The 72,089-nt window shown below is 35.6% G+C and overlaps 1 long non-coding RNA gene and 1 other non-coding gene across 2 annotated transcripts; one reads left to right on the top strand and one right to left on the bottom strand.

The window, feature by feature from the left end:
• Positions 1-27,261: 27,261 nt before the first annotated feature.
• On the top strand, positions 27,262-66,499 carry LOC120323273. Its single transcript, XR_005563581.1, has 4 exons — positions 27,262-27,388; positions 40,480-40,545; positions 41,760-45,040; positions 65,853-66,499. It is a non-coding gene; the product is annotated as an uncharacterized LOC120323273 (long non-coding RNA).
• Positions 28,849-28,920, bottom strand: TRNAD-GUC. Its single transcript has one exon. It is a non-coding gene; the product is annotated as a tRNA-Asp (tRNA).
• Positions 66,500-72,089: the final 5,590 nt, after the last annotated feature.

The raw sequence follows: 72,089 nt of genomic DNA, 5'->3' as shown, positions 1-72,089 counted from the left end.
GCAATTACTCACTTTATCCTTACTATCTGGATTAAGCTCCTGTCACCAGCAAACTTTGTCACTTTGCCCCTTGCGCATTTGCTAAGCTCTATATCAATATTTTCACAGGTCATGTTGGTGTAACTCACCACCAGCCACTCAGTGTAGGCCACCAGTAGTTGGTGTCTCCTGTGAGAATTGACTTTTCCTACCTTCATTTCCTATCATTCTCTAAATAATTTAAAATTGCAAAGCTCTTTTATGCCATCGATGATCAGTTTCTTTAAAAGCATTTGGCTTTTAAAGAACTTTTTCAAAGCCTTTGGAAACCCAAGAAGACTTTATCCATTAGATTACTTTTATCTTATAGGATCTTTGAGAAAGCAATTTGGTTTTCGTTGGTGTTCACAAAAAGCCATAAGGTTCTCTTGAAATTTTCTGATGATAGAAAATTAGAAGTTAATACAGAAGGAGTTCAGAATATCTGATAGAATGAATTAGATTACATTAAAAATGGGTTGAAATATGGTTGATTATCCACTATGTAGTAATAAAAATAATTTCTGCTATAAACTGGGATTTTTCTCAGAAAGACCCAAAGTGGGGGAAATGAACTTCCTAAGCAATTACAGAGTTTCAAGGAGAGAAGGGGAAGAGGTGAGGCTCTATCAGAAAATTATTTCTGTTACAGAAAATGAAGTACCAATGACATTTTACAAGGCATTGGTAAAATCCTATATAGAATCTTTTACATAGTTCTGGACACCTTTTTTTTTTAAGATGAGGTCTACAGAAAAGTTATTAAGATTAACAGAAGGATGGACACTTTATTTTATTGGAGGCAACTTAATGATCATAGAATGTTTGGTAAAGTCTGGGAAAGGATATGTTTGCCCTCTAGAAATAAACCAGAGAAGAGGATGACAGGGTAAAATATAATGTTTGCAGAAGAGCAAAAAGGTACAAACTTTCTGTGATCAAATTTAGCTTATGAGTTACAGAAATATTTCTAAGCATAAGAGAAATTAATATTGAAAATACTACGAATGGTATTATTTCATGAAGCCTTTTGGGATAGCAGGGCACATAGTCTATTACAAGAAAATGTCTGCAGCTGAAAGAGATCTGTGACCTTTGAATGAAGTAGAACTATATTTGCCTGCTTCTTGCTCCCCTTTTTTATTTCTTTTTTTTTTTTTTCTTCCTCATAAATGTTTCCATACATTTGTTAAGGGTACATTTTTGGTTCAGTGAAGCATAATGATAAGGAAACCTGGGGTGGCCCATATTGTGATTCAGCTTTAGAGTTTGTTTTGTAGCTCTGAAATAACAGTTTACTGAGGTGCCCTAAGGTGACAAGAGAGAATGAGGAAGGAGCTCTGCAGCCCACTGACATGCAAAGCTTAGTATCTAGGAGAGGATAAGGTTCTCTATGATGTGTTAATTAATTCTCAATAATAAGATGATCAGAGTTTGAATTAGGCTATGAAAAACACTATATAAAACTGAAGTCCTAAAGAAATAAGAAAAACAAATGTATCCATAATCAGGTAGAGAGCATACAACCCACCAGGAATAGTATAAAGTTTATTTAAAATGAGGAGGTCAGAATGTTGTTGATCAGAAATGTATTTTCTTTTAGTTGCTCATATGAGTATAGTTATACTGTACTTGCAGAGGAATTTTGACTTTGGAATAGGTTCTATAATATAGCCACAATAATGTTAAAATCTTGAACTTTTCCCAAACAGTACTTTACTTCAGCCTTTGAATGCAGTTTACTGTATTTGCTTGTTTATGGGTTTTTTTTATCCATTGCTGAGGATACCATTTAGAAGTCACTCTCAAGCCTGAGATTTTGTGTGGACAAAGAGGCTAAGTGGAATTTAACACCAAGTGACATTTTGCTACCTACAGAATATACAGAGGACAGAAAGATGATTAGTCATACAGAGAAGTAACAGGGAAAGAGTGTTTGATCTTATACCCTCTGCCATAAGTGTAAAAAAGAAAGAATGTGAACTGGAGAATGACTTTTTCCCTTGTTGCTCTTCACATCATCTCTTTCTTGTGAACTTTGATTTTTAACTTTTTTCCAATGAGATTGAGTTATAAGGGTTTCCCAAAACTTTATGATCAACAGCAGAAACCTAAATAAAAACCTCAGTGTTTCTACCTTCTTCCTCTTCAAGCTTGAAGGCTGTTAGTCGTGCTCTGCCTTTCAGTGAGAGCAGTGGCAAAAGGAGCATCATGTTGAACAGGAATGTAATGATGTAGTTTGACTGCAACTTTTCAACAAGCTGTGCTGACACCCTTTGCTGTTTTAATATATGTCCTCCTTTTTAAAAAAAAAAAAAAGTTTGCATTTTTAATTAAAAAAATCCTCATATCTATTTATCCACATTAACTTTTTAATTTCAAGGTTGTGTTGCATGCGGTTGTCCAACAGATGTGTAATGTTCCTAAAATTCTTTAAAATTACTGAAATATTAAAAAAAACCACTGCACTTGAGAAAGTATTTTAAACAGAATGATGATTGCTAAAGCACTGAAGTTTACATGTAATTTAGTAAAATTTAAAAGAGAGCATCGTGAGAGACAAGTATCTGTGAGACCTGCCTTTTCTTAGTGGATATGTACAATGACAAGATTCGACACATCTATCTTTTGTTAATCTGGAAAAGGAGGGGAGAGGTGAATGCTCTTACCCATAAGAGGGGAGGAAATATGTTGTCTGAGACACAATTAGGGGAGAATTCTTGTTACATTACTGTTATTAGTACTTATGTTACTGTCATAAGATAGAGACCAGCTAGGCAGGAGATATATATTGCAAATAGAGGTAAAAATTAGTCCAGATTAGAACCTATAAATAAGACACAACAAAAGATTTGCCCACAAATCTTCTTTAGCTTGGCAAAGATCTAAGTATTCTCACTAATTCTCATGTAGCTGGGAGATAATATGTGCATACTGAGCATATATGCAGTCTGATTCAGTCAACTCTCGCTTTCTTGAAACATAATTGACAGAAGGTTGTGAGGAGGAAAATTTTTGTATGAAGATTGTTATAACTTAATGAACCTTGTGAGTTTGATGTGCTATAGCTGAAAAAGGGTGTATTTGAATGTGAAAAGACGGGAAATAAAGTATGAGGTTTTGAAATTTTCTAAGCTGTCTCAGCAAAAGACAATGATGTGCCATCAAATACGTATTTCTTCAGGCAAATGGTGAAGGCAGTTATGTCTGCCTAAGCAGAAAAAAATCTTAACTTTTTCCAGTCTTATATTTTCGTGGAGTGTTTTGTGAGATACAGACTGTGGTGGCTCCTTTCTAAATATTCAAGTTCCTATCATTGCTTTATTGAAAACTATTTTGTTCTATAAGAAAAGACTTCTTTGACTCCCTTCTTGTCCATATTGTTACCTGAAAAACTCCATTTTTTTAAAGGAAATTGTCATGTTCCACATCTGTCCCTTGTCTACCTCTTTGGAAAACAATAATAGAAAAAATAAATTGTATGTTTTATGTAGGAATTGAAATACAAGAACTGCAATCTGAATCTTTTATAATAGTTGTATCAAAAGGATGATTCATTCCAAGAAGATAGGTTGGGGATCAAAGCCTGCTTTTATTGCAACTGTGCCTAAATGAACAGTTTCAAACTTCTGCCAGGCCTTACTTGCTATGTTACCAACAGAGACTACTGAGGAGATCAGAAATTTATTTAGGTGATTTGGGCTCCTAGACACAGAAGAAATGATCATTTTACTATTTCTATGTGCCTATTCCCTTTCAATATTGCTTGTTTTCATTTGCAGGATAGAATGTTCTTTTCTACGCCCAGTGGAGTGTAGAAAATTCAGTCAGCAATCTTTTCCTGATCCCAAGAGCTCATGGCACAAAGGAAGAGTAATCTGTAAATCCTGTTCCTACCAAAATTCATTTAGGTGAAAAATACTCAATAGCTTGTGGGATCATGACTTTTGTATAATGTATTGTCAACAGCAGCTTGAATGGGACTGTAGCACATTCTCACATATCATTTGTATCTCTTTTCTCTTTTTTCTGGATAATCTGCATCACACAGAGGAAAAATATTGTTTCTTTGAGAGGTAGGGGGTTGCTGTTCCTGCTGAGTTTACAACTAATAGGTGTTGGAAGATATTGCCTTAGAGCATGATAGTGCTGATTAGAAATGTCTTACCTTTGAGAAGAAGGACTACCACATTCCACTGACTTTCAAACTCAGCAGGAACATACAGCCAGGAGCTATTGTTTCTTTCATATTTACTTCTGTCTTTGTCCTCATTTAGTAACACTTTCATTCCACATAAAGAAGATTCCTTTTAGGATTTCTGAGCTATTACCATAAAGATTGCAGAAAATGCTAGGAAAAGTTTGTGAAAAAAATTGGACATGGAAACATCAAAGAAAAATGAATTATGAGAAGTTTCAGCTATTAAAAATAAAGTGTAAATTAAATACAATGAGGAATAATTTAGGATTGGAAGCAGTGGAGGAAGTGGCATTAGGATAAAATCGGTGACTTTAAACTGCCACAAGGAAAAAATACTTATGGAAGAGACAGTTATGCCTTCCCCATTCCCCATGTTTTGCCTGTAGACCTCTTCTGTCAACACTCGTGTCCTTGTGTCTGTGCAGTAAGATGGATAAGGGAACTGATGTACCTAAAAATTAATCTGTCTCATTATATTGGTGTAAAATCAGAATGTAAACACTAGCTCATAGAAGAACATTTGGAAAACTGTCTCTGTTCAGCAGTGGTAGACCTCATCACTGCCCTTCAATCACTAAGGAAGGCAGCAGCTCAAAATTAACCATAGAAATTGAACATAGCTCAGAAAAGGAAAAAACAAACACCATGAAAGGTTTTGACAATTGAACCTGGAAAGAAAGTTCAGTTAATGAAAAGCCTGGACTAATATCCGAAAAGGTTTGTATTTGTTTTCATGGTGGATATATCAGTGCTCAAGAGAATCCGAAAAGGGACTAACCATTCCTGAATGTTGAGTCAAACACCTAGGCTCCGTGCATACTGAAAAGAAACAACAAGTGCTTTACAGTGGATTCCACAGAAAACAAAAAGCCTGCTTTCTAGGACAAAAAAAAAAAAAAAAAAAAAGCTGTCTAGAATTATAGTCCATAGAAAGAATATTAAAAACAAGGACTTTCTTGAATTTCATCTCTCTTAGGGACCTAGTAGCTTTATTGGGGTTGCTCAGAGACACTATTTTTGATTGACGAGACAGTCTTTCCCTAAAGGTGAATTCCTTAGAATTTGAGCCTTAGGGACTTAAGTCCTTCCATTTGAATTTATTCTTCAAAGAATATATAATACTCCTCAGGAAAAAAAACAAACAACTTTTTTTTTGTGGAGATTTACATACAGGAAAGACAGGAAATAATTCAGAATGTACATATTATAGGGTATATGTGTCCATATGTAGAGATATTTTCATATTTGGACTGAAAGTTTGCCTCAAACAAGGTCAAAGTCTTTCTATTGTCTTCAAAGGTGCTAGTAGTTAATTTTCATATTTTATATTGCTGTCCTAATCAGTCTAAATAATGTTAGTAAATCCCTTTTTTAGGGCATTTGTGTAAGGTCCACAAAAGTGTGTCAGATTCTTTACAGTCATGCGAGAAGATAAGCTACTACTTTGAAGTACTTTCAGTTTAAGTAGACAGTTTGCATAAGGAATGGAGAGAGAAAAAAAAAAGGTAGAATAGAATAATTTTCCTTTTCCATAACTTTTTAATATTTGATTCTCACTTGTTTGCCTTCACTTAGCTGCCTTAGAATGATATAATACTGCAGAGTTTTTTTCTTCAGTTGATAACAAACTAACAATATATTAAGACACCATGTCATTGTACATTTCATGAGTCTTAAAGTCCATTAAAGTAACTTTATCTTCAGCTAGTTATCATGCTCTCTACATTATTATTTCCCCAAACTATGCTCCTTACCTCACTATGCTTCAATTTAAAGTTGCTCTCGTTATATCTGTCAGTATGCCTTGTCAGGAACTGTTTTGTCAGACCACTTGATAAGGATTTTGTATAGATTGGACCAAAAAGAGCATCCATTTTTAACCCACTTGATGAAGAAATTGAGATTTTTCTCACATGTGTGTCCCTTGGAAGGAGTACCAGTGCATTAAGTGAGAATTAGGATATTGTGAAATAAATACTACACTAATTTCCCTTACTCTGTGAATTCTTTTAGTACTTTTCACTATAATATACATCCTTATGCCAAGAAAATGCTTGAATTGTTTAACCAACAGCTTAAAGAGAACTGCAGACAACTGCATTTACTCAGTTATCAGTTCTAACTCGATTAAAAAATCAAAGAGTATGTATCTTTTAAAATTCTTAATAAAGAATTGGAAGTTAAGTTTACAAGGCAAGAAAAAAGAAGAATGTTTTTTATTACAGAAATACATCTCTGATTTGAGCTCTTTGAAACTTTTTATTTCAAGCAGGGTACTTGGAGACTTAATGTGGCCACATTCATATACCTGATATTCCTACATAAACGTCGTTTCTTTTGTTAACCACTTAGCACTGAATCATAGGTCCTGTAGATTTGTTCAGGGTGGTTTGAGTACTAAGTATGAATTCTGGAGAACCTGTTGTGGATAGACTCTTTTTTATGCCTGTAAAAATAGGGCAAGTGGCTGAAATTCTGGCCAGTTAATATCTACAAAGGTATGCTCAGGAAATTTTCAGTTGTATGGCTTTAATTCCACAATATGGGAAGTCACAGCTAAAGACATGTGCTGCAGCAGATAACAATATACTGATGCTGTGAAATCTCACGAGCAGAACAAGATTGCTAACCTGTAGAACAGTAGAGGAAAGCAGATGTAGGGAATCTGTCTGTGGCATTTACAACCACTTGCATGTTGGAAAGAATTGAAGTAATATCTTTCTTTAGAAGCCACAAAAGTTGAATCCTCTGATGTGAAATCACCAGACAACTCCATTACCATTACGTCATCTAGATAACATGGTCTTTTAATTCAAGAAACCTGTTGTAATGAAACTAAATAGACACTCCTATGCTTATCAGAAATACCTCTTCCTGAAACCCTGTTCTGCTCTTCTCTTTCCAGTTGTACGTTTGTTTATACAGTGTTCATTAATCAGTTCAAATTACTTTCAAGTTGCATTTCCAAGTTTCATTAATATTATCAACAAATCCTTACTTACAGAAGAGATGGCTCCTGCTTACCCTGGCAAAACATATCCTTATCTTCTTTGTACTGCGATAAAGGTTTGACCACTGCAATACTAACTGTAATTCACTTAAAACCCTGATAGAAACAGATTTGTAAAAATTGTCTTTTCCATTTTTTTTCAATGAGGCAGAATTATTGGACTGTAGCAGTTTTGCTTCTGTATTGCAGTAGATTCAGTTTTCGAATTCTTTAAATCAAAAAAGTTGATAGCCTTCTGTCATAATGAAAAATAACTTAAAAAAATAGACTGGGAAGCTTTATATATAAGTGTGAAAATTCCACACATCCAAACATATCAACTGTGAAGATTATTAACGATATTTTAAGAACCAGTGTTTATTGAGAAGGCAAAAAATTAACTGAAGGATAAAGGAAAAACTTAGAGAGAAAAACCAGTATTTTCCTTATCTTAGAAATTCTCTTTGTATTTTAGGTATTTGGTTTTGTTTTGGAATTAAGTTCTGTGGTTCTAAAAGTTTGGTTAGCATCATGGTTGAACTCCAACCAGCAACTAAGCAGCTGGCTTGCTCACTCTCTACTGGTGAGATGGGGAAGACAACTGGAAGGGTAAAAGTAAGAAAACTTGTGGGTTGAGTTAAAGGCAGTTTAACAGGTAAAGCAAAATCTACATGCTCATGCAAAGCTAAATAAGAAATTCATTCACCCCTTCCCATGGCCAGGCAGGTGTTCAGCCACCTCCAGGAAAGCAGAGCTCCATCTCACGTAATGGTGATTTGGGAAGACAAATGCCATCACTCCAAATGTCTCCCCCTTCCCCCAGCTCTATATCCTGAGCATGCCATATGGTGTGGGATATCCCTCTGGTCAGCTGAGGTCAAATCTCCCAGTTATGTCACCTTCCAGCTTCTGCACCCCATCCTCCCTGCTGGTGGAGTGGAGTGAGGAGCAGAAAAGGCCTTCATGCTGTGTAAGCATCACTCAGCAGGAATGAAAACATCCCTGTGTTACCAATCCTGTTTCCAGTGAAAAATCTAAACCACAGTCATAACAGCTACTATGAAGAAAATCAGCTCTATCCCAATCAAAACCAGCACACTTAGCAACAAGTGCAATAAATTTAATACTGAAAGGCTGCAACAGTACTGATGGTACCAGCAGACCGTTTTGTATTTCATCTTAGCGTAGTGCACTTTCTTTTTCTATTCCCCTTAAAAATGACAAAACTTATCATAAGGGAAATTTAGGAAATTGTATATTGAGAAGTTCTTCACAAGCTTCGATGGGTCTTTGTTCAGCTTTGTTAAATCGAACAGTGAAAAGTAAATGGTTTTAATTAATAAATAATTTTTCAGAGGACTGAACTCATCAGAAAAAGTATATGTAATGTGTTTAATCCTATTTGCCTGTGCACTGTTTTCTGTTGGTTATAATCAGTTATGGTGAGTCATTTGTGATAACTTGGACTATTTTACTGCTTTTTTTTACTGTATTTTTGAATAGCACCAGTCTTGTGCAAATTTAAAGCCTGTTTACGAATTGCTGTGAATCTTCTGATGTCTAGAATTCTAAAATCTGGAAATTCTCTTTAGACCCAGCAGAATGTGTAATACTGGGAGAAATCACTAGGGCCCTCTCCTGAAGAAGTCTGACCAGCATGTATGCATTGGAATAAATTTTTTCTACAAAGTCTTGGGTAAATTAAATTTCTGTTACATAATAGTAAGTCCAATGTTCACATAAACCAGTTCTTTAGTGCTCTTAAATAAAACACATGATTTTACAGGAAGAGGTCTCTTTTTTCTCTTGTATACTACATTTAGTAACATATTATTTGTTTTGGACTAACAATAATTATACAAGTGGCAGGTAAGGTACAACTAACAATGGGAAAAAATGAATTAGAGACTCACTGAAAAGAGTTGGCTAATGTTACTGTAAGGCTGCCACCTCTATATGAAAAATCATGGTGATGAGGGAAGAGAGGGTTCGTGGCAAATGGAAAATGTTTTATGAACATCTTTAAGAAAACAACAAAAGCCTGGAAACTTTAGACAGGTCTGTAAACCTCAGTCCCTGGAAATATCTTGGAGAATTTTCTCTTGAAAAACACTTCCAAATAAAAAAAAAAATAGGGTAACCAGAAACAGCTGACACAGCTTTAATAAGACAAAACATGGTAACTAGCTTGGTTACTTTCAACAGTGCACTGAGTGGCAACAGAATGAAAGAGCATGAGTAGAATACTCTTGCATCAGGATTTTTCAGATTTTTGAGATTTTCTCTTGCAGTATGCTTACTAGAGGAATTATAGACTGAAGAATTGGACAGATAGACATTTGGATGGTTCACAAGGATCTAAGGATCAATGCCTTGATATCTATTTGGTGGCTTGTAACAACTGGGGCATCTCTGTGTTGATACTGTGTTAATATTACACTATGTCGACAGCAACCTTGTTGACAGGTTAAAACACATCTTCAGCAAATTTGTGGGTGATGCTAAAATTTGAACAGCTAACACACCAAACTTAAGACATATCTAAAGGATTCTGCAGGGAGAGACTGGGAGAACTGGTCTTGTTTAGTACACTGAAGGAAGACTAAGGTGCAATCCAAATGGCCTCTCAGGGGATCAAAATACCCCACTTTTACTGGCAAACTTTGGAAAATAAGGAAACTTGGCAAAAGGTTAAAACCAAACATTCAATCCACATAAAACATTTCACAAAGCATTGACTTAGCAAATTCCAACCCATCCAGGTTTGAGTTACGCAAACATCAAGAAAAGGAAATTAGGAGAAGAGGAAGAAGGAGAGGGAGAGAGAGGGATAATTATAGCTACTGCCTCAAATCCAGCATAGATGCAGCTACTAGAGATCCAAGAAACAGTAGGGCTGCAAACGGTGTGGTGGCTATGTGGTGCTGATTTTATTGCTCTGGACTCCTGCGGCCATCCCCCCCAGGTGGGGCTTCTGGTCTGTCGGCCATGCGGGGCTGGGTTAGGGGCTCCAGGGGGTGGGTGTGAGATTTCAGGTGTGCTGATGGCTAATAGACATTCTAGGGTGGACTAAAAGCTCCAGGGATGATGGGAGGAGTGGGGTGGGGGGAATGGGGCAGTGCTCCTGGTGTGCCAGTGACTGACAGCTGCATCAAAGGCTTTCAAGGAGGTGGAGTTATAAGGGGGGGCAAAGCACAATTTACCTTGGCAGAATCCAATTTACCCCCTCCCACCACATATAGAGTTGTTTCTAGCCAATAATAAATTTGATAACCTTTTTCAGTCCCTCACAAGAGTTAAAGACATGATGAAGATAAAGTAGAAGATGGTATAATGAAAGGCAGCATCTTGAAATCATTGAGTTCTTATAAACATGGAGTTCAGACTGAACATTAGAAAAAAACACATTTTCACTAAGACTGTAGTATGACACTAGAACAGGTAACCCCAAAAAGAACAGGTAACCCAAAAAGCTTGTTGAACTCCTTTCTTGGAATATCTTAACAGACCAGCTCCAAAATCAAATTTCTGAAAGAGATGAACAGCAACTAAAAGAACAAAATTCTTCTCATCACTAGTAGAACAAAATATTATTAGAAGAGAATGATGTGATACAACGTAGACAACATAAGTAAAAAGAAATAGAATTGTATGAGAAAAGAAAGGTATATCCTAAGAAACCCAGCTTAATGCAGTTGAATGTGTTTGGGGAAATGGAGAGAAAAGATGAGGGAGTGATACAAAAATTATGAAAAAATTATCAGTGATTATGTGAACTGGAGTGGGATTAACATGTCACAGGCTGTGTAACAGTTGAAGACATGTTTCACATGTAGGACAAATAAAGGAAAGCAAATGGAAGGCAATCACAATTTCAGAGGTCTGATAGGGATTATGGTGTTATCATCATAGCTAACAAATGAAGAAAATAGAAGCTTTTGGAGAACAAGAAATGGGAAGTTCAGTTTTGACATAAGAAAACAGCCTTCTGATGGGCTACAGCTGACTGAAAAACATGGAAAAAAATCACAAACTTCTTAAAATAAACATTTTTATGGTTTGTATTTTCAAGTTTCTGATTAGATTGAGAACAAAAAAAAATATTTTTAGGAGTTCAGAGGTTTGAAATTTTTTTTTTCTTTTCTTTATGTGTGTCACTGTAAGTACAGGAATGCAGCAAAATTATTAATATGACATAACCTTAAATTCTTTGTCCTGTCAGCAAGTGTGTGGTACTACCAGGTATACAGATTACTTAAAATCACTCTGTAGAATTTGGGTTGGAATTTGCTAAGTCAATGCTTTGTGAAATGTTTTATGTGGATTGAATGTTTGGTTTTAACCTTTTGCCAAGTTTCCTTATTTTCCAAAGCTTGCCAGTAAAAGTTAATGTAAATTAATTTCAGAGACACAAAAAAATTGAGGCTGACGATAGCCAGTTCACATTATATATTGAGACTTTCTGACTGCATATATATTGTATACAGAATCTTCTAATCTGATTTAGGAGACAACTAAGAGAATACTTCTTACTGTCACTGTGCGATTTTAATGAGAATAATTTTGACAGAAAAAAAATAGAACTGTGTAAGGCCATGGACTCGCTCGACAAGTTCTTAAAGGGGGCTTAGGTACATCAATTCCCTGAGGCAGGCACAAACGAGAGCGAGACAACATTCTTGGGAGGTTAAACAACAAGCTTTTACTGGCAAACTTTAGAAAATAAGAGCACTTGGAAAATTTTAAAGCAACATTCAGTTGAAATAAAGCATTTCACATGGCATTGACTTAGCAAACTCTAACCCATCCAACTTTAAGTTACCCAGATTTTGAGAAGAAATTGGAAGAAAGTGAGAGAGAGAGTGAGAGAGAGAGAGAGTGAGAGAGAGAGTGAGAGAGAGAGAGAGAGAAAGAAAGGGTACAGAGAAAGATTAATAGTCACTGCTTGAATTCTGGCATGATCTCAGCTGCTATAAATTCCAAACAGTGCTCCACGACCACATATATTCCTGTGCAATTGATTTTATCTGCTCTGGTCTCTAGAGGGCCTCCCCCAGGAGGGGCTTGTGGTGTACCAGTGGCTAATAGCTATTATGGGCTGGACTAGAGGCTCCAGGAGTGGTGAGTGTGGAGCAGTGAACCATCCCATCTTGGCAGAACTTGCCCTGTCCCTGCTCCCTCCCAACTTTACTTGTTTTGAGCCAGTAATGTTTTTCTGCAGTCTGTCACAAACTGCTTTGTAGTATAGAGATGGTTTTCATTTCCTTATTAATATCTCTATTAATATTTATGTATGTTACCACATGTCTTTTTTAATAGGTAAACTAGTGTTGGAAAATAAGAACAATATGGTTAATTAATTATTTTTTATACTTTTCATAAATTTATCTTTTTGCATAGCAAATCTATTCAAAACAACTTAGGCAATATTAGTTATATACCTCAGAGTTGACAATCTCTATTCTATTGTTTGTGTCCGCCAGAAAAATCTCTTAGAATTCATACATTTTGTTTCCGTGTCTGCAAAACAGAGGTAACAGTTTTTATCCCTGTCTTATGATTATGAGTAATTTACAATGTAGGACAGGAAAGTTGGAGGCTTTTAAGACGAAGCTCGATAAACTCATAAAGAAATAAATCTACAGTATAATTTATGATGGCTGGGGAAATAAACTTGACGACCTGTTGAGTCTTAAGTGATTTTATGTTACTAACAACTGCAAGAAACTTGTAAGGTTTTGAATAAATCTACAAAACCCACAAAGTCTGATATAATTTTTGAATGTAAAGATAACGTAAGAGAGACAGTGTGTTTACAAGACCTCTTTCTGTTGTGCTTTGCCTTGGTTACTGGTGTTGTTCAGTTCTGAGAGATTTGTTCATTGGCATTCCAAGTAAGGTTGTCATTATATGATCCTAGGAAGACAGGTAGAGAATAGCTAGAGATACACATCTGCTATGAAGGATTTAAAAGGTTTCTTGTGGTCCTGCAGGTGGTTTAATGAGAACAAAGTAGTCAGAAGGTAGCAAAGAGTTTGTTACTGCTTCAGTGCCAAGGAAGCAACTCTTCCTTTGTCGTGTTTTGGAGTAAATATATTTTGAATATTGCATCTGATATTAGATGCTACACTCCAAAAGGTATATTGACAAACCAAATTAAGTCCTGATGACTGGAAAACAAAAACACCAAAAAAACCCCCAACAAACCAAAACTGAATACCCCCACCCCCACTCCCCTGCCCTGATCAAGGAGGTGGAGGGATTGATTTCTGAGGAAAGATAAAAGAAGAAAGGATGTGCAGCTTGACTCAGCAATGCTAAAGGGCAGGGAGAATTAGCGGGCTACAAATAGCCAATGGATTGAAATATTAAGTCAGGGAGAAATAATTTAGTGCAGGACAAGATGATGTCCTGCATCAGCATTAAATTAAGGAGAAGAAACTGTAAACTGAATGCCAAAAAAAACCATTGCAGAACAGATTTTTTGACCCTCTGATTGGATTGAAATTAATATTCAATAACAGTTGTGATGTTACCAAGGTCTATCTTTAACCATTTATATTAAAGATACCATAGGGATACAGAATGATACTGAGTCAGAAATTAAGATTGTTTTATTTTTTAATCCAATAAATCACCCTGGACTTGTTACGTGGAGTGTTGCCAGCAGGTCAAGGGAAGTGATCCTTTCCCTCTATATTTTTTAATCAGTTAGTTCTTTTGCTTTTTTTAGTGAATGGAAAACCTCTACATAATGTTTCCTCAAATAATGCTTTAATTTACAAATTTTAATATTACTTTCTATCAATTTCCTAAGTGCTTCTTAATTTTTATTGATTGATTAGGATATCTACTAGTTAGTAAAATGATTTTAATTTACATCAGACTTACACAATCATTTATGGTATTACTCAAGCAATATTACTCAACTTGTCTGTTGTGAGGTAAACCCGGTAGACAGCTGAGCCTCACATAGCAGCTCACTTACTTCCCCATAGGATAGGGGAGAGAACCAGAAAGGTAAAAATGATAAAACTCATGAGTTGAGATAAGGACAGAATAAGAAGCAAGGCAAAAGATAAGCACATAAGGCAAACAAAATAAGGAATTAGTTCACTGCTTTCCACATTCTACTTTTCTACAGGTGTTTGGACATTTTCAGGAAAACAAATACAAACCTGGGAATAAAAACATTTGTAACTCTAAATGTCCCCTTTTATTGTTGAGTTAGATGCCTTATGGTGTGGGAATATCCCTTGGGTCAGTTGGGGTCAGCTATCCTGGTTGTGTCCCCTCTCAACTTCTTATGCACCCCCAGCCAACTTAGTGATGGAGCAACATGAGAAGCAGAATAGGCCTTGATGGTGTGTAAGCACTGTTCAGCAATAGCTAAAACACTGGTGTGTTATTAATACTGTTTTGACCACAACTCCAAAACAAAGACCTATATGAGCTATTATGAAGAGACTTAGCTCTAGCCAGACAAAACCAGTACAGTAGTGTCAATATTGTTGTCCCAGAGCCAGAAGAATAGACACTTAATTTGTGCACTATGTTAGCAGTTATAGATTATCAAGAATGTGAAAGGCTTGGTATTTATTTGTATTTCTACCTAAAATAAGGATTTCTTAGAGGAACGTTTGAACTGCCAGTTTGTTCAGGATTGGATAGATTGATGAGGGTCTGAAGTGTTCTTTCTAATGGTTTTGGAGGCTAGAGAAAAAGCAAGGGTAAGCAGGGATGAATAAAGCTGTTCCTCAAGAGAGTAGAAACTTCAGAATTAGCAGGTTTGCAAGTGAAAGCTATTGTTTAAAAAAAAATTAAAATAAGTGGAACATGAATTAGAATCCAGAGTTATCCTTGCTTCAGTGAGGACTTCAATAAATAGGCTGAAGAATTATATTGCATGATTTTCTTTTCTATATTAAAAAATCTATACTTTTACCATGAAACACTGTAAATAGGTGAATTTGAACTTTGATTTTCCTGGTGGAACCCTGAATTTTTCACTCCCCATTTTAGGATCTATTTATCTTTATAACTTCCATGCTTTTCTTGGAATTGTTGCTGATCTTCCTAGGCAGAAAAATAGAACTGCTACAACACCTAGGCAGATGAGATACATGAGCCTTTCTATTGCAGAATAAGAGATGTGGAAAACAGGACCAGAAGAAAGAAAATGATAGGCAAGGACAAGGCAACCTCACTGGAAGGCATCTTTTCATCTACTGGTTTTTAATCAAGGGACTGCTCTGTCTTAAATACTTTCTACAGCATTACAGAACTATTTTGTGAATTTCATTCTCAGATATATTTAAATCCTTCCAGATAATGACACTGCTTACCTAACTCAAAGCATCGATTTCTGACTTATGATAGAGACATTAAATGTTAGATTTTCCCCATGTGTTAAGTCATAAGCATTGGCCTTACTTAGGAAACATTAAATAATGACCTTAGAGCTTGCGTTTGTTCTGGCATCAGTGTTTCCTTCCAACTGCAAAATCAAGAACTACTTTTATGTCTGATTTCACAATATATAAAATTGCCACAATGGACCTATACACTCTAAGGTGTCATGAGTAAGGATGAAGATAATCATAAAGGGTAATAAGAAGATTTTGAAACATGGAGACAATAGAAGAATTGTGAATAGATAATTTGCTTGTCGAAGTACTGGTTAATACTGTCAGGGCCCTAGGGACGCTATCAGGCATTACTGTACTTGCCCAGCCTCACCTGGGGCCTCTCCGAGCTCCTGCCTAGGGCCCTGGACCCCATTACAGCCTGCTGGGGCCTCCAGTCCCTGCCCCAGGGTTGTTCTCCAAATCCCCACAGCCCTGACCAGCCCTGGGTCAAGCCCACTTGTGGGTCTATGCCCTGTACCAGAGTCAGTCTCTGCCCATCCCCAGGAAGATGCCCAGTGGGGCACCTGGGGCTTCCCCCAGCAACCCTCCTCCCTTTCTGGCTGGGGCTGCCCAACCTAGGGATTCCCTGGGGCTCCCAGTTTCCAGCCCACAGGGAGCTGCTGGCTCACACTGCTCCATAAAACAAGTATACTCAAGAGAGCAACTTGTATGTGGGTGAGAAAGGATTCTTCTAAATTATAAGTCATTTGCCTCAGGGAAAAGGAAAATACTCTCAGCTGTTATTCAGCTCAACCCCACAGACAGCTCTCTATTTTTTTTTTTAGATAGGTGACACACTGCATGCTATTTTTCTCTGACAAGTTAAAGTTTTCTGTGCTTTTTTTTTTATAGAGCAGCATCATATTTTTTGCTAACACATTTTCTGTAAACTTGTAAGGACTTCTTGGAACTGCATCCCTTAAAAATAATGATGTTTTCATTCATATACATAGGACATATGTACACAGCAATAAGATATATATGCATAGCAATGAGATTATGTTAGCATTGCATTTGCAGTTGCAATGCCATTGCACAGACACCCCTTGAAAAAGTTTCAAATAAGTTTTGAAATTTGCTATCGAAGGTACAGAAGCCTATCAGTGTTTCAACACTTGAATTTAAAATGGCCAAGATTATTAAAAACAAGTAAATCGTGCTTTAACATTTTATTAATTCCACTTTTTTCCAGCTCTTTGAGAACTCTTCAATTTATTGCATTGAATCAGTGTCCTTTGAAAGAGACCTGATTATGTTGCCCTTGCAGTTTCAGAAGTCATATTTTAAAAAGGTCAAAATGTTTATCTTTATAACAGAAAAAGTCATAGCTACTCATTGGTCTTGAAGTTGTTTCCTGATCTGTTCCTCTGATGTTAATTTCAGTGCTTCGGCTTTCTTATTCTCTTCTCATAAGCCTGAGGTATATACTTTTGATGTATATAATTCAAGGCAAATAAAAATCAAACCGAATAGAAATGAGTCCTATGATCTTCTAAATAAATTGCTAAATTAATCTCTTCTCCTTACCTCTAGTTTTTGAAAAGGACACTGCTGCTTTTGAGTTACTGGCAGAGGAATTTACCCTTTAGATGCATACCTGACTGCTCTTCTGGAATTATCTTTTTCTTCTGTTTGTCACCAAAAAAAAGTCAAATCTTGGCCTTTTAAGTGATGATCACCTTTCCAATGATCATAAAGGAATCACAGTTGGTTTTTTTTTTAATTATTTTAACCTGTTCTCTCTTTTGTTCCTGAATACTCCTTTTGATAGCTCAAGGGGGGAATTTTTATCCCTGCAGTGACTTGTCCCATGTGTAGATGATAAATCTTCCAACTCTATTCTTAGATGTATGGATGAAATACGACAGCAATATTATAGAGCCTTTTAAAGTGCTTTTGTGTCTAATGACATTGAAATCTACTATTTCAGTTAAAGATTTGCTATTGGAAATCGTTGGTCCTACTTCAGGTGCTTGTTCCCCAAACTGGTGCCAAATGCTAAGTGACTGAGATATGAGCTTGCTCAAAATGATGTGGCTGAGATTTTTCTGGGAAGGTGAGGATGCGGAGATAATAATAAAATTAATTTCAGTTTTTGGTTTAAAAAGCATAAGGGACAATTTTTGACCATGTGAAATTTTTGGGTAAGTTTTGTTATTAAAGAGAGTTCATGAGAAAGTTGTCTTGCTGAAAACTTTCTATATAGACCTAATAGAAAAAAGTTGCCCTTACCGTGATGAAAGAAAAAGTTTTATTAATTGGATGAAATTTAGAAATTTAATTTCAATGAACGAAACATAAAATACTAAAGGCTTGTGACATTTATCATGTCTTGCTTCCAGTTCTGTCTTTGGTCCTGTCTTCCGCTGCTCCTAACTGAATCTCTGTACCAGCTGAGGACAAAGTTGTCTTTTAGTGTTCCCTGCTTGTAGTACTGAAATTGTTCTGCTATGTGAAAAAGAAAGTCAAGATTCACAATCAAATGCCTGGTATTTTTAAGTGAGGGTTTCTAAACTGGGGGCCTGCTGTTATCACAGTTCCAATCCACAGTCTTTAGAGACTCAAGTCTTAAAAGTGGAATAATAAAAAAAAAAAAAAATCTGAATACTTTAACCACTAAAATAGTATTTACTTTTACAGGTGGAGAATATTTTCCCTGAAAGAGAGTCACATCTTAACTACGCCTGAACGGATATGGTGCTCTGAAACATTCTTTGCACCCATTTTATTTTTATATTAATGTATTGTATTGCATTAGAATATGATTTTTTCATTTAAAAGATATACATCATTCTCTGGCAGATACATCAAACTTTACATAAACCAAGATTATTGTCTGAAAGTGTTTATGTGTGTATTTCCTAATTTTTTTATTATATATCTTGATGCATTTATAAACACCATTGTCTGCCCCAAAATTCTGGTGGCACCATGAAATAATACAGTCACACTTTTTAGCAGCCCTTAAATAATTGGGTAATTTGGGAGGAAAAAATAACTACAGGAATAGTCCATCAATTGATGAATGTTATGATATTAAATATACTGTTCATTTTGAGACTATGAGAGCAATATAGTTCAGCATGATAGCTAGGCATCTTTATCTAGCACATGAAAAGGACACGCCTAATGTCTCTGCAGCCTTAATTTGACCCTCCTGTATGTATAAATTAGGTAGTATTTTCTTAGTTATATAATCACACACAAATTAATGGATTTTCTTGTTTGTTTTTTTTTTTTTTTTTTCTGGTAAGACTGTAACTTACTTTGTGTGTAGTATTTTAAATTTGTGACTAATAATTGTAATTTATTTCTGTTTGGGTTTCTTTTTCCATTCGGAAAGCCATAAAATTAAGATTCTTTTGTTAGTTGACTCAGCTATTTCTCAGTACAAGCAGTTTTTACAGAGCAAAGTCACCTCCAGAATAATCTTACAGATTTATGTCAACCACCTGTTGATGCCTCTCTAATTACTTCTCCAAAATTTGGTAGGATTGAATTTAAACTTGGATGCATTATACTCAAATACTTCTTTTTCAGAAAGTTATAAAATATTAATAATAAAAGGAAACTGTATGAAAGCCACTTTTAAAGTATATTCTGTTTGCTTATAGAAGAGTTTTATTTATTTAGCTTTATATCAATAATGGTTGTACTCTAGCAATGTTATCAAGCTTCTGAAAGTGTTTGAACTCAGAAAATTCTTCTGACAAGCACAAAGAATAGTTCATATCAGAGAAAAATGTAGATGTGAGAACATGTAAATTAATAAATATGGAGGTTAGAGTAAATTAAGTGCATCATTTCAGTCCTTCTATAGACAGAATTGGTGCTACAGAGGTACAAAAGAGTGCATTATCATTAATAGTTTATTAAACTATTAATGGCTTCGTTTACAAAGCCTAGCCATGATGACTATTAAGCTTACTTACCTTAAGTCAATCATGCTGTGATTACAATACGGTTATGCAATTAAATTACATTGAAGATTTCCAAAAATTTGCAAGCAGCTCAGCTTAATAATGACATAAAATAGCTGTACTAAGGCGGGTGTTTTTTCCTTTCTTTTTTGGTGGATGTGATCGAGGTAAATGCTTCAGTTTCAATTGCTATCTCATAAGTATTAATAATTTATACTGTTTAAAGGTAATATTCTTTGAATTGTCCAACATTTTTAGAGACAATTTCTTCGGATTTTTTGAGTGAAAAGCATTATTCTTTGTAATGCCTTTTGTAAATAAAATAGTTCTGTATCAGTCTACTTTAGAATTTTTAGGAAATTAATCACAGACCCCCTAAGGCCACCCAGAGGATTAACTCAGGAAGTGTCCTCTGTAGACATAGGACTTCTCCAATGTTTGGATTATAAAATTTATTACTTACCCTAAGGTGTAACAATTCCCAGTGTATAATACCATAAAATAAAACATCCGAGTAACTCGTCTCTTTCTACTTCTGTGCTCCTTTCTCCTGTTTTGCTCTGTAGCACTTAGAAGAACTCCACTGAGATGGCCTTTTAAAGTAATTGGTATAAACGGAATGTGTGCAGAAGTCATGCAATTATGCTATTCCTTCACTACATTTGCAAGTCTATATTCTTCTTTGACTCATGTAATTCTATATCACACAGAGTTCTCAAAGTAGCAAAAACACTCCCCAGAAAAATCACAAGGTATCTCCAGATGTTCCATATTGGTCAGCTATGAGCAACAAGATGACTATTTTTGTTTTTAAGACTTGATATATATTTGATACGATGATAGTTTAATTGAGCTCTCTGAATTAAACTGAGTCTTTAGGTGAAATAGAAAGCGTTAATTTGATTTAAATTAAATTTAATTTAATTTTTTTATGAGTAATAGCTATTGAAAAATGCCTGTTAATGGGAGACCACAGAGACCACAGTAAGCATATGTTAGTACATACCTCCGGTAAACATAAATTTTGGCAATGGTAGATATAACTTTTGTTCCATGCCTTGTTATCTAGAATAAAATCAGACATGATGAAAGGTACAAATTTAAAATGCGGGATAGATTGCAAAAATGACAGTGTTAATAATAGAATCATGAAAGCTAGCACTTTTCATACTTTTTAAACACTTTTTTTTTCTAAATTAAGAAAATAAAAAGTGAAAAACCTTGTGTCCATTCTACAAACTCTCTGCAGTAAGACAAACTCCTGAGACTCATCCAGTGGTTCTTCGTTCATAAGGAGACAAATGGTCTTTCATTATTCTACAGCAAATTGTGGGGGAATGATCTGCCACTCTCAGTATCAGTATAGTTCTAATATTTGATATACTACATACAGAATATAGTTCTAGTTCTAGATCAGCATTACAGAGGGCTTGTCCCAAAGGAAAGCTACCTGAACTTACAACATCATCTGAGAAAGTAACTTCATTCTGAAAGCATAAGTCAGTTTCTTCTATTACCTTTCAAAGTGATGAACCTTGCAAAAACATCAGTTGGCCCTCTCAGAACCCTTTGATACAGCCTATTGTGTCCCAAAAGAGATTTGTATCATATGTATTTGTCAAATTTACATTACTATTTACAACATGATGATCCTCAACAAGCAACAATGTAATAGACTATTCTGTCTGAAGTGATTCTTGGATGTTGCTTTATCAAGTCACACTCAAGCACAAGGCCCAAGAAGCTGAAGTGAAATTGTGTCTTATTCAAAAGCTGCATTTTTTCAGACTTTCACATTTATATCTAATACTTTTCTTCTACTCATCTGGATCATATAATGAAATTTAGAAAACTCAAGTACTGTGGAATTAATGATTTTTTTTTTCCTCCTTCAGAGAGAAAGCTATTCCTGACCACTTTCCAGGAGAAAATTGAAATTTATTGATACTGAAGAGACTAGCTTTCTTCATATTAAAGTGAAAGTCTTATGACAGTGTAACACTGAGAGTTGGTAATTTTTTAAAATCTGGTTAATTAGACATATCTCAAGGACCCTACATACTAGAAAGTGAAAGGTTGGCTATGTCACATAGTGTAAAGTTCTTATCAGCACAGCTCATTTGAAAAGGAATGAAACTGAGAGCCCTTTCACCAAGGCACATATCTGACTTCTGCTTATAGTACAATAAATAGTTCAAGTCTGAAACTGAATCTCTAGCAAAGCTCGCTGTCAGTTTGCTGACACCAGAACTATCCTGTGTAACTGCCAATTCAAAGACCAAATTCGTTGCATTTGATACAAAACAACCACTTTCCTTTGGATATACTTGCATGAACACTTGATTCCAGGACTTCTGACTTAACAAAATCTTACACTTCATTCTGGTAGTTTTTTGTAACTATTGTGAGGGCCCTGAGTGCACTGGCAGGGTCTACAGAATGCCGAGTAGCCCTTCAGAAGGACCTTGACAGGTTGGAGAGATGGGCAGAGAAGAACCATCTGAAATTCAACAAAGGCAAATGCAGGGTCCTGCACCTGGGGAAGGATAACCCCATGCACTAGGACAGGCTGGGGTCCAACCTGCTGGAAAGAAGCTTGGTGGAGAAGAACCTGGAGATCCTGGTGACAACAAGCTGTCCATGGACCTGCAGTGTGTCCTTGTGGCCAAGAAGGCCAATGGTATCCTGGGGTGCATTAGGAAGAGCACTGCCAGCAGTTTGAGGGTGGTGATCCTGCCCACCTACTCAGCCCTAGTGACGTGCATCTGGAGTGCTGTATCCAGTTCTGGGCTCCTCAGTACAAGAGAGACATGGATTACCTGGAGTGAGTCCAGTGGAGGGCTACAAAGATGATTAGGGGACTGGAGCACCTCTCTTTTGAGGAAAGGCTAAGAGGGTTGGGTCTGTTCAGTCTCAAGAAAAGACAGAATCACAGAACACGCTGAGTTGGAAGGGACCTACAAGGATCATTGAGTCCAACTCTTGTCCCTGAATAGGACCATCCCCAAGAATCACACCATGTTCCCAAGAGTGTTGTCCGAACACTTCTTGAACTCTGTCAGTGTTGTCCGAACACTTCTTGAACACTGTTCCAGTGCTCAATCACCCTCGGGGTGAAGAACATTTCCAACCTAAACCTCCCCTGACACAACTTCAGACCATTCCTTCAGATCCTGTCACTGGTCACCACAAAGAAGGGAAATTATTCCAAGAAACCTCTTTTATGGTCCTCATGAAGACAACGAAAAAACTGTTTTGAAAAACAGACAAAAATGTAGTCTTCAGATCCTTCAATGAGATTTTGAAAATGAATTTGTGAGACTTGTGATACAGAAATCCTTTTTGTCTTGCTTCTCCTGTCAAAGTTATGGTCCTAAATTACTAAGGAAGCTGCAACTCCTGTTTATGCTAAACCACCCTACAATCCGTATTAATTTAGTTGACCAATGAAATCTGAGTGATCTATTTGACATCTGCACTACAGATCTCTGTTGAGGTACAAAACTGTCCTATTCTATTTATTCACTATTCCCAGACTGAGTGCGACAATCTTTAGAAATTTTAGTATTCCGCGAATATTTCTACAAACTGGGGAAATTTTCAGTTAATATGTTATTGTTATTTTTAAAACTGGGAGATTTCTATCAAGAACAAAGGTGTGGGGAAGTAAAACCACATAAATGTCTAGTCTTGAAGAAATTGTTAAAAGCTCTTCCTGGGACACTCCCACCCCTACTGTGTGATCAAATCTGCCAGCAGCAGGTACAGTGTTGCCCTTCTAGAGGCTCCTGTCTAGTGGATCAGGCTGCCAGCTGGAGAGATATTGTGGGAAACCCCTGGTGAGCAAGTGCAGTATTTTATAATATCCTTCCAGCTGGCAGCCTGCCTAGGATGGTATTTCTGTGCACTCTTCAAAACACTTAAGAAGTTTATTAAGATTGCAGGCAGCAACCATGACAATTGCTAGGAGCTATATTTCTCAAGTGCACTAGAAAAGTGTATATACAAATAAATGTATATTGTGGGAATATACAGGTCAATCCAATTCTCTATTGTAATTACAATAGGTATTGAATAAGGTGGTAGCTGGAGTCTGAGCACTACAGCCTAATCCAGGTGGGGAGGCTAATGGAACAAAGCCTTACACTAATATTGGCCTTGTTCATGTGTATCTGGTGATATGTTTTGTGGTGCTAGACCGTTCTGTTATGTTCCTAGTCATACATATGAACTGCAGGAGGGTCAGTTCACACTTAATGAAGAATCTTATCATAAATGATAACTTATGAACTGCTATTAGCATATGAATAACTTTCTATTTACTTAAAAAACTAAGAGCCCAGATAAACCAGGTCTCTGGATGGATCTTGTTATCTGTAGCCTGCTCTTTGTGCAGTAGCCAGATCCTGTAAAGCTGTGCCCTCCTAGTGAGAGCAGTGCCTGTACTGTGGTCACCTTTTGTTCAATGCTCATCATTCCTTGTGGAGCAGGACTGCTTTTCCTGGACCCTAATGCACAAACAAAAATCATCCTAACAAGTCAGGATAGAAAAAACTAAGTAGATTGCAAAAGTAAACACAAATAATGACTGAAAGAAATGAGTTGAAGTAAAATGTAGAAAATGAAAGTATGGCCAAGCCAAAACAAATAAAAAGTAAACTGGGGATAAAGAGTGATAAGAATATGTAACCTTATTTTTTAATTGTTATTTTCAGTGCCATATATAGGAAAAAAATCTTTAGCAAAAGACAAATGAAATCAAAAATTTAACCAAACCCAAGCAAGGGAAATTGAAGCAAAAACATCTAATTAAAGTACGTAAAAATAGAAAAAAACCTGTTCTCACATAAATCACAACTTTAAGTCAATGTTTTCTATAATTTTTCTACCCATAATTTTAACCATCACAATTTTAAAAGCTAGTCTATTGAAAAAAATATGGTTTGAGTAGACAGTAGCCTACACAAAGTTGTTTACTTACAAAATTTTTCTAGACAAGCTAGAGAAAAGGATAATGAATTAATTTGAGATAATGTGATTTTGATCCCATTCTTAAACATGATCCACTTCTTTAAGACTTGAGTTTTCATTTCTATATTTTTGCATAATATTTGTAGTATGCTGTAGTACACTGGTAAATAAGTAATCCTTATACAAGCAGTGAAGGTTTTACACCTCCCCTCACCCCATTTAGAAAAATTCACTCTCATTTGCTTTACTGTTGATCTAGAGAAGAGGGGAGGAAAGGCAGTGTGATTTTAACTATAGTCAGATGTAACTAGACTGAGAAATTCTAGTTCTAGAGAAATTCTACCCGTATCCTAGTATAGACTCAGATTAAGTACAAAACAGCATTAGTGCTTTCTCAGATTCATTCACTGCCTCGTATATCCTTGGAAACAGGCACAGTGCTCTACATCATAGCCACACTCTGAGTATTAGGACAAGACCAAATCCAAATATTTTATTTTGTTTGGAAAGTTCAAAGCTGAATACTGACCTTTTGTTCTCAAAAAACCCATTTCTGCCTGTATAGATTTCTTCTAGACTGTTTATATTCTGTCAACTCTCAGAGTAGGGAAAAGGGTCTCTGTGTAAGGAAACTTAGGCTCCAAGTGTTATATACTAGAAAAAAACAGATTATTTAAATCTGTTTTAAAGATCTTGCTTCCAAGAAAACAGTAGCAAGTACGTTACACAGGGCAATAGTTTCTAGCCTTTTCCTTGGATTGTTTGCTAAAACTTAGTGACAACATTCTGTTCTTAGGTATGTCTGTGTAACTCATTGGCTTCTGTCCCTGTGACTCCCACAGAGCGTTTTAGTTGCATCAGCATTTCTTATAATGATCTTACAGTCTTGTTCCATCTGAAGCACATATCACTTGGGGCCAGATTACTCATTGCTTTGGCTTGTGTATTCTTTTATAACATTGCAAAATGGGTAAAAAATGTTACCTCTGATTTGTTGGGCAATGATGAAGTGGGTCTCTTACTAGAATCTGGGGAGAGAAGGAAAAGGGAAAAAATATGTAAGCTGCTGTATAAACAAGCACTTCAGAAAACTATTTCTCCATTTTTATTTTTCTGGTAGATTCTAACAAACCATTAAGAAAATAAATTTTCATCTACACATATATTTATGAACTGTAATCAAGATTTATAGAAGTTGTGCTAGCCTGATATACTAACATTGAACTCCAGCTTCTAGCTAAAATAAAGTAAGAATACCCCTCCAGGCAGTAGGAACATGTGTTGGCAGAACGATACATTGAAAAAAGTATCCTTTGTAGTCTTGCATAAAAGTTTTATTTGATATTAGGATTTCTACAATAAAGTTATACTTTGTTATGCACAAAAGAGGCAGATGATAACTAACTTAAAGAAAAAAAAAGGAAATTAAATTACCAATTTGGAGTGTTAGGTAATCCATTCAAAAATAGTACAAAGATATTAAGAATTCTGGAAGATGTGGGAATGATTTTACCTTGGCTATGTTGCTCATTTGTCCATAAATATTCTATATCTTGAGCAGGTGGAGGAGCCATGCAGTAGCGGAGTTACTCGAGCAAGGTCATGTAAGGAAAGTGTGATTAAGCAAGAAAAGGATCCAGATTTTCCAACTTATAGGCAATAAAAAACCTTCCTGCTTGCTGGAAACGAAGAAAGCTTTATCCAGTTTTTTGTCATTTCCTTAGAATTTTCCTTTCTACAAGTTTCTCCTACTTATCTGATTGGGGCCTCAATAAATGCAGTTCTGTGAAAGCAAGAAAAATACAGGAAGGGAATTATACAGAATATATTCCTCTTAGCAGATTCTTAAATTAGTACCTTGGACCTTATCTGAGACAACACCCTGTTCAGTGCGGGCAGAAACTTCTTCTTCATGCTGCTATACCGTTCAAGCAATTGAGATTTAGCACTTTAGATTTCCATTCAAGAACTCACAAGACTCTGGGACATCCCCAGCTAAATCCTTAGCCACCATCTGAAGTTAGTTTCAAGTCCTTCTGAATATGTTTGTGATTATAGCCAAGCCAGTGTTCAATATTGGATTCTGGAAAGTGCCAGCTAGGCATTATTAATACCATTACTGTGCTCAGAAATGTCATAGTAGGTAAAGTATGGATAATTGTTAAGTGGACAATTGTTCTCTCATTAACTTTTTTACATTTTTAGGTTTTATGTGAAATAAATTACAACAGTACCAGATTATCTCAATAATCAGCAAAAAAATTACATATGGTTTGTAGCAGAATATCAGATCACTATATATGTCTAGAAGAGAAGATGCCTTAAAGTTTAGTAAGTACCATTAAAACAGCTTGAAGATTGTCATTGTTGACCACATTTTCCACCCTCTTTATGGTAATATTTTAGAGAATTTTGTTATATTAAGGGTCAGATGTAGTCACAGGTTCAAGGAGAAAAGATACCTGCAGGTGGATCTTCAGTACAAGAAATATTTCCGGTTTTTGACAGGATTTTACTCAGCAACAGTAGGGTTCCCTTTGCAGCTCCTGTGATCTTGTTGTTTTATATTTAAGTCATTTAAGGATTAGTGTTTTATACTTTTGGAAATAAGATATCCCCAGCTTTCTGATACATATAATTATCCAGAAAAGGACATAACTTTAAAACATGCTTTTTTAAAATACCATAAACATATAATATGTACATTTGTATTCATAGTAGTCACACTGTATGGAGCAGTGTATGTTTTGAAGCATCCTATTGATTATGCATAACATTATAAAAATGTTTCTTCTAGATTGTGACATGAAGTTGCATCAACAGGAGTTTGGTGAGCCTTATATACAGAAGACAGAATTGCTAATGAATAGTGTGCTTCACAGTAAGTAAATGCCAGCTTTTTCAGAAGGATTATCATATACACAGACATATGTTCTTGAGCACATATAATATTTGGCTATGTCCAATTACACAAATAATTCCTTCTTGCAAGTCTTCTAACAGATTGCTGGTGTTCCAAACCTGAAAAATGTATATATCAACATGAAAGTCAAGTCGATTGTTGCCCTCATCCCTAGATTTACAATCGCTTTTTCATCTGTGTAATTGTTAAAAGAAAAAAAAAATTAGGTAAAAGAATACTTTTCCTAAGGAAAATGACAATAGCCCAGACTTCTAACTCTGTCCTCATTCTCATGAGTGTTAAACTTTTGAACATTCTTTTCTAATCTTTTTTTGTACTGTGATCTCTGATGAGAATAGAACTTGGACAAGGTCATGTAAAAACTGTTGGAAATAATATAGTGCAATGTGTTCTAACCAACTATATTTACAGTTATCTTACTTATATGAGAAATCTTATGCTTTTTTTGTTGTTTATGCTGATTTTTTCATGACTTCATGTTCAAGTGATCATTCACTTCCTCTTAAAACCTGTAGAAAGCTATTGCAGTTATATTTGAAGATCATTAAGGATTGTTTTAGGCTAGATTTTATTTAGCTAGTATGCAAAAGGCAGTCAACAGAGCTGAGTGTTTCCATCTTAATCTCATAAAGAACTTTCTTCACACTTACACATAGAAAAAGAGATTTAATTTAGTCCTATGAACCACATAAGATTTGTGGAAAAGAAGGGGAATTTTTAGAAGTTGTATATTTGTTAAACTACATTACACTTGCAAAACTTTTTAATGACTGAAGTACTTTGAAATCACGAGATATCCCTGTAGTTATTCTGTATGCTTTTTAAATTTTGTACTTAGGTCAAAACTTCCTTCTTTCCTCTTTCCCTTTCATTCCTGCTCCACTCCCCTTTTTTGATGGAATAAGACCTATGATAGCTTAGAAATTAAACAGTCTGTAGCAACAGTACAGTCATGAGACTGAAAGATTATGGCTTACTGAAATCTGAACTGTTGCATAAAATGAATGGGTAAATATTTTTAGATCAATCTTTAAAATCTAACCTGACCAGTGTAATATGTATTATTCTGTATTCAGTTTCCTAAGAATAACTTAAAAGTAATTAACTACATTGATTCTGAACAGTTTAACAAATCAGGATTTGGTATCTGAATTTGGATGTATGTATGTATGGCCAGTCTTCGCGAACGAAGATTTGGGAAAGGTCATTACCTTTCGAGCCTGCGCAGTGGATTTTTTTAGGTGAGACACAGTGTGCGCTGAACTGAGCCCACCCTTTAATCCTAAGGTTCAACTGCCGGGGCCGAGTGAAGCTCGGACAGTGGCAGCGAGGTCCTCAGGACGTAAGTTTGTTTAGAGTGACCTTCTCTTAGATGGATGGCCTTACAGGGCTGACGAGCTCCATCTACCCGGAGGAACTCCTCTGACCGGGAATCGAACCCGGGCCTCGGCGGTGACAACGCCGCATCCTAACCACTAGACCACCAGGGGAGCCCAGAATTTGGATATTATTGTCATTAATGACTCAGGAAAGAAGTTGGAAATGATAAGAAGCTTACTTTACTGGTTCAGAGTCTCTTTTGTGTTTCTTTGTGCTTGGAGGGATTTTTGTACATATTTACAATTAATTGTTCAGTATGTCATGGACTAGATAAACTTTTCTATAAGGAAAAACACAGAACAAAATAAGTTTCAGGTTAGTAGTTAGGGTCCTAACTAAACTGGATGGGAAAGTCACCTAAATGGAAGGTTTACCTTACTGTATATTTTTCTGAACATCAAACAACAATAGCTTATAATTACTTTAGATACATTACATTACATTTTTTAACAATAATTAATTACTTGGGGTACTTCTCAGCAATAACACTTCATCAACTAATCCTTTAAGGGACTTAATTGGTGTCTGGATGAAACCATCAGTGCTTAGACTAACCTTTATTAAAATTAAAAACTATTTTCCATGAGCAAAGGAACTGTACAGTTGTTTATGTTACAGCATGAGGTGTTCTGATGCATTTTACACATTAGAACATGACATAGTTCAGAATTACCTAGGGATAATGCATGTATGTCCTTTCAAAACTTACCATGAGTAAATAGCGACTACAAAAAGAAGTAAAATGTGAAGAATACACTTATTATATCTTTTTAGAAAAAAAATCATAATGAAATGTTTAAAATACAGGATTTCTTTTAATTTTCAATTAAAATGTCAGTATTTTATTTACTGATCCTTGAAAATCCAGCATTCTTTCAAGAACAATGTGAAATTGAGTCGCCTCATTTGGCAGTGGTGCACATGAAAATTTTTGTTGTAATTTTGTTAATTTTTTATCTTACAGTTCAGTTTATAGGTAGAACTTTTTAAAAACAGCTACTCTCTCCTTTTCACAGAGCAATCTGCCTACTTTGATTTTTTTCCCACATAACCAGCAAATGGTAGTGTAAGTAGACACCTGCCACCAGAAATAGAAAGCAGAAAAAAAGGTATTCAGCTCCAAAAAATAATTTTTTTTTCATGTGACTGGAAGTTTTCTTAGACATGTTTTGAACAACAGCAAACTTCTTTACTATATAGTGTAGAATGACAATGTATTTATAGATACAATAATAATAATAAAAAATACAGATATAAATTTAAAATCAGTAAATACCACTAAACTGTTTCCATTAATTCTTTTTAGACTTTTACTTTTGTTTATGACTGGGTCATGCACTGTATTTAAATTGTAAGAACATTATAATATGCTGATGTTATCCAACTATACACGTTTTACTTTTGGGACAGTGTATTCTTTACTGTCAGATTGACCTGATACCTGAATAGAATAAGATGGTGTCGCAAATGGAGTAAAAACCTAAAACGCGATGAAGGATAAAAAAGAGAATTCTATTTCAGAAAGTCATCAGTACTGCCTCACTATTGACCTAGGACATCTAATCACAGGTCATTAAGTCAGTGATGCATCTCAGTCACCCTTGTCTTTTTCCTTATCCACCTACAATTTCCTTTTATATTAAGGAATTTAAAAGGGAAATATGAAAGGCTAATAAAGCAAGGCAACAGATAACTGTTCAGCGTAGAAACTGTGAAGGTCTGAGAAGCTGAGGAGCTTAGTTTTCACTAGGTGACTGAGAGCAAACCAGACCTCTTGTTACTCTAAAGTTTCAGATTCATACTGTATGAATCAGAACCAGCATGCTTAGACTTTGCTTTTTCCAGATATGTTTACTAGTTTGGGTGCAGTTGATGCTGAGTATGAATCATACTGTTCTTTAACAAATATGAGAGGGTTTACTTGACAGAAATCTTTAGTGAAGCAGAAGTTAAATGTCTCATGGACAACATGAGAACATGCTGAGGTTCCAAAAGACAGTAGATACAGTCCTCTCTTCTTAGAATCTATTTTCAGCTTCCCAGAAAAATGCTGTGACCCAGAAATTCTATTGCCGATAAGAAGCAGAATTTTTCTAATTTGGTATACAGATGGTGATAACACAAGCTGTCCAGAATGTTATTTAAGATGGTCTTTAAAATGATCTGTATTCTCTGAGAAAATAAGGATTTCACCCAGCTATACTATAGTATAATCAGATAAATCCCAATATCACAGTAAAATGGACAAAGAAAGAATGTCTCAGAAAAATGTCTAGGACACATTAAATAGGCCAAAAAGTATAAAGAATACTCAGTTTATTTGTGTCTGCTCTGGAAAGTGGTTTTGTGTTTATCACCTGACTAATTTTACCAAGCTGTACACTTGCATCCATAGTCTAATTTTCAAAGATGTTTTGTTCTCTCCTTCTTGTCAAAGACATGCCATTAACCTCAGTGTTTCATATTCAGTATTCATTTTCTATTCTGTTAACATTTTCTATTTTTCTAGAGTTTTAAAATCTTTTGCTTTAAGAATTGACTGAACCAGCGTCATTTCTGCTGAAACACTGAAGTGGGGAAGGAGAAAAATCAAATAGATAGAAATACTAAACAAAAGCTCCTCATTTGTCTCAGCTTTCACTTGAGTTATCATCAGTTATAATGTAGAAGGTAATAAATAACCTGAAATTTAAACATAAATAATAAACAAAGCATAAGCAGAAGGTTGTACCAGAAAGAAAGCATTTAGTAAGACAATTTCAAAATACTTACAGTCTTGTTAAACTTACAGTGCTAGGACAAGTTCCCTGCATTAAGAACTTGTACTACCCTGGAAGTAGCTGTGCTAAATTGATTTCTGGATTCTGGATTTCTGTAGGCTGGGCCTAGAAATGAAGTAACTTGAGTCTTTATTAAATATATGAAAACTCTGAATCTTGTTTGGTAGGATGAAATAAGATTACATTTTTTGGCAAGATGCTCAAATCATTAGGTTTCATCATCAGGCACAACAATTAGAACAGTACTGGTGTAGGACTCAGTAACCCGAAGTAGTACTGGAAAAAGAAGCAAAGGCAGAATATGTTGAAAACAAAAAGAGGAATGTGAAAAGAAACTTAAGAGCTGAAACAAATGATGAAATTTCTTCTTTTAGTGTTATGTCAATGAATGGTGATGTGCAAGTGATCCCCTCCAACTCATATACCTTGTTATAAAATTTCTTACTGTTAAGGACTGATATAGGAAAATGACTAAATCACCTATGTCATTCTTTACCCAGTTAGAGGAACAGAAATATGGATAGATTTGCTTTTGATAAAGCACTGCGATGACACAAGTTGTACAATTGTCAATTGAGGAGGCAGAAAATGTTGCTTCGTGAACTATTTATATTATTTTGCCTTTTTTTTTTTTAATCTGAAAATTGTTCTTGTAGACCTCCACTAATAAAAAGTATGAATAATTCACTTTTCTAAAGTTTTTGCCAGTATAGCTTTTAGTTATTGCTATGTGGCTGACTGTATTCACAATAAAGCTATCCAAGGTTTCCAAAGTCTTTTACTACACTTACTTCCTTTAAGACTGCATATGCAGTAATCTTTCACTGGTCTTGCAATATGACCTGACTTGTGAATTAGTATTCATGCCATATGAGACTGTTTGTATGATCCTTCTCTCTCAAAAATGTTATCTCATTAGTGGTTGACTCAAATTTCAGGTATAGCATAGTCTCAAAAGTAGGCTTTCTGATAGTTTATTTTCAAGTAATACAGTATCAAATGATTTACAGAATCCCATCATATTTTAGAGCAAGGTATTCTGAATTATGTATTTTTAATTCATAGAATCATAGAATGGTTTTGGTTGGAAGGGACCTTAAGGATCATTTAGCTCCAACACCCCTGTAAACTGCCCTATGTAACCTGGCCTTGAACACTTCCAGGGGTGGGGCATCCACAGCTCCTCTGGGCCAGCGGTTCCTGTGCCTCACCACCCTCATAGTAAAGAATTTTTTCCTGATATCTAATCTAAACCTACTCTTACAAATTCCTTGCTTGCAAAACTCTTGCACTAGCATGTAAGATATTTTGAGTTTTTTAATTATGTATTTTAGAGTATTTGAAGTAGTTTAATACTGCAGCCCTTTTTGCAGACGAAGTGCTAAATATTGCTATTAAAATATTAACAGAAGTTCTTTCCAAGGTATTAATCGCTGTATAAATGATATGAAAGCTATCAGTACAGAAAATAGTCTTTTTTTATCCTTTAAAACTTGATGAACTATTGGAGCCAAGCTGATAGACGAAGTGTGAGGTGAGAAGAATCAAAGCAGAGTACTACTTTTGAATGTGTTATTTGCTCCCATGCGTACATTTCTTTATATTATTCTTAAAAATTATATTATTTTAAGCTCTTATCATGGCAAAGTTCTTCTGTAAACAAATGAATATGATGTTAAGATTTTGAAGAACAATCTGAAAAGGTTACACTGAAAAGTAGGTAAAGTGAAATATCATATATTGATTACACTGAAACCTAAAGTTTATAGGCCAAAATTGTTAAGCAGAGGCACACCAACTAAGGAGTAGAAATGGAAGAAATTACATCAGTTTACATTAATAACCAGATTGCTTTTATGTAACTATGAATGGATTGAAATGCATATATTCCAATAAGAAATTTGATGTTAATATATTTGTGTAAATTTTTGGAACATATATTTTTAAAAGCAGCTTGTCTCCCATTTTTCATTCTAATCAGTACTATCTTATATGCAATGATTTCTATCATTGATGTAAGTACTTGGTTAGGTCAAAACTGAGCATTTCTGGAAAGTCTTGCCCTAACATTAACTTATTAAATTACCATGCAAATGAGCCTATTGTAGGATAAAAGCAATTTTAATACAAAATTGGATGTTATTATTTTCTTTCATGTTGCTATCTTTTAAGTACTTGATACACAATTAACAGTAGGTAAATATTTATGGTTCTTTCTAATCTATTGTGTTTTAAGAATGCATCTACTGGATATAAAATGACATATTCCTAAAAGGCAGATGTTTTATTAAATGCTAAATCTTTTTTACCTCTTAAAAGCATATTTTAATCTCAAATCTATTAAACATTTTCTTTAAATTGTCTGTGGAAGACAGGGAACAAATAAAGACTAATCAAGCTGTCATATTTATTAAATGTTTGACAGTGGTGGCTGAGTGCCTAAATTTTAATTAACTGCACATGTTTTGAAAGCTTTGCTATGTTTTTTTTCTCACTCAAGAGCTATTCTGTGATAGAGTAGGTTATTTGTAATATCTAATTGAGAAATACAGAATTCAAGCTGTGTGTAGGTGATACATGAATTTTTCACCCCTGCTGACAACCACGTTGGCTTCTGTGTAATTCTTTAAACTGATTCAATCAAACTCATGCTGTTTATGGTTTTAATTGATTGAATTAAAACATCGTTTTAAACACTTAATCATTCCATTAGGCAGGATTGTGTTTGCCTATTCTGTGCTCAATCCAGCACAAAATAAGCACAGATTTCTTATGCACAAGGGATGAGACAACTCATTCCTCAGTCTCTCAGTCTCCCTGGTTTGGTAGCCTCATGAAAGCATTTTGCAAAGGAGACTGAATATATGCTCCAGGAGCAGTGTACCTGTGAAAGACTATGAGGACTATTCTGTTTTGGATACCTGGGTGTGAGCGTTGACCTATCAATTCAGAATGACCTGGTTAATAAGCCTTTCTTATTCCGTTATATTTTCACTCTTCCTATTTTCAGCTTCATCTTAATTTTCTTTCATCTTAACTGTTTTTATCTGTAGCTCCTTCACAAAGCTGACTTTTTGCCATTGTTGTATTCTAAAAAATGACCTTATCATGAATTTATAATGCTGCTTTTTGCATATTTCCATGTAGTATAGCATCCATTAATCTTTTCATTTCTCTAAAATATTTCCATAAGTGTATTTTAAAATATTGTCTACATAGATGGTGATAGAAATCTTTTGATAAGTTATAGAGATATATGACAAAAACTTTTGTGGGAGGCAATGAAGGTACCATATGTATTTTCACCCGTATGCTATCCCTTAAGTCCTCATCAATGCTGCTTACATTCAAAATTCTCAGAAACTTAAAATATTATTCATTCATGAATAAGACTTTTCACTACAAAATTCTTCTGGTTTTATCCACATACAGATACCATTTTTCAAAGTAAAGTTTTATTGGCTTAGGAGAGTCATTCTGTTATGGGATGCTAAGAAACTTTTACTCTATCTTTGCTCTAAAGAGTCACTGTCTCATGAGTTCTGTGCTTGATACTTCTCAATGATATCAAATGTGCTCACTTACAATGTTAATTTATTTATTTCTAATTTCACTCCTGAAATCACAATCTGAGCTGTCAGGCTCAAGCTGTGTTCTTCTCTTTGTATCTGTCATCACTGCTAATAAGGATTTGCATGCAAAATTAGGCTCTTGGTTACAGATTAAATTCCATTACATTCGTATTATGTCCTCAATCATAACTCCATAATTTCATAACCTTCATTTTTGTAGTACACCTGTAACTAAATAGATTTTAAACCTGATTCAAAGGTTATTGAAAACAATGTGTATCTTTATACTGACTTCAATAAGCTTTAAATCAGACCTGTTATTTAACAACTCTGTTAATGAAGTGCAAGAAGGATTAATATCATTCTTATTCTCTTAGTTATGTTGGTCACTAAAAATAATCAAAAATATTAGTGATTCTATTTAAGAAGGCAAATTTTAAACAAGTATCTGAATACATAAATGAAAATAATAGTGTGCTACAAATTGAAGAGAGGTGCTACTACACAGAGGTACACAGAAGGGTCACTGTTTTGAAAAGAAGCACTGTTTTTAAGTAATGACAGTGTGTAGTAAAATTGTGCTTTAGGTTTCAAAAGGACATTTCTTCTTTGCAGGAATAGATGTCTTTATTACTAACAAGAGAGTAATATTTCATTAACACATATTTTTGAAAGGAAACAATGGAGAAAATAGTCTATCTGATAAAGAATGTACATGAATGTTTAAAAAGATTTCTAAAATATGTATTTATTATAGTACTAATGTAAGAAAGTGCTTTTTGACATAAGCCCTTGTAAAACTGCAGAAGAAACATACTCTCTGGAAATACAGAAAAGAAAGATACAAATTTTAAAGTCCTGTTAAATTGGTTAGTAACCTCCATACATGTAAAATTCTTTGGGATACTTTAACATATTCTTAATTTTATCTGACTTCAGATAAACACATGTACTTTATAAAAAGGAGTTGGCTGTGTATTTTTGTAAAGCTTAAGGTCAGGAGGAAAAAAAACTCTATGAACTGCTTTTATTTCAAAAAATACTGTTACTATGACTACTTGAGTAGCTTTTAAGGTGATGTCCTTTTTATTTAAAGTATTTTTAGAACTTTAGTTACCCTAACAACAGGATACACTTAAAATAGCAACTTCTGACAAGTTAGTTCTTGTTTGCAAAGAAAATCTCTTATCTGTTTTTCTTGATGAATTTCTAGTCATTAAATGATGGAAAGGATAAAGAAACTAAGTTTCAAAACCATGTTTCCCTCAACAGCTTGAGTCCACACATCAGCAAATAATCTATATTGATAATTTCACTGGTGTTTTACATTATGCAGATCAGATGATCAAAAAGGAAGAGTATGGCAGATACTTTTGGGTACCATACCATACTATCATATTGTATTTTAGTAGATACATATTTTAAAAATAGACTGTAATTTTTTATGTACCTCTCTTACTTTAGTTAATAATAGGGTGTAACACATGGTCGGGCTTCATTTCTGTAAGAAAAAAATTTACTTTTTCTTACTCAAACTAGTGTCTTTATAAGACATGAATGGCATTGGTTGCTACAAGAAGCATCCTTCTCACTCACTATCTACTAGTCAATAGCACATCAATGGAAGAGTGTAAGAACTACTTTGGTCATTCTTTTCTGATACAATTTTCCTCTTTACAGTGGTATGTAGTACAATCACTCCGCTCAGGACAAATGTTAGTTCTTATTTTGATGAATTTTGCATTATTTTCTTTATTTATTCCAGTGGGGATTTTTTTCTTCTGAGAAGAAGCTATTTCTTATCTTTGTTCTGAATTTGTGCCTTATTCTTTCAGCTTATGACCTCTAACAGTTACATTGGAAAACCCAGAGAATAGATGTCTATTCAATTTTCTCATGTCAGTGTTTATTTTAAAGACCTCTATCATGTTCATCTTCAGTTACGTCTTCAAGGCTGAAAAATATTATTGTAGGAAATATACACTGAATGTATCTACATTTAGATAGATTTAAAACTGGGTAGTCTATCATCTTCATAGGGTGATGGTTAATGGCTTGATGTCTGGTGGCTGATAATAAGTGGAGCATCCCTGAACTCCATATTGATCAACAGAAGCTTTCTGAAGCTCATCAAGAATAAACATATGCATCATGACAAGCTAGGAAGGGGCTGACTGAGTGAGAGCTTGGCAGAAAAGGATTGGCCCAATGGAAAAAAAACAGTATACAGTAAGGCCAGCTGTTCTCTAAACAAGAGGCTGCTGGAAATCAAGGGCATTAATACATCCATGAAGGCAGGGACTTTTCCAGTCAGAGCTCTGTTGCACAGTATCCAAGTGAGGCATGCAGGGCAGGCACAGATATGGCACTGAGGTTCAGCCAAGTCCAGATCATCAAGCAAGTCCATGGCTGATGAAGAAGGTCCAAGGTAAAGCTAGGAAGTCAGTCTGCAGCAGTCTTAGGCCTGATCGTGGGGACTGGATCAGACACATCCCTGCAACTAACAGGAAAATCCAGTCACTGGAGGTCTGATGACAATCCTGGAAGTCAGTCCACAGTCAAGGGTTAATGGCCAAACACAAATACTGGAAACGTACAAAATATGTCAGGCCAGGACTAAAGGTCCCAACATGAGCTTAAATGGAATCCCTAGTTCAGTGGAAGAGGGCTTGAGTGGTGGAAACCACAGGGCTGTCAATGGTCATTAAGGCCAACTGGTGCCCTCAGGGAACTGATATTTATTCCCCTATTCTTAAAAACTGTATCTAGTTTTGTGATAAATAGGCGTAATAAATAAGAGAATTTACAGAGCTAAAGCTTCAGTATGTTTTTTAATCTATTTCCAAAAGTAATGAAGAAGAGACACCCTTCTAGGCTTCTTCCTGCTCTTCTCAACAACTCTTATTGGAATGCTTGAGCACAGCCCGTTACACTCACAGAAAGCCTGCAGTGCTGTGGGAGAATGCTCTGTGCTGGAGCTCATGGCTGAGATGTTAGTTGTGCAATCATCTCTAGGATGAAGGGACACACAAAGTAGCAGTTCACACTTGATGTCCTGAGCTACAGAAGTAATGAAGTCAAATTCCTCTGTAGCAGCAGATAGTATGACAATGGGCAACAATCAAAATTTGTGGCTTGGAAGGTTGAGACTGGACATGAGGAAAATCCTTTTTTTCCTCTGGGAGGATAAGGCAACACTAGAATTTGTACAGAGCAGGCTACCAAAACAGGCTGTGGAATTTCTATCCTTGGAAGTTTCAGGATTTGTCTAAACAAAGCCACGGTTGTCCTGATCTAGAACTGGCAGTAACACTGCTTTTAGCAGATGCTGGGCCAGATAACTTCCGTAAGTGTCATCCAATGAATATTTCTGTGATTCCATGACTTCACTGCCTTCCTTATGGAGGCTGTTCCAGATGTTTTGTCATATGTCACCTTCTCTGAAATGTTTCTAGCTGCAGTATTCCTTTTTTTCTACATCTAGTCTGCTATATTCTTTTTTCTTGTGAAATCTTAAATTTATTCCAAATGTGCTGTTAACTTTAAGTAATTAAACACAGCTTAGAAATAATGAAGCAGTATTCATCATCTTTATTTTAAATTAGGTCCTTAAGTAAGTATACGTAAATTAAAAAAAAGCTATTATTCATTCATAAAATTTGTTCTTTATTTCCTAAATTTGCATTTTGCATTGATTTAAAGAATAATATTGCATAATTTTATTCTGTCTGTAATATATTCTGATGATGTTATATTAAAACACTATATATTGCCTTATTTCTTCTACTACAAACTTACTGTACGTTGACTGAAAAAATTGATTTATTTATCATTTGAAAGAACAGTCATAAAAGTGCCCGAGTACAGGTTTCCTCTCAAGTTCACCAACACCTCTTTTAACATAATTCTTAAGCGCATATTTCCTTTTACGTATACAGAAAGTTTAATCAACTTCAGTGCCTAAGATTCATGTCAAAGTAATATGGTGATTTCCATGTAAAATCCGTGAAAGAATCCAGGGATCAATCTTAGAGCTACTGATTCAGGGGACATATAGGACACTATTGACATTGTTATTATCAGTGTAATGTTAGTACCACAGGTTATTATTAGTGTAAAGAAAGTGTCACTCCTGTGTGGGGGGTAATCTGTAAAATTTGAAGAGATTTGATCTCTTCCCTGACAATTTTAAAATTTGTGTATAAATTGACACATAACTGGAGCTAATGTTGTTAATGCACGGTAATGAAGAAAGTTGATTAAGGGAAGAAAAAGTCCTTTTTGGCTTTAACTTTTGGTTTTATTAACTTCTAGGTTTAGTTTGGAGTTTGTTTGTTTTGTTTTGTTTTTAAATATTGTGTGCAGTTATCAAGTGCATCATTTAATTACCTGACATTTTAGTTCTAATCTTTCCTAATATTTTATCTTAACATATATATTTATAGATTATCAAATATCAGTGAATAATATTTACTGTTGTAGACTTAAAGATTGTTTTCTCTAGCTCTGTTTAATAATCAATTGCCTAATGAAAAAAAAATGCAAAATTAAATATCTCAAAGGATGATATTTTTCATGCGGTTCTGTATGATCCACAGTAAAGTGTTAAAGAAAATCTTGTAAGCTACCAATTTGCTATATCTGGGCCTGACCTGTGGCCAGATGTCCCAGGCTGGCCTTGGCACATCGCTGTCCCCATAGAGTAGAGGTGCCCAGTGCCCAGGGTTGAGGCTGCCTCTGCCTCTCTCCAGCCTGTCCTGCTTCCTGGTTGTGGGTTTTTCTCCAATCACCCCTATGGGGAGCCCCTACAGTTCCCCATCCCCAGGATGACAGCCTCAAAAATAGTCTATTTTAAAGAAGTTTTTGTATAAATCATAGCTATGGTATAGTTTCTAATTTTCCTATGACAATGAGCCGTAGTCAGATAGGTACTACACGTAAGTGAATGTCTGAACGTAGGAGCTGCTGACAGAATCATTTACAGAATGTTACGTAAAACTGACTGTACTTCTGGTAAGGCTGCAGTAAGAGGCTGTAATCAGGTACCTTGAAGCTTCACAATTTGTTTTCTGAAAATTAAGTAACTAGAAAACCAATTTACCACTTGATCACAAACCCCTAAATTCTTAATTTGTCATGAAATTAACCAAACCAAGAGTTTTGACACATCAATAAACACAGTATCAGTAGTTTTCCATGATCATTGTGACACAGCTTATCACAAAATATTTGTTAAATTTAATAAATCACCTCATGCTATATAACCCAGCCAGACCACTGGTGACTTATCAATCATTCTGCTTCTACTTGTGGACAGGTGAAAACGATGTGTATATACAAGAACAGGACCTAAGTAAGAGTCAGCTGCACTACTTGAAAACAGGTAGGTTTTCATAAATGGAAAAAAAAAATAGAAACAACAAAGAGAAACACAGATACAGTTCTAGTGATGTGTAAACACATCACTGGAACATATCAAATTTATATATAAAAATGTTTTCAAGCGTTGATAGATATTACAGTCTTACAGAAACATTAAATTAATTAAACATTACAGAAACATGGGAATCTTAAAAGAAAGAGTGAAAAATTGGAAAATGTTCTTTTCAAAATCTAAGTGCAAAATAGGGCAAAGAAGTGGGAATTGAACAAAGTAACATATTAAAAATGAAATTATATATGCCCAAAAAATCAATATTCTGAGCTAAATTATGGTATACCAAGGCTGTCTTTTAATTAAAATAAGCACTTCCTGTGAATGTGCTCAGGCAGTGGAATTTGATCATCTCTAGTAGAGATGTTAGAATGTGGCTCAAGTTTGCCATATCCCAACTAGTCTTTTCCCCAAGAATTACTGGACAGAGTTCAACACATAGGTAGATCCAGGAGTTATTCTCAGCAGCCCGATAGCAAATTTGAATGAAGCCATTCCGTTTTGTGAGCTGAAAGAGTTTATGAACATATGATGACAATTCTTTCTTGTCAACTGTCCTAAGTGTCAGAGAATGTTTTTAAAATGTTTAATGCACTATTGGAGCTAATCTCTAATGTTAGTGTGTGGATCACCAGCTATATGCAATAAAGGCCTCCTAACACTGAGTAACCATATATCAGACAAGATATGATGACAGCTTAAAAATTAGAGAAAGATTTACAAACAAATTTTAGTAGTATGTAAATAGAGAATGCTTTAAAATAAAATTTTCAGATCTGCAGTTTCTGTCTATTCTCCATTAGCTTCTTAACAGGGAAAGAAGAAAGAGCCAAATATGTAGTCAAATAACAGATGGCTAAGGCATTGCTTTAAAGAGAGAGGGAACTCCTAGACAGTTAGAGCACTGTTAGAGACAGTTAGTTTGCAAACATTTTGAAAGCAAATGCATTTTTTTTCCATGAAAATTACGATAATGAATCATCAATGAGCAAGAAACCTTAACTTTGGTGCTTCCGTTGACTGAAATAATGTCAAATCTTTGCTTCTAATGCTGCCTGTTCTTTCTTTATAGGTGTCTAATTTTACAATGCATTTACAGACATTCAAATTTTCATCCTTCTTGTGCTCAAGCTTAGTTTCTGTTTCTCTTTTTTTTCTTGCAGACAATATTGAATAGTGGAGAACTAGACATCTCAACATTTTCAAATATTTTTCAGATATCTTCAGAAAAATCTTCACAAATAGCTATTTATGAAGTTAAATTATTGCTGTGTAAAAGACAAGTTTTATCATAAATCAAAAACTGACTAAAATAAAACAAAAAAAACCCCATGAGAATAATTAATTTTTTAGCAATGGGTAAAGAATGACTGTGGCTTACAGCAAAAAACAATGTTCTGCAGCGTGTTATTCACTGATGAGGTGGAAAAGGTGGAAACAATGATACTGAAGATCCAAAAAATTTTGATGATTGAGAAGATTTTTAACTCAACCATGGAGAAAAATCACAGCTAATAGAGGAAAAGCAACACAAATGGAATTATTTGAATACTTGTGCCCAAAATTTGGTTTTGTCAGCTTAGGATACGAATGTGGCTTTTTATTGAACATATTAAGTCCACTAGCTAAGATAATATCCGAAAAAAAAAAAAGTCTAAGTGAAAAACTAAATCAAAGAATAATATGGAAATGTGTGCTCGTATGCTCTCATCTGCAATACATGTTCTTGTTTTTGGCCTCTTCATAAGCACATTTTAGAGGGCATTCAGTGTTAAGGTATAAGACAGATAGGGACTGAAAAACCTGTTCGTTTCAAGAAACTGGAAATATTGTCAGCATGAATCACTGGTTTACGCAGAGTAAACCAAGATGATTTGTAGGGAAAATACATAGTTTGGACTATCTGCTTCTTTTTACATGTCTTTCACATTATCTTTTTCTCCCTTTCCTCCTCATATTGGCATTGTTAATGCAATTTCATATTTTCCAGAATGTGTATGGAACTGGTGAGAGTTTTCTAAACCCTCATGATCAAATTTTATATCAAGCTGCACAAAGTGCCCTCATTTGGCCTGTAGAACAGAAGAACAACTGCAGTTTTTTAAATAGGTACATGAAAAACCACATATTTTAAATAAGAGAGGAGAAAGAGACTAGGAAGGCACAGGAATATGACTAAATTAATTTGGAACATTATGAATTTTTTTTTGGTAGGTTATATGTGATTCACAGCCATCATGCACTTTAAAGTGTATTTTTTATTTGGAATGTTTCTAAGCGTTGCTGGCACCTTCACAACGAGGAGGGAGTTGGCAAACAAAAAAGAGGAGAAAGGAAATTAATGGACAGGATAAGAGAAAATGATCAGAGTATTAAGATGTAAACTCTGGCATTTACTCAGAAAGATGAAAATATGAGAATGACTGATATTTTCAAAGTAATGTACATCATGTGGAATAAAGAGGAATCTTCTGAGTCTAGGATTTTGGGAAGGCTGCTACCTAAACCTTGAAATAGGATGTTCCCCTGGATTTATGAAAACAAACAAATATGCCAATTTGCATAACCTAGAGGAGGTAATACTAAAAATAATTCTAAAAATTGTTAGTGTTTTAAAATTATGATGTTATCAAGATTGCTGTGCATATTAGATATGCATACACCAGGAAGAAATATATAGTCAGTTTGTAAATACAATCCTTACTAAATATTCCCAATCGAAAGGAGAATCATTGAGAGATTTATTTGTAGGAAAAACTGCAAGTTTTGTTTTCAGAGGAGAGAAAACCAAACACATCCCATGGTTGCTAATTTAATCTTCACTGCAGGTACTGAGAAACATCAACAGTCACTTCAAAGAAATTTTGTATGCACCATATTTTGTCTTCCACTACGCAAATAGAAAGTCCTGTCTCAGTAAAACCAGTTTCATTGCTGCTTAACACTAGGGTGGCCTTTGCAAAATATGTCAGTAAAGAGATTTAGAGATGTCCTGTGGTCCATTAAGCAGGTGTTAGATACAGAGATGGATTGCTATCCTGCAGGGCTGCAAAGTCACTAATGTCTTTGTACTGATCAGTCATTTAGCACAGATAGCTATCAGCATGCTATCTCATATGAGGGTTATTGCAGGGGAGCAATAGAACAGAAAGTTATCTGCAGTAGAAGTGATTTTCCTCATGTCATAATTAAGTACAAGCTTTACATGAGCCTGGATTGTCTCAAGTCTTTCTAACGTTTGTTTCCTGAGTTAATGACTGATTTAAGACTCATCGCTATGCGTGCATAATTAGGGCTGCTTTTCTAAATATGCCTTATGTTGCCTTTATTCATCTTTTATCAATATTCAATATCCTCTGTTATTCCATTATTCAATTACATTTAAGAGATAGCACTACACTGATTAACTTGAATAATTTGGTATCAGTATTGAATTTGTCAATAATTTTCCCATTTCTTTTGTGAAATCATAGTATCTTTGTATCAGCATCCATAGCATAGATGTATACTGTTGATCTTCTTCCATTAGAAAACTTTATTATTTATTCCTATCTTTCTTTCTTACCTTTAAAATATATTAACCATGAAAAAATCATGCCCTTTTTCTTCTGTTTTCTTGTCAAAGTCTTTGGTGAAGGTCAGTGTCCAAATTTCTTTTTGAAATTAATGAGTGCAATTGCAGTATGATCATCTGAATGCACTTTGACAATTTCAATGAACCCTGAAGAGTTTACGATGCATTATTTTCTTTATTTCCTGTATCAACACTACTTCAGTATACAGTACATGTCTGTGGGATGCACTTAAATTAGTACTTTAGTTCAGATCACGATGTACTTTTCAGATCCATCTCCTGTTTATCCCTAATTAGAATCACAGAATTCTTAAGATTGGAAAAGATCTGAAGAGGTTACTGATCCAACTTCCTGCTCAGAACAGGTTTATCTATGGTATTTAACCAGGTTTCTCAGCACTTGTTTCAGTTAGATCTTGAAAACCTTCAAGGATGGAGATTGCATTGTGTCTTTGGACAACTTCTTCCAGTTCTGGGTGGTGAAAAAGTTTTCCTTAACTTCAGGTGGAGCCTCTTCTGTTTCAGTTAATGCCTACTGCCTCTAATTTTCCTGTCATGCACCACTACCAAAAGTCTGAATCCATATTCTTAGTATACTATGCATAGGTATTGAAAGACCCCATTTCTCTTCACATGCAGGTGGTTCATCCCTGGTTGATCTATGCTAACTATTTTCAAGAACCTTTTATCTTTTATGAGTCTGTCTTTACAAAGCAAGGCTTGGGCTCCTGATGTTGTACGGTTTTTGTGAAGACCTGAAGACCCTGCATTGCCTGTTCATCTTCCCTGAAGAGGTGGAGTCTGCCTACCTTCTTGTGCAGCTTCTTCACCTAGTGACCCTGTGCTGCAGCCAGAGTACACCTACTACAGGTAAACACATTGCTGTTCCCAGATCCAGAAAGAGGCCTTGGAAAGCACTACTGTGTCTTGGGATTTCTGCCTGGGTCAAAGCCTTTGGTGCTAGAGACAGATGCTTCAGCCCATGTTAGAGGCCATCCTTATGTGTGCTCTTTTCTGGGTAGAAAAGTCACTGGAGAGTGGTGAGGAATGGAGTTAAATCTATTTGATGGCCGGTGACTAGTGGTGTTCCCCAGGGCTCAGTACAGGGGCCAGTCCTGTTTAATATCTTTATTGATGATCTCAATGTGGCTATCGAGTGTACCCTCAGTCAACTTACAAATGACCAAGCTGGGTGAGCATGTTGGTCTGCTGGATGATTGGGGGGCTCTGCAGAGGGATCTAGACAGGTTGGATTGATGGGCTGAAGCCAATTTTATGAGATTCAACAAGATGAAGTGCTGGGTCCTGCACTTTGATCACAACAACCCCATGCAATGCTACAGGCTTGGGGATGAGTGTCTGGAGAGCTGCTTGTCAGAAGAGGATCTGGTCAACAACCAGCTGAACATGAGCCAGCAGTGTGCCCAGGTGGCCAAGAAGGCCAGTGGCATCATGAACTGCATCAGGAATAGTGTGGCCAGCGTGACCGGAGCAGTAATCGTGCCCCTGTACTCTGCATTGGTGGGGTTACACATTGAATCCTGTGTTCAGTTTTGGGCCCCTAACTACAAGAAAGACATTGAGGTGCTGAATCATGTCCAGAGAAGTGCTATGAAACTGGTGAAGGGTCTGGAGCGCAAGTCATGTGAGGAGCAGTTGAGGGAACTGGCGTTGCCTGAAGAAAAGGAGGCTCAGGGGAGATCTTAACTGTCTACAACTACCTGCAAGCAGATGGGGGTCAGACTCTTCTTCCAGATAGCAAGTGACAGGATGAGCGGAAATGGCCTCAAGTTGCACCAGAGGAGGTTTAGCTCAGGTATCAGGAAATATTACTTCAGCAAAATGGTTTTAGCATACGAGGTATGATTCCTTGCCTAGGCACATACACTACATTTCTATTAGCAATCTGTACAGCACAACAGAAGTGGATATGTAATGGAGTAAGCAATGCATCCTGCATTCATGAATCAACATTGGTTTCAGAAAATTCAGTTCTATCTGTTGCAAAAAGTCCCTGATATCGGTCTATAGTGTCCCCTCAGTGGTGGTCACAGAGACAAAGAATTATATTTCTCCTGTGACAGGGCTTTTTCCTTTCAGAGTAATTCTTCGACATCTCTATCATCTGTCAACCTCATTGACTCTCTGGAAAGTAATCCTGCTACTGATGAAATTTAAATGTTTTAGTATGGGGGTTTTTATGTCCTTACCAAGTTGCTCTTCAAAGTAATTTTTTGGCTTGTCTTTTTGTGGTTTGACACATAAAATAATTTATGTTCCTTTCTGTTTCCATTCTTTTGGTACTGTCTCCAGTTTTTGAATTATATTCTTTTTAGTCTGACTCCTTAACTACTAAAACACAGTGTGATTTTTTGGTTTTGATTCTATGTAGTTTTAGAGATTTTTCTGGAAAAGTAGAACATACTACCTTTGAGTTTTAAATATAATTTGAAACAGTTGCTATGCTGCATGTAAACTTTCTATCTTGTTAGTGGATCTATTTATTTCCTTTTTACAAGTTTTCTCATTTTTATGTAGTTTTACTTTTTGAAGTTCTATTATTTGAACAGCCTTCTGCTTTTGGCTTTTCATTCATACAAAATCATCAGCTGGCACATTTTGCGATCAGTGTTGTAGATTATTTTTTCAATAGTTATACTAAGTTCCAGGTACAGAGAAGTACTGAAACAGGAACTAATTCAGTTGTTTCTCAGACTAGTTCCAAGTGAGACCACTTCAGCATGCAGACAATTTCCTCTCTGCATTAACTCCTACAAATTTAATACCCAGAAACTGTCCATCCTATATGTAGGTACTACTACTGCTTTTTTTTTTCTGCCTTTGTGGTTTTTCCAATCTTCTATAAAATGTCTCTGTTACTGCCACCATTTTGGTATACTGCTCACAGTGCCCCAAGAATATTCTCTTCTTATAGAGTAACTAAATTTAAATACTTCAGTACTCTTATTTAACATTTGAAATAATTTAATTTCTATTATGATTTTTTTCTTAATATTTTGGAACACTTCATCTATACCATTTGACTTTCCCTTTGATTTATTATTTACTGAGATTTTCTTACCTTCTGTCAGTAATCTACAGTTTCAAAGTTTCAGTTCCTTTAATATCTCCCTTTAAATAAAGTAATTCTGGGTATTTTCATAGTTTTTTCGCTGCTTGGAAAAACTTACACATTCACTCTTGTATTAAAACTGTTCTGAAATTTCTGAACTCCAACTGAGTTTATTTTCAGTCCTGCTATAATAACACAAGAACTTATCCTACTATACTGCTTTTTCAAAATACATGAAATGATGTTTCTTCATGAACTAAGAACAAAGGAATATCTAAAAACCATCACGTTACCATCTAAATGTAAGAAATGGATTCTCATGATATAAGAATATATGTCATCCTCTGATAGCTACAGTAAACTTAGCTAAACTATTTAGTGACATACCGAAAATGTTCTATAAACTTCAAGTTGAAAATATGGATCACTTGATATCAATATGAGCATCTCCCCCATTTAATTTTTGTGTATCACGTTTTCTCTTTTGTTGTTTTTTTTTCCTCTCCCTGTCTTCACTCTTGGAAAGTAATTCATTGATCAAAATCAGATTCCTTTTAACCTATCTTTTATTTTACTTTTTCACTCTCATGCAGCAAAAAAAAAATACTTGCATTTATGTTACTACTGTCAAAAAGTATCTGCAATTAGCCTGTTGAAATAATGATGAATAACCTGGCTATGATTTTTAAAGAAAAGTTGAAACTAATGTTGTTAGGATATAAATTTGTTCTTTTTACACTTTAAAAGTGGGTGCTTTGCTGGGAATAGAGGAGGTAACACCTCTTAGGAGGTTAAAAATTTTATTTCTAAAAATTATACAGTTCATCATTTAAAGCTGTTTTCTGTATTGCTAAAATGGACAATTATTGTAAACAATATGTTTACAGACTTGGGTGGAATTAGTGCAATTTTTAATTTTAATTCTGCAATTGTTGATTGTAGTACTAGAACTTAACAATATAGTCCTCCATTCAAATTTTTTTATTGTTATTTTTTAAAGGAAGAGATATAAGCAATTCTGTTGTCAAAGTAATTATGTTAGTTGTGAGTTTCCTGGAAAAGCATTTTAAAAGCTTTATATAGGTTGACGTGAGAGGTACCTTCCTCCGAACCAAACAAAAAGAAGCAGCAGGCTATCTGATAAATCTTATGAGAATCAATTCTTGACACTGGCCCTTGAGCAGAAGCTGTAAGTGGTTGCTGGAGAGTTTGGTTTTTAATAAACTGGGAGAGAATGAACTTGAAGCTAGGTTTCAAACGTATAAGGGAGGAGAAACAGTGATCAAGAAGAGAAATTACAAACTTTAAAAAAATACAGAGGGCACAATGGTAGAATGACACCCCAGGAAAGTCCATTGAGATTCAATATTTTGCAGTAGAGTAGTGAACTCTGGCAACTCTAAAACTGATGTGGCATATATAAACACATGCAAGACATCAAATCACAAATATTTAAAATGATTTTACTCTAAAAATACACCATTTAGCTACTGAAACACAGTTTATTGTGCAGGTAGTCAAGACTGATGAATATAAAGGAGATTAAAGTAAAGTCTGGACTGTTCCCCTGAATAATAGAAATAGATTTTAGAGAAAGAGTACACTCATTGTTTGCTATCTTTAAAACTCAATCCTTCAAAGACCTGTGCAATGTGTCCTGTATTGGTTATAGAACCACACACTGTAGGAAAAAATATTCTGTATTTAGAAAAGGTGGACTAAAGAGTTTGTCAAAACTTTACTATGGCTTTATGATTTTATTAAAAAGCTGTATTCAGCTGAAACGACAGAAAACAAGTAATTTTTATTATGATTGGAATCAATTGACATCATATGCTAACTGATAAGCGTAACGGCAGAGAAGACATGCTTTCTTCAAACACTGAAATATCACATCCGTAAGAATATATTCTAGTCCTGCTGCAGGCCGACATGCCCATGATATGCTGAGAGCTGTAAATATTTGTTCCTTATTATTCCTATTCCCATCTGTTCTAAGCGGCACTTTATGGGAATGAGTTCTTGAAAGAGGCAGTTTTACTGCTTATAGTGTGATGCAAACAGTATCACATTAAACTCGAAATAAAATTGAGTTAAAAGATGTAAATATATGTAAATTTGTGCACAGCTGTCCAGTTTTCATATACTGTTACAGAAACTCTTCAATATGCTTATAATATAAATGACTTCTAGGTCATTTATATGACTACTATTAAAAAAAGTTTTGACCTCCTTTGGAGTAAAACATTAATTTATTAAGGATTGTTATGTATTGTATTCTTTCACTTAAGCAGTTCCCTGGAAAATAATTTATTAATTAACCAGATTGCTATTTTTTCTCTCAGCTTTAAATAAAGCACACATTATTTCATAAGAGTGCTGAGTGCATGTGCACCTACTCATCTCCATTCAACAGAGCACTGTCATTCATAACCTATTCACCACAGCCATTATTCATATGTGTGCAGACAGTGCAACAGTGTAAGACTTTTGCAGATTTGCTCATGGAATTGATTATTTTGTTCTTTGAGGGTGGAGAAGGTGAAGTTTATACAGTTTTGTTGTTTGTGGATAGTCTTTTTAGTATCTACTTCCTTGTAGCTCGGATTGATGCATTCTCACAAATTTGCCTGTTTATTTTTGTCTCTCAAATTTCCTTCTGTTTTCTTTCAGTGGAATGAAATGGTATTAGAGAGAAATGAAGAAATAATAGTTTTTGGGTTTTTTTTAGGTTTCCTAAAACCAAACGGTGAGTGGAAGAAAAAAAATACACTGCAACAAAACTGTCCAAGTTTTTCTCAGTGACATGGGGATAAAACTTTTGTTTAGTATGGAACACAATATTTTGTTTCTTGTGTCACTTGAATTTTTAAAATTATTGAAAAAATATTATATTAATATATAAATTAAATTACCATCTTAAAGTAGTTTTTAAAAAAAATATATATTCTAAGAAAGTATTTAGCATTTCCCAAGTAAAATATTTTAATTACATGGCACTCTTCATTTATCAATATTTAAAAATTATTTTTTTTCAGAGTTAAAGTGACACATCATGTTTGATCCTAATTCACAGAAAAAAACCCCAAACCCTCGTGAATCTCAAATTTCCAGTGAACTTACTGCCCTCTTGGCTTTACTTCTAAGGCTTATTGCTCAAGACAGAAGAAGTTTTAAATGGACTATTGTATTTAAGAAATAATTTCTAACTCTTTACCTCATCACACTACCCCAAAATTGTAAAATTATGACAGTGGTACTAGCAAACATAGTTTGTCTCTGAATTTTCTAAAGATTAGAAATTAATTACAGTCCCTTAAGTCAGACAAACAACCAACTGTAGAAAGAAATGTTTCTGAGCTGCTGCTTAATGGTATTAACATTTCTGTGAGAGTCAACAGTTCAGAAGACAACCAGGAGTGTAACAGTAGAGAGAGAAGTTAGTTGAGTTAAATCTGAAGACAAATGTGTCATATACCCTTTAGATTTGTCAGAGTCCAATATTCTTGAGGTTTGTTGACAAACAAGTGATTTCTTTTTGACCATGTTAGCCTCCTAAATCAATAAAATGTGATGGCTTTTTTTGTTTTATTTTTCAATGAAGTGATTTGAAGCTACTTTCGATCCTTCACCTGAAAATCGTGCAGTGAAAATTTCAAGCTGCTAAGAATATTTAAATATTAAAACTACACATAAAAACTACAGCAAATTATGGAGTCCCAAACAACCAGCCATTTCATTTAAAGAGGACATTGTCATGCTAAAGGGATTTTACCATCTTGGGATGTCGGAATATAAGTAAGAACAGGCTTGTCCTAATTGAAGAATAATGCTATTTTGTTTGCATAATGCTTATCCTAAAGGAATAAGAAGCACTAATAATATTAAAAGCTGTAGAAGAAGCTGAGAATGAAAAGAACACACTCTAAATGGAAAATAATTCATTTTAAAACTTGACTGAAAAAAAATACTATTTAATGGAATCAAAATAATGTAATAAAACAGTGCTTGAAATAAATACATAAATACTAAATTTATAAAACCTAAGAGAAATATCTTCCTTTCCAAAGACTTACTGATTAAAATTAATAAAAGTTCTCAGGTGGCTGGTATGTTGGAACTGATCTTTCCCAAGATTTTGTGATGAAATGAACATCTCATTACTAATGCAGGTGGAAACTTCATAAACACATGAAAGAAACAAAACTCCAGGAGAGTTTATTTTTATTATATAACCATTAAAATCAAGCTCTGTGGGATGTGGAGATATTTGTTTCCCTGTATTGACTTTAACCTCCAGCATAATCCTTATGTTCTGTGGTTATTTAAAACAGTTTGTTCTGTCGCTGGTTCTACATTTGCAAGGGAAAAACAGAGTTTTTTCCAGTCTTTTGCTTGATTTCATTTCAGAGAATTAAAGAACTGTTTGAGGTGGAAGGGACCTTAAAATCCTCTAGTTCTAGACCACCACCACGAACAGGGACACTTCCCACTAGACCATGTTGCTCCAAGCCCTATCCAACCTGGCCTTGCATATCCAGGAATGGGGCATCCACATCTTCTCTGGGTAACCTGTTCCAATCTCTCACCACCCTCACAGTAAAAGAACTTCTTTCTAATATCTCATTTAAATCTGCCTTCTTTCTGTTTAAAGCCATGACTCCTTTTCCTGTCACTGCGTGCCTTTGTAAGACATCTCTCTCCAGCTTTCTTTTAGGTCCCCTTTAGGTATTGCAAGGTTGAAATAAGGTCTCCCCTAAAGCCTCCTCTTCTCCAGGCTGAACAACCCCAGCTCTCACAACCTGTCTTCATAGGTGTTCCAGCCCTCTGATCATTTTGTGACCCTTCTCTGTACTTGTTTCAGCTGGCCTGTGTCCTTATGTTTGGGACCCTAGGGATGGATGCAGTACTCAAGGTGGGGTCTCACAAGAGTGGAGTAGAGGAGGAGAATCACCTGAATGATTTATTTAGTATTGATAATGAGTTGTATGAGTGTATGGGATTTAGAAAGTTAACCGTGGAAGAAAAAGCTTTTTTTTTTTAAAAAACACCTGTTTTTAATTTAACTAAGTTGCATATGTTGCTGGAATGGATGGAAAAAGAGAAATGGTAGGTTGCCTCTAAGCTACTAGTCCAGGCCTCATGGTGAATAAAAAGTGTGACTTAAACCTGATGTGGGAAAAATGATAGTCTAGTGTCTGGAAACATGTGGAAAAGGGTGGTCCCTGAAATTTCCTACTTCAGGAAACATTCTAAGTGAAGAATAGTTAGGATATATGCAATTCCTATTTCTGGAACATAAAACACTTTTAGATCAATGTATGATTTTTATATAATGCATCTATAATTAACAGACATGAACTGTGTTTTGCCTACTGGTATTCTGTAACCAGCACTGGAAATTTCAAATAGGCTGACCTTTATACTACATAACAAATGTATCTGGAAACAGATGCAGTTTGTAAATTTGCAGGTTAGGATTTATGGTTTAATTTTTGTGCTTGAAACCCCTCCTCCCAACATTTCTAGTGAGTGCTAATTTAAGAAATTATCAAAGATGACTATTGCCATTCTTATGTGTTCAAACTTGAAGGATTTAATCAGGTTATTTGTAAGAAAAGAGGTCCACAGAATAGAAAAAAAGTAATAGATGTAATTCAGATATATCTAGAAACCCTTTTACCCCCCAAAATGAAGAACAAGCAGGATAAGGGGGAACACAGAAAACTTTAGATTCTGGCTGTAGCTCACTCATAGGAATATATAGAGCCTAAAGAAATTACTGTGAAAGGCAAGTCAGGAATTTCCAAGTAGTATTTCTACTCATTGCAATGTCTTCAATAGTATTTTCTGTACAAATACTACTTGAGAACACTAGTTAAATGTTCGTAATATAGTTTTGAAGACAGCAAATGTCATTAATCCTGCTGAGGCTCAGTTATCACAAGGGACATGGATTCTAAAACTCATTTTGAAAAGTCAGGTCCCCTTGGTACATCTCATCTAGCTATCCCTTTTTTAAAGATGCAATCTTAAGTTCATCTCATGTTTGCAAAATGATGCTCATAAAAAGTGTCAAGTTCAGTCAATAATGGAAGTGGGACTAAGACATCCAGCAACAGATGTCAATCCTATTCTGTATGTATTGTCACTGTTGTCAATCACTTCATTGTATATCACCTTCTTTGGGCCACAGGACTTTGTGGGAATTTTAGATTAATTTTTCTACTATTGCAGATGATGCTTGCTAATTTTTTATTTTTCTTTCTTTTTTTTTCCCGACAACTTAAGGGAAATACAGAAAATTATTCCCACAACTATAACTGAGCATGTCCATATAGTTTCTATTCTGACAAAGGGATGATGTGATGTTAAAAAAGGTTCAAAGGGTATTTGAAGTAATTATAAAATACTGGAGGCTGTGGCTTTTTGTAGAGTTGTACATTAATGGCTCTGTTGTAAAACACAAAGCAGCTGCTGAGCTTTAGCTGTTGTAACACTATTATTTAAACACAAATATAAGGATGCACAAGTTAGTTACACTGCATTTTAAAGCTGACAGATTGTTTCACCAAATATTGACTGCCTAAGATATCCTTTCCCTTAACAGTGTGTCTTAAACACATGACCATTCTCATTTAATTTGATGATTTCTATTAAATTTTATGCTATTAAAAATCAACTAATTCTTATTGCCATCAAATTCAATATCAGAAAATAATTGAATTTCATTTTTTAAAATATAAAAATAAAATAAATAATTCCTGTCCCCTAAAAATAAAATTTTTCAGACTCTACAAACACACTTCAGTAATATTTCCTTACTTCTTGCAAAACAAACCAAGTCAATGAAAATTTTTCACTAATTCACTGGGAGGATGATCATGCCTGGAGTGAAACTGCATGCATTGTGCCTTATTATAAGTAAAGAAGAATGCGGAACCTTTCTTTAGAGCATATGATGCTGTAGAAGTAATTTCAAGTATCATTGCAAAAATTCCTTTTGTCTTCACTGTCTCAGGATGCAATAAATGTGTTGTTTGACTATGGAAACGGTAACGGTGTCACTTCCTTAAGTCCTATGCAATTATACTGTGTTCTGAAAGACTAGCTTGCTTAAGTACATGGAACTCTTATATGGAAAAGTTTGAGGTATAAACTAAATGCTTGACACTATCTAAATGACTTTAGACTAATCCAAGTCACACATTTGGGCATTCAGGAATGCCAAGGTATACAGATCCCATAAACTCTAAAGAACCCATTCTCCGGAACTACTTCAACTTGAACAGTCTAAAATGAATGGTCGCCTCCCATATGAAATACTTGCCTAAATTTGGATGCCTGCAGATTTTCAGAAATACATCTAAACATAGGCAAAATTATCTAATATTGTGGTATGTATGGAAAATATGCTGAAAGAATTGAATCGCACTCTATTTGTCTTAATCTCGGAAAGTAGATTAGCAACTCCAACCACTTTTGCTCAATGAAAAGAAGGTCAAATATAAAATTCTGGTTGCAATATTTTTCCAAAAGCAAGAGAGCTTATTTCACAAGATTCAAGTGTATGATTTCTTTCTTTTTCCCCTAGAGGAATATCCTTGTCATCAGACTACAGGTACATTCTCTTCCCTCAGTCTGAATACAGATCACTTAAAAAACTAAATTTAGAGATGTTTCCATACCAGAAACCACCTTGTCAACACCAACACAGACTTCGAGCCCCTTAATTCTCTCCTGAAAGTAGGCCTAATAGCATGGGGATTCTGTTCTAAAGAGGAGGTGGAAAGGTGCCCTAATTTCTTACTCCAAAGTAGTAATTTGTGCTGAGGAGGTGGAATAACTAGATTTAATAATTTTCACCAAGACCACTTCTCCTTTGCTGTATGATACCCTAAAAGTCAAACATAATCAAATTTTACTGGGGATATAATGAAAAGAGAGGTCAACCTCTATTTTTTCTTCATAAATCTTGGGTTGGTTGTAGTCAGGTATGGACAGATTACAGGTTCAGATAAAACAAATTTAGAGGTTACGGGGGGAGGGAAAAGGGAGTAGAACATTTACATATTTGCTTCCAGGTCTTTCAGTGCACTCTGCAAATTCAATGACTAAAACTTCTAAATTAAAGAGAGTTAGATTGCAGCTGCTTGCATTCAGGGAAGAGTGATGTAATCATCAATCTAGGGCATTCATGATTCTTCACTTGAGTAATCCATGATTAAGAACACGTTCTCCTGTCAGTTCTAGAGCTTAACTTTCTAACATTATGGAACCAATAGGCAGGGAGAAATCAAACACATTACACACTCCAAATAGACTGCAGCATATCAAAACTATACAGATTTTGTAAAGCAAAACAAAACATAAAATTAACTTGCATAGAATGTGCAAATCACCATAGATATCATTGAAAACTCTGTCCTGTATTTTACTGTCTTCATTTTTTACGCAATGATTAATGGGATACAGAGTAAACGACTGTTAGGAGAAAACCATCACATCTTCTATGCATTTGAATAATCTCAATATCACAACTCCCCTCTTCAATAAGTCATTATTTCTGAGAAATATGTGGAGATTCTAGAAATAATGGGATGAATCCAAGCATGAAACATTTCTATTGAGAACTGTTTTCTGCTGAAATTCATTAAACTACCTAGTAGATTCTTTTGGGAAACTGTAAGAACCTGAGTATTTTTTTCCTTGAATTCAAAATGGCTGAAATAGTTGAAACACATCTTATGTAGCAGCTCTGGCAGACCATATGAACAATAAACTTGGTGTAACTCCTTTAGTTTCAACTTTTATCACTATAAAACAATTTTCTTTCTGGTAGTTAAAAGCAATGTTGAAGTATGAATAAAGTTTGACTCATATCTAAACATCTTATATATGTAGGCTGCTAAGTCAGAAAAGGCAGGGAAAACTGGAGAAAAAGCATCAAGGAAGAGTGGGAAGAAATGTAGTGGGTATTTATATAACAAATAGTTGTATATTATCATGCTGTTTATACAAATATATATTTAACCATCCTGTTAAATCTTACAAGAATTGTTATTAGATGTTTCTATCCCAGAAGCATTTTTTCTGACCCCCTAGTCTCGTTTTAGAGAAAAGTGGAAGATCACACACTAGACTGATCAAGATAAGTGTACCCACATAAGCTTTCATCCTGATTTCTGCCGTCTAGAGGAAGAAACATGCCTTTCCAAAATTTAAATTTTCCATTAATTTGAGAACAAAAGTGTTCTTCTTTACCACAGAACACTTACTGTTGAGGACCTAAGTAACTGACCCACATTTTTGAAGCACATCTTTCAGAATAAGGGGGTTCCTGAGTCAGCTTTGCCTCTTGTTGCTCAGTTCCATCACTATGTCCGATCAAAGCAGATGACTTACACCTCTGTTTCTCTGTGAGCTGATCATTCGTGTTATAGCCTTTGAAGTATATCACCTTGACTGCTAACTTTAAAGATAGAAATAGTATAATTTTCCTGGTATCCTGAAGATTTTTCATTGAAAGCCTTGGAAAGTAACAGGATTGTGCAACTGAAGAGCAGATATTTAGAAACGAAGTGTGGTCCATTTTGCTAAAATATTTAAAGCAGCTGGAGGAGGTTTTGAAGCTTAAATACAATTATTAACTGACTTATATTTGTAATTCTTTTCAGTCCCTACACAGATATGGCATATACTGATGTTTGAGAACTCAGTAAATGCTCATCTATTGTAAATCTTGATTCTCACTAAGTCCGTGTCAGCCTCAGGAAGCTGACAGCTTCTGCCTCACTGTAGGGTTCTCTTCTTAATAGGTTGCTGTCTTTTGATCTTACTTCTTTTGACCAGAGCATAAAATCCCCATTACCAAGAACGGAGGAGTACTGTCTTCCCAGTCTTAAAGTTAGTTATTGTTCTTGAGTGGATTTTTCCCCCTCTCGTTTTTTCTTAGCTTCTCTATAATTAGGGAAAAAACTCTGTCGCTATTCACTCAGACAAGGCAATGCCTCACATATAATTTTGAGATGTATATTACTTAAGACAAAATGAACACGTCTATCCTACACAAAAATTTGAAAAATGCATTTTATTATCTAACACAGGCCTCTAAAACAGTAGCCTGACAAAGAAATTCAACACATTTCACAAAGGATTTACTATAAATGGCATTTTACTGAAATTAAGTATTTACCAGAAGTGGTGTCATAGTCCATAATGTTATATTTACATTTTTTTCCCATTTTTTCCTATGGGAGTTTTAATTTTAGAATTTGTAATAGCTTTTTATTTAAAATATTGAAATTCCACAATACCAATCAACATGCATACAAATATTATGATCATGTTTTAAATAAAGTTTTCATAAATATCCTCTATTTATTACCAAATAATTTAGCAACTTTCTTTCTTCATCAGAGAAAAAAATTGGAACTGCAATTTTCTAAAAAGGGAAGATACATGCATAGGTTTAGCCTTCAGTATGGTCAGTAATGAAGCAAAACAAGTAGGAATCAATTCTGAACTGTCTGAAAAACATTTACACCTAAGTACAGTAATATAAGACAGTCTGTCCAGATGTTCAGACTGCCTTTATTTGCAGCTGTTGAGATATTCTCTGAAACTACCACTTTTTTCTTCTGACATTTGAATAATGTACCTAAGAAACAATTTTTTTACGTATATATTCCCCAAACCTGATCTTATTTAGGGGTAGTCATTGCACCATTGAAAAATAAAAAAATATGAGAACCAGAAAGAAAAGCTTTGTTCCACTCTCCTCTTTGAATAAAGCCCTGTCATGAGTTACCAGTTTTATAAAATTGAATCTTCATGAGTACTGTAATACAATGTTGCCTTCATTAAAAAATTTCTGTAATAACTAAGCACTAAATACAGGCAGTCATGCAGATTCACCTGATGCTTCTGTACAGGGAAAAGGTCAATTAACTAAAACCCAGATTGTTTATTGTATCATAAGAGAAATATCTGGATTCAGCTCTTAAGTGAATTTTAATACAATGTACTCTGGAAGACTTGCATAATTTTCAATTGATTTCATTTTATTTGAAGTGGTGTGCTATAGCAGCTGTCCAGTGCACCAGGAGGATAGATGTTCCTAGGAGGGTTATTGGCACAGGACTGCATTTGCAAATGTGCTGGAGCACAGTGTTCTCAGTTATAGTTAGGCTAAGTGCCTCAGTGTCAGTTTTACTATGGATGCAAGACGAGAAATTTTGTCTCCTCTAACACAAAGTTTGAGAGGTGAGAAATGTTGATAAACAATCCAAGATAAAGTAGATTGATACAAGAGTAGTCAGTCAACATCTTGTTAATAATCTATACAAGCAGAGAGACTTTATTCTAGACTAGCACTTCACATCATGATGGCTTTTGATGCTAAACTTTGAGCCTAAAACTCACGTGAAGAGATGTTTATTTTTTTTTAAGGAACATCTCCACAAATATATTTTAGTCTCTTAAGTAGAACATTTTGGTGATCATTTTATCCTCTGGACAAGGTCCATCCACCACAGTCTTTTTTGGTAAACAACTTGCCGCCTTTGAGGAATTTGAGATAAGGATAATAATTTGGAAAGGTAATGGGCAAAACACAGGCTGAACAGAGCTAGAGAATAAAGAGTGGAATGATCATGGGAATTTCAATTGTGTTACTGTGGTGATAGGATGAGGGGTGGAATATGTGTAAATTGGCCACTTTCATTCAGTGTTGTGATGATATTTTGATTTTGGTGTGGGGAATTCTTTCTAGAATCACCTTTGTGAATATTCTATATGGACCTTTTCTCATCTTTAGATAACTGCTCTATTCCTGCAATGATCTGACAGTTCACTGCAGGCTGCTGTGAAACCTCCATTTTCAGAGGTATTAAGAAAATTCAGGTGCAACTCCAGATGAGTTCATTGGCAGCTTGCCCAATTAGAAACAAATTAATCAAGTCTATTTTTTTAATTGAAGTAGTTTTCATTACATAGAAAACAGAATTCCTATGTCCTCAAATATCTAACAATAATTTTACCCTATTCTGTCAATTTTTAAACTAATTGACCAATATCCATGTTACAAAAATGTGGCACTTGGAGACTTTTGTGTTCCTGTTGACAGCAACCATAAAACAAATTGTATTTTAGTGCAAACTGGAAAAGTCATAAATTTAGAAACACGTTTCTTTTACAGACTGAAGAGAACTTCGTCTATGTACTTCATACAGCAAACAAACCAACATGCATATGTACAGGGAATAAAAATATGTTTAGGAGGGCAATTACGAGTACTCAGAGCACACCCCCACTCCCGCTGTGCATCACCATGATACTTGTACCAAGAAGATACCCTGACATACACAAGAAATCTTCCTGATTGCTTGCATCCTGCTGTGTTGCAACTTCGAGAGATGTCAGAGGCTAAAGTCCTTCCTGAGAACAAAGACTCCCAGTTTAAACAATTCCTTTCACCTTCCTGCCAACTTTCTCAGCTCTGATTACTGTTTCTATCTCTAGGCATTAAGCTCCTTGTTTACTGTTGTCTTAAAAAGTCTCAAAATTATTTCATAAATATACCTGGACTTCATATTTTCCCACTTTTGCACTGAATTTTAGTTCGATCAATCCTCCCTATAAAATGCTGGTAAGAATTCTGTGATTAACATTTTCACTTCGTGACCGGTCTGAGAGGTCATGTAGGAATATAATGGAAGGAGGTATCAATCCATCTGTGCTTTTGTAGGCCCTCTACATCCAGCTTTAAAGAGACATAATTTTCTTCCTTTTTCTCCCTCTTGTGAAAGCTTCCTACTGCCTATCCTAGTGCTTCCCGTTCCCTAACTAGGTGGAAAACAGGGTGGAGAACCAAACTGGTATGGAGTGGCTTCCTGACATCACTTTGGTTGCTCCTCTTTCTGCTGTGCAGCTCTATAGGATAACCTCAGACCTGATCCTTTCCTACTGACACTCGTGCCAGTTCTCTTCAGAGACAATTCATGAAGCTTAATCAGCCAGTCACTATAGTAGGATACTATTACGAGTTAAGTGGCTGACTATAAGGTTTGACAGAAAGCTGTGGATGTTTGACAGTCGTGGCAATACTTCTACTGAGGTTTGCAAGCAGACTACAAGCTAAAGAAAAGTCCTTTTCCTGAGAACAATGAGAAAAGTTTTCCATTACCAAACTTTCAAAACTCTGTTTCAGAAAAAAAAGGGAAAATGCGTTTGTCAGAATAGTAAAACAAGCAAATTTGGACAGGAGGAAACACTTTAAAATGGCAATTAACAGTTTAACCAAGATGTGTCTGATTTTCTAAACAAAAATATTAGTGCTTTTTTCAGTTATACAGGTAACCAGTAGAACCCACCAATAGTACCTATACATCCTTAGCCACCCATGCACATCCAATAATGGTAAAGGAAGAGAGTTTTTCTATAGTGAATTAATACCTTACTCTCCCTGTCATAACTTATATGCCTTTCTCTTTCAAATAGTTTCCTCTTCTTCTGGATACTACTATGCTTGAAATGGTATTTTAAAAAGAAAACCCACTAAAAAAACCAGTATGATCCTTGTGTACTACTGATGCATATAAATGTCATGTGCTAACTGCAGTATTATAGCTGGTTATGTTCTTTTAACTGTGGACACTACTTGATGAAAAATAATCTGGTGAGAAATAAATTTAAAGATATGCCCAGCTGGATAGGTAGAAATTAATTAGGAACTTTAAAGCAATATTTTTAAAATTATCTGGATGATGGGGATTTTTTGGTGACTTTCGCTGAAGTGCATGTCTGGTCATGTAATTACTTGAGAACCTGGAGTGAACTGAAGAAAAGTGCTCAGAATTGATATATCTCTTGCAAACTCTGCTCCTGGGCAGAACAAATTCACTGGAGATGAGAAACCTCAGAGTTGATCATTGAGGCCAATTAAATGAATTACTGCAGAAGAGCAGAAGATAATTCATGAGTGACAACTAATCTATTCTAATTTAATTGCACAAAAACTTAATGTGGGTAGTTTCAATGTCTGTAGTGTATTGTGCTATGTATCACACTTTTAGAAAAACATTTTCTGAGACCTGCAGTCATTTCGGTGTTTTGTTATAGATTTATAATATATTGTTTGCCATTAGAGATGTTGTTAGAGAAACCCCACAGAGATAAATGTCATTGTGTCATCTTTGTATTTTGCACAGGGAGACAAAGGGTCCCTCTGACCTGCAGGCACAAATTGTAATTTATTATGAAGAGCATTCTTTTCCCACAGATAAACCTGTTAGCTTTTGTCAGTTTAGGAGGCTATGTCACAGACAGAGAGAAAAATTTCTTATATTTTAATTCCTTTCACTGAAATATCTTGCAGTAAGCCAGATCTTGGAAAAAAATAAAAGACAATAATGAAAGATGGAGATGCAGAATGGACAGAATAAATGTCTATATAGCTCTTCTGCCTTGTTATAAGCCAAAGTGTCTTTTGGTTTGTATATGTCGGCTTCATTAAGTGAGACATAAGGCACTACTTACACCGACATGCCAGTTGCTTGACCTAGATAGCAAGTAAGAACAGGAAAAGAACATTTTAATCAAATGATTCTTTACTTTCATCTTCATTATTGCAAATGGCTAACTAGTCTTTGACTTTTTCTACTATCTGTCTCACAGTACCTTAAAAAAAGACAGCATCTGATATAATGTAGAGGAAGGAAAATATAATGCATTCATATAGGCACAGTAACGTTCTGCTATCTCTTATGCTGCCTCTTGCTCAGCATTTTTTTCTATCTTTCTTCAATATGCCCCTTTTTATATTATGGGTAGGCATACATTAATCCTGAATGGCAAGAAATCTATAATTAATGTGTCTCAGGTGAATGTCACCGAGGTCTCAGTCATTTCCTCTTTTACGAATCTTCATAAACCACTTACGATGTCTGCCTTAATATCTCCTAAAATGTTCATAGACTCATAGAATGGTTTAGGTTAGAATGAACCTTGGAGATCATTTAGTTTCAACCCCCCTGCCATGGGCAGGGACATCTTCCAGTAGACATGGTTGCTCAAAGTCCCATCCAACCTGGCCTTGAACATTTCCAGAGATTGGGCATCCACAACTTCTTTGGTAACTGTAGAAAGGTGGACAGTAAGGAGTTAATGTGCTGCTATGCCTCAAACACTGATGGCCATTCCAGCATGGAAATTAGAGCACGATGTGGCTGGAAAAGGGAGGTAGGGCAGCACTTTTCTGCGAGAAACTTCCCTGTTCTGGTCCATGAAAACTGCACAACACAGAACAGCAGAAATGCAGGAATAGGGTCAAAGACCAGGTAAGACCAGTAGAGGGGATCAAGACCACCAAAAGACCCTCAAAGCCCCCCAACCCATTTCTAGAAATGTCCAGAAGAACAGACTAACTCATGCATGCTAACATTTGCACGAAGAGTGAGAAACCTAAGCCCAGGATGGGGAAAACTTACCTATAAAAAGGTCCTCCCACAAAGGCCAGGTGCCATGCTTCCAGGACCCTGGACACCCCATTGACTGGACCCACAATTGGTGATCTTCTTTCCTTTCCTATATGATGTCTCTTTCAGTCTCTCCTTCTTCCCTCTTTCTTTTTTTCTTTTACTTTGCTTATTCTTAGAAAGTAGAGGCAAAACATATACTAATATCCATGTCAAGTGTGTCGTTTGCTAATAAAACTTTGTGAGTGGTTTTTGGGTTCTTTTTTTTTGGACTGCTTTGCCTTTTGCTGTTCTTTTTCAGCCACAGGCATTTACAAATCTTGAGTGCTCCCTATCACTACACGCCCTTGCCAAAAGTCCCTCTCCAGCTTTCTTGGAGGCCCCATTTCGGTACTGAAAGGCTGCTGTAAAGTCTCCCTGGAGCCTTTTCTTTTCCAGGCTGAATAACCCAAACTCTTTCAACCTGTCTTCACAGGAGAGATACTCCAGCCCTCTCATCAACTTCACTGCCTTCCTCTGGACTTTCTCCTCAAAATTGTCTTACATCTTGTCCAAATTGTTACATCTAGATGATGTGTGTCTGCATTATGAGTATGTTTAACTGTGACCTTAGCTACAGACAAAAAACACACTGACCTGGATGCACTTATAGAAGTGAAATATTTTGCCTCATCTTGCACAAAATCTTGGAGAGATTTCCATCAATCGAGTTCCTTATACAATTATTTAATGTCACCATTTTCCCTCCTACTGAATACCCTTTGTAAAGTGTTAGGTCATGAATATTTCAGGGTACTCAGAAAATATGAAAAAAAAAAAAGAAAAATCTTATTTTATTTTCAATACAAAATGGAGTTACAAATAGAAATGCTCTCCTTTCACTTAATTTGTGAACCATATTACAAAAGTAATAAAAAAATTAGTTTTCAAATATGATTTTGAAACAGACAGTTTTACTGTGTGAAGATCTCATCACATAAGAGTTGTTTGAAAACCTGTTGATTTCATTTTCAAATATAATTTATGACTTTACCATATAGAAAAAAAAGCCATGGGCATCCATGCAAAGTTGCTTTTTACAAATTATTTTTTTATTTTCTGTTGGATTGAAGGGAGAAATCTATTCAATTGTTTGTCATGGTCACAGAAACCACTGATTTTGGAAAAGCACAAAAGTATTACACGTCCTGATCACACCAAAATGCTACTACAATATATAGCACTTAGAATATCATCTGAACATGGAAAGGTTGCAATGTATTTTTAGGCTTTTCATCAAATACATACTGCCATGAAGATAAAAACAAGACAGCTGTTTTGACTGTTATCATAAATTAAAGTTATCCAACACCCAGTGTGGATACTCAATAAAGTCACTAACTTCACCACCCAAAAAACCCCCAAACCATCATGTAAAATACTTTCATAACTGTTTTACATGTTCAGAAAAGATCTGCTGCCCTGAAGACTGGGAGAAGACATGAACAGTGGAGATACGTGATAAATAATAAAAAACCTCTTCTCAAACATATAGCTCGATGTAAGCTACGCTAAATTAAACAAGAGACAAAACTACCAGAACTGGTGTAGCACCCAGCACCCTTTATCTCTAATTACATTGAAGAGGACAACAATGGAGAATGTGATTACCCACCATTTTTAAACCACTTTCGTGTGAAAAGAAGATTATTTCCAATATAAATGTATGAGTTTATGACAGCTCTGCTTTCTCATATTTTCACTCTTTGACCTTAAATTGACTTAAAGGGATTTGATTACCTTTTATAGGAACAGATGAAACTGAGAAAAAAACTCCTGATTTTTTTTTAAATCACTTTAACATGCTTACTATATTAAGAATGAATTATAAAAGAAATTATACTTAACTGCTGACATTTCGCCCACAAGTATCCAGCTATGCAGATGTTTCATATGATCATATTGAAAGCCCCCACAATTGAAGAAGATAAAATAAAGGAAGATAAGAAGATAAAATGAGCATTATTTTAACTAACTGAAAGGAAAATATTCAACAAATCCACTTAGCCTTACAAATGTTCAAACCTTATAGGATAGCTATTCTATAGCTATAGTATTAGTATCTGAAAAAATTCTTATCCACTAATAGTGACCATCTGATATGGTTTTAAGCTGGCTTCCTGTCAAGTCTCCAAACATTACCACAAGAAGTTCCCCCCCAAACCTCAGAGAGAAGAGGGAGAAAAAAAAACAACCAAGAAAACCGAAACGAGAGAGAGACAGCTAAAGTAATATATATAAATATATTTACACTTATATTACAGTTATATACAATTGAAATATATATACAATTTCACAAGGGAAAGGGAAGGGGGAAGGGAAAAGGAACAAAATCAAAATAAAATATATATCTATCCCGATTAGTAGCCCAATATCTAGCAACTGAAAGAATTGGCAAAAAACTATCTTACTACTCTCCTTGGGACAACGGAGAGTCACGCTGGAACTATCGCCGGCAACCTCCGCCTCCCAAGGTCGACAAGGTCTTACCAGGCCTCGTTCCCCAACACAACAGACTCAACAGCAGGGAACCTGCACCTCCAAGCCTCCGGAAGGAAAGAGAAGCAAAGGTCTTTCCTCCTGTCTTCTTATAGCCTGGCTTACGTAAAAATTGTAGGGAATACTGGGTAAATCTGGCCCCTTCCTTGGTTACAAACTGGTCACCAAGGAAGGCCTAGACCAAACTACCACACCATCTGATCAGACCTTATTAGTTTCTTTAGAAGGAGAATGACCTGTCAGTGTTTGATTATGATGCACTGGCTGAAGTTAGTACAGAAAAGAGAATATTTTGCTTGAAAATGTAGCTGAGGATCTGGGGACTGGTGATTATATTTACTCATAGAAACTCTGAAGCTCTAGAGTATGTTAGGGCCACTAGAAACTTATTGCTGCTTCTACCTTGACTAGTCAAGAACATTATGTTTCAAACCAGAGTCACCAAAGACCTAAACTGCACTGATTTAGTTCAGGATCAAGGTGGAAATGAGTGGAATAGTGACAAAGCAAAATTAGTAGCATTTTACCCAACTGACACGTGCATACTTTATTTTTTTGCTCAAGTGTAAATAAAGTCTTACTTGTCTCTCTACAGCAGCAACAGCTATGAAGCTCATGTTTCAGACACTGCACTACTAGAGGTTTTGATGCCTGACATTCTGAATCCCAAAAGACTTTCATTCCACTTTAAGATTTTGGGATGACTTAACAGAGTCAAAGAGGAAACAGCAACATCTTTGGTGTTGCCAATCTCTCCAGGGCATCATGTCCTGTGCCCAGGCTGGTTGGACAGAGCAGCCTGTCCATCAGACACTGTGAGGAGTCTGCACAACCTCCGTGAGTGACAGCATGGGTCAGAGCTCTCAGGGACCCTGGGACATGTAACTGGCACGGTGGCCTGTCTTCTCACTGCTGTGAGCATTACCAGATTACAGGTAATGTCATAGGTCTGTGTAAAACTGGAGCATCCAGGTCTACAACCTACATCCACACATCTCCTGGAGTCGGGGTACTACAAGCTACAAAAGTAAATGATACTAGCAAAATCAGATTTGTTTTACCTGTGAGATAATAATACTAGTAATTGGACATGACTTGTGATAAGAAATATTAGGAATAAAATTAATTCAGGCAAGTTTAGTAATTCTTTACAATTTTATCTCAGTATTGTTCCTTGAAAAGATGTGACAGAAATATTTTCACAACTTATCAAAAGATTTAAAGAGTTGCTTAAATCTATGATGCAAGCAGCACCATAACTCATTGTTCTGAATTAGTTTTCTTAGTTTGTTTTGTGTTTCTATTTTCATTTTATAATAAGTATATTTATATTACCTTTATTTCTTAAGAAATTTAGTTTTTCCCGTTTAAGGCAGCCAGAAACATAAAAAGGTAAAAGCAAAAAAAAAGTAATGATATTCTAAAGTAAAATCAGATAGTTACCTGACAGTAGCTTCAATCTGGTGACTTTCTAGATAAAGAAAAAAGTCTTAAATTTTATACTGGTTGTCTTCAGATCATGCAGTTCTGAGTAGGTTCAGAATGAAAATTTCAGCAAAATTTTTGACTAGCCAGTACGGTAAGATTTCTTATTATCTTTTACTTTATCTAAAACTTTAAGTTTTAGAAAGAAAAAGAAAAGAAAAGAATACTACGTAAAGATTCATAAGTATTTTAAGCTTTCTGTAAACATCTTAAAAGCAGTAGCAGATCTATTTTAAGACACTGGATTGTAGTCTTCCCTATGTTACTAGGTGAATTTAGAAAATAATAATTTTAAATTATAATACCAAAATTATTTTAAAGATGAAATGTAAAACAAACTTTCTCTTATTTTAAATAATTCTACTCAAATAGGTATTTTTAAAAGTATGCAAAAGTGCTTTTGTTTCATCTAAATATTTTTTCTATATTAGACAAACCTATTTGCAAGCTAACTTTAATGGAAAAATATGGTTTCAAGATTTCATACTGTACATAGTGTTCTTTTATGCTTTGTGGACAAATATTTTTTTCTTTGCTCTTCTTTTGAAATGCAGTACAACTGAAAAAAATTTCTGACAGGTACATCTTTCTGTATCTGTATTTTAGAAACATACTTTTCTGGGATTTCTGTGGGGTTTTTTGGGGTTTTGTATCTGTCCAAAGAAAGCATCGTAACTAAAAGATGGATATTTCATGTGTGACCTCAACATGTCTAGAACAGAGGATTTTTTCTAGAAAAAACTCTCATTGTTATTATTGTTGTTATTAGTATCTGTACAGACAATAATAAAGTTTCATCATAAAAGGTATTTACCCTGATATGAATTTTTAAATACATTTCCTAAAAGGAGAAGTGCCTTTGTACTAACATAAAACTGAGTGGATAGATACTGGCTGTATTTCCATTCATTCTAGATTATGTCTAAGTGTTCCATGGGGAAAAATATAAAAAGAAAAATTTTCTACATCAAAAAGAAATTAAAACATCTGTAAATGAAAATGGGATATATACTGTAAAATAATTACCTTCATCAACTGACCTTTTGGTTCACTGGACTGTATGAAAGTAAATGTCTGCACTAACTCAGACTCTTGGAATAAACTTTTATTATTTAACTGTATGTACATTAGCAGATGCATGATTAGTGAGGAAGTCCACATCATTGATTAGATTGACCAGCCTGTGATTCAGCTAATCTGGGTTCAGATTTTTTGCTGTGTGATGAGTTTTAAAAGCAATAGCTTCCTAAAAATGCAGATAGAAGATGAATGGGATTTTTGAAATCATTACAGCTTTTAAGTACCATTGAAATCAATAAATACTAATAACAAGATCCAAAAATGCACTTAGGCATCTGAAGTACATGATAGGCATCTGAGACCCAAAGGATGATTCAAAAGCATTAAGGTACGAAGAGTAAGTTTGCGACTGTCTTGTTGCAGTGAATGCCCAGGAGTTACTGCTGTTACTTTGGCAGAATAGTGCATTGAGGGGTGCCTTCACACCCCATGGTAAGACTAGGCTGCTTTAAAGTTGGGGTGAGTGTCCTCTGGGGGGGAGACAGGAGGACAAGTATATACAAAATTTAACATTTTGACTGTTTTGAAAGAAGGGTCAAAATGTGGTTTCTCATTTTGGAACTAATTCTGCTTTTATCCAAGGTTCCATACAAAATCTGAATTAGTGTCCAGGTCTCGGTGCTGCCTTGCACTCCCTGGCACAATAGCCTACTAACTAGAATAGGCTCCTGCAGACTAACAAGGCTGACTTGAAAAATAAAGCCAGAGTTGCTGACTCATGTGACTATAGAAAAAGTGGATGTAGGTTCTCTCCTCCTAACCTGCTTCCTGTCTTCTTCAAACAAACAAAAAATCAAAGAAAATGAAAGAGCAATTCAGTTGCCTCTGACCAAATAGGCACTTCAAGCTTATGAATCCTCAGTTCATTGTGCTTGCCTTAGCCACAGCTAGCTTTCAAAACCTTGCTCTTGTAAACCATTTTGTCCTATTTTTACATTTTTGTGGACTTTAACATTTCTAAGAGATTTACTTTTTCTGCATCCGAGCTTTTCTATCCAAGTGTTTTAAGGATGGTAACAGTAATGATTGAGAGGTGATAATATTTTTTCTGCAACCAGAACAATATGAATACCACATATAAATTCCTAGTATTACATTTCAAGAGAAGAAAAGCCCATTCCAGATAATTGCAACACAGTTAATCTGAGTCATCACTGAAGTGAGCAGTATTTTATCATTTTGTCATGAAACTTTCTGGATCATTCCTACACTTGGGCTTACTATGTCCCTTCATGAATTATGGGCAGATATACAGTTGTTAGACTGGAGACAGTACTTTTCAAAGTGCAGTCAAGGTTAAAATGAGCAAATTGAAACAGAAGAACGTTTCTAACAAATATCTTCTTCCAGAACAAGTAAAGAAAGCCTGGTCCCTCAGCGTGGAAGACAACATGGATGCATCCCAGATCCAAACATTGGCACCTCATCGATTATGTCTCGGTGCGACGGAGAGATGTCCGCGATGTCCACCACACCCATGTGTGCTGGAAGTCACTTTAAAGTGTGGGCTGGAAGTCAGCTTAAAGAAGACAGAAGTTCTCTGTCAACCAGCACCTCAGGAAGTCTTCCATCATCCCCATATCACCATTGGTGAATCAGTGCTCAAATCAGTCCAGCAGTTTAATTACCTAGGTAACCTCATCTCCTCGGACGATAAGATTGACAGAGAGATAGACAACAGGTTAGCAAAGGCATAGAGTGCTTTCGGAAAGCTTCATAAAAGAGTTTGGTGTAATAAACACCTGAAGAAAGGTACCAAGATCAGTGTTTACAGAGCCATAGTGCTGTCTACTCTCCTGTATGGATCTGAATCATGGGTCACCTACCGCCACCACCTGCGTCTCCTAGAACGCTTCCATCAACGCTGTCTCCGCACAATCCTAAACATTCACTCGTCAGGTTATGTGACCAATACATCTGTTCTAGAATAAACAGCAGTCACAAGTATTGAGGCCATGTTGCTGAGAACACAGCTGCGATGGGCAGGACACGTCTCAAGGATGAAGGACCACCGCCTCCCTAAGATCGTGCTTTATGGTGAACTTACCACCGGCTGCCGCATGAGAGGAGCCCTGAAGAGAAGATACAAGGACTCTCTGAAACAACATCTCAGCCTTGGCCATATTGATCAACGTAACAGGTCTACTCTGGCCTCCAGTCGGGAGATCTGGAGACACATCATCTATAACGCTGCTGATGCCTTTGAGAAAGCACGCAGGATCACTCTCGAGGAGAAAAGATAATGCAGAAAGAATCGTGCCCTGCAGAATTTACCACCTAAGGAGTCTTTCTGCTGTGCCTTTTGCAACCGGACATGCCTGTCTCGTATTGGCCTTTTTAGCCACCAGTGGGCTTGTGACGAACGTGGATAGAGCCTTTCCCAAATCTTCGTTCGCGAAGCCCAGCCATGAGACTGGAGAAAGTACTTTTCAAAGTGCAGTCAAGGTTAAAATGAGCAAATTGAAACAGAAGAATGTTTCTAACAAATATCTCCTTCCAGAACAAGTAAAGAAAGCCTGGTCCCTCAGCATGGAAGAGCAAACTGGCAAAGCATCAGCCTTTAAAAGTAAAGAAAGAATCAGTCACATGAAAATTGTTCTACATATTTATAAGAAAGGACTGTACAAAACCAGAAAATGAATTATTTTAATTTTGAGAAATAAATGCCACATTAGTGATAAAAATCTGAAATGAATTAAACTTTGTTGATATCCTTAGTATTATTTAGAATTCTGGTGGATACATCTCTATAAATATATATTTTTAAAAAATCCAGGTAGAAGTTTAGATAATAAAATATGTAAAATATAAATTCTTATATTCTGTTAAATTTTTGTAGATTGATATTTGTATGTGTACACATAATATATTGCATTATATAGACAGCATATATATAACATGTACACAATCTTTCAAAAAGAATATGGCAGAATGTTCAAACATTGATGGCTGTTAAAGAGAAAAGCTAGATATTATTTCTAACTTTGGAAACTGTTAAATTGCTGACTGGCAGAGGTTAGGGCAGTAGGCCAGGGAAAGGTCGCTCTATACACTGCTCTTACTCATCCTTCTTTAAAAGTTGTTATAGGTTAGAAATTCAGAATTTTTCTTTCCCCTGCCCCCCCACTGTAGGAAAGATGAAGTTTGAATGCAAACAGGGAAGGGAGTTAATTAGCCTTACAAAAGAACTAGCTAGCCAGACCACATTCCTCACTGAAGGCCCATCAGAGGCTGGGGGAAGAGGGGAGGAGTTTTGGGAGGGGGTGGCTGGTTCTGCTCGGAGGGGAGAGATTCAGACTGCTGGGTTCTCTTTTGGGGACGGAGGCAGGGTCTGTGCTTGGTGTATTTGGAGAGAAGGCCTGGAAGCCTGTCTTTCTGGCTTCCCGTCCTGTTCAGCCCTGACTGCTGGCTTCAACTTGCCTGCGAGCTGTCTTTTGTCTCCAGCCCAGACCTGCTGCGTTTTCCTCGGAGAGTCTCTGTGCTTGGTGGGAGAAAAGGAGGAGCTTTTGGGGCGTCATCAACTGAGAACAACAGTGAGTCCTGTTGGGGGTGAACTGCTGTCCTTTTCCTTTCCTTCCATTGGGGGAATAGTCTTTTCAGCTTCTCCCGTGACCCGAGACCACCCCCAGACCCCCCTCCCTGTGTGGTGACCTCCAGTGATCCAACAGCGCCCCCTGCAGGCCAACACAGAGAACTGCAGGCTCTATTACAATGATCTATCACCATACATTAATAAGAAATTGCTTTATCTAACTACAATATATTCAGTGCAGCACTGTTATAGATGTAAAAGTTAATTTTCTCCAAAGTACAAGCCTTTTAATTCTTATTAGTATATACATTGTTTTGTGTTAGCAATGTTAAGTTTTCCAGTCTTAGGATGTGTGCTGGGTTTGGCTGGGGTAGACCTAATTTTCTTCACAGCGCTCAGTATGGAGATGTGATTTGGATTTGTGCTGAAACTGTTAATAACTCAGGGATGTCTTAGCCATTGTTAAGCAGTGCTTGCACAGTGTAATGGCCTTTTCTGCCCCTTATCCCACCCCACCAGGTAGGGGTGCACAAGAAGCTGGGAGGGAACACAGACAGAACAGCTGACTCCAAGTAAGCAAAAGGATATCCCATACTGTATGGCATATAAAGCTGGGGAATGTTGGCTGGAGGGCTGTTGCTCAGGGTCTGTCTGGGCATTGGTTGGTTGGTGGTCAGCAATTTTTTTCACTTGCATCACTTATCTTTCTTTGGTTTTATTTCTCTCCCTTTATTA

Source organism: Pipra filicauda, unplaced genomic scaffold, assembly GCF_003945595.2.
Source record: "Pipra filicauda isolate LSUMZ 115617 unplaced genomic scaffold, ASM394559v2 scaffold223_size1779592_pilon, whole genome shotgun sequence".
In the NCBI taxonomy this organism is placed as follows: Eukaryota; Metazoa; Chordata; class Aves; order Passeriformes; family Pipridae; genus Pipra; species Pipra filicauda.
This window is presented reverse-complemented; position numbering and strand designations above follow the sequence as displayed.